Below are 72,089 nucleotides of genomic sequence, written 5' to 3'. Positions count from 1 at the left end.
CCTTTATGAGTTAACGCAGTTAATGGTCGGGCTGTGACAACCCGAAAATTTCCAACCAAATTTAAACTTTAATCTTTATATGTTTCCGACACGATAAGCAATATTTGTTAAGTTAAATTTCAAGAATTTTAAACTATGTTCATACATTCATTCAACCTCGACCAAGTTCTAACGATTCATGAACTATTAAATGAATATGATTATATATGTATATGTGTATATATATTATAACTTGAAACGTAAACAAAATATTAGATTAAATACTTTATATGATTGTATCTGTTTCAAAATGTTTATCAATGGAATTAGAAGATAAGATCAAATGATTGAATTATCAGATATATTGAATTATGATTACAAGTCTCTGTTGAAAGGCCCACGTTGATTTGAGAAATCTTTCTATTTTAACAATATTCGGATAATGGTAAAGTGATTTATAAATAAGAACAAATTGTCAATCATTGAGAACTAGACAAAGGATAGTGGAAGATTGAATCTCATAAAGACTCGATTGATCTATTTAGTTTCAAACGTATAAAAACGTTTTCAGTTTAAAAAGAACTTTATTATTAAAACGTATATAACTTTTATAAATATCTAGAACCACTTTTGACAACTCATTACTTAACTAGTATGATAAAGATAACGATATTTATATTTTATTTTATTAAATATATATAACGATTTAAATTAATATTATATATATTTATATGCGTATTATACGTACATAGTTTTATAATTTTACTATACTTAAACTTTACCTTTACTTTATTTTTACTTTACTTTAACTTTAATAATTCACTTTAATAATTCATACTTTAATAATTTACTTTAATAATTCATACTTTAATAATTTACTTTAATAATTCATACTTTAATAATTCACTTTAATAATTCATACTTTAATAATTCACTTTAATAATTCATACTTTAATAATTCACTTTAATAATTCAAAAATCTATTATAAATAGAATTCAATAGGTTTCATTATTTCATAGAAACTTGAAAATATTTTTCTCTAAACTCTCTCAATCGATTTACATATATATATTTACTCCGTATTATTTCAAGATATTATTAGTATACATAAAATATTACGATAGAGTGCTGTCCGAGTGATTTCGAAATTGTTTTTCGAGTAGGATAGGATTAAGGAAATTATGGGTTATAGCTATGGAGGTGATTGAGTATGGTTCATGGGTATGCTCGTGAGGTCAATATAGTGTTTATCATTTCCGTTGCGTCTACGTACCTTTCCTGCAATATTGAATCTCAATATTGATACGTGAGTACTCATAATTTAACTTTTACATACTAATAGTGTATCCCTGACTAGTGCTCGAGTATTTAGGATTATGCATGCTTGTACTTTTGATGTTGCCCTTAGACAGGTTAGGTTGAATCTTGAATTAGTTACATTTGTGGTTGAGATAAGGTATGAGATATGCATGTCCTTGGAAAGCTAGCGAAAAATTAAGAACTTTTCCTTTAAATATCGAATGGTTTCGATGAACGGATTAGAAGTTATAATCAATTGAATTTTCGATATTTTTATTAAAAATGATTATTATTATTGTAGTTTTTATCGTCGTTCTAGTTTTATCTTATTATTATCGTTATTATTATCTTTATCAATAAAAGGGATTTATTATTAAAACTTGTTATTTTTTTTATTATTACTATCGTTATTATCGTTAAAGTTATAATTAGTATTATTATTATTTTCCAATTATTATTATTATTATTATTATTATTATTATTATTATTATTATTATTATTATTATTATTATTATTATCATTATTAATATATATATCATTATTTAAAAATAGTTATTGTTATTGTTATTATTATTATTACTATATTATCATTAAGATAATTATTAGTATTATCGTTAATAATGTTATATTAACTATCATTATTAATATTAGTGTAATTAAAACAAATATTTGTAACACCTAATTATTTTGATTACTATTATTATCATTATTATGAACACGATATAAAAGACGATTAAAAGCTATTAAACGAAACGATTAGGAAATAATGAGTAAGAGTATCATGATGAAATTAAAATATTATAAGATATTGATTTAGATAAAATTATCGTTCTTATTATTTTTATCGTTACTATTATTATTAAAAGTATCATTAGTATTAAAACTATCATTTTATCAAAAATTATCATTTTAATAGAAATGTCATTGTTACTATAAAATATCATTATTATTATTATTATTTTAAATAGAATTATTATTTTAAAGATAATATTAAAAATTATCGTAAATATTAAAGTTATCATAATTAGAATTATCGTTTTATCATAATGTCATCTTAGTAATTATAAATATTGATATTTTTATAATAATAATTATTATTTCAAAATAATTCAACTTTTACTTACTATCATTATAGATATTATTTTATCAAATAAATATGTGATACAAATATATTTTACTACGTCTAATAACTTACTTTAATAATACCTATCATATTATCTTTATGATATTAAATGAACCCTATAAATTTTATTACTTAATATATATATATAAGTATATTTTATTATATAAATTTAATATAAAATTTTATTTATTAATAAATAAATTATATTATTTACTCTAATAAATCTTTTAAAAATATTTAAAAATATAAAATGACGATATTTAAACAATATATTAATCATGTATAGATTTTTGGAAATTATTTTGAGTCAAATTTACTTTTGTTGACTTTTGCATATTAGTCTCGAGCATTAGAATTGTGGTACACTATGACTTGACCTAATTTGTTAGACAAATATTGACCAACACATAAATATATATAATTAATTTAGGTTCGTGAATCCGAGGCCAACCTTGCACTTGTTCAATGACGTTATATGTATTTTTACTACGAAATACAGCATGGTGAGTTTCATTTTTCTTTTTACCCTTTATATTTTTGGGACTGAGAATACATGCGCTTTTATAAATGTTTGACGAAATAGACACAAGTAATTGAAACTACATTCTATGGTTGAATTATCGAAATCGAATATGCCCCTTTTTATTAAAGTCTGGTAATCTAAGAATTAGGGAACAGACACCCTAATTGACGCGAATCCTAAAGATAGATCTATTGGGCCTAACAAACCCCATCCAAAGTACCGGATACTTTAGTACTTCGAAATTTATATCATGTCCGAAGGAGGATCCCGGAATGATAGGGGATATTCTTATATGTATCTAGTTAATGTCGGTTACCAGGTGTTCACCATATGAATGATTATTTTTGTCTCTATGCATGGGACGTATATTTATGAGAACTGAAAATGAAATTCTTGTGGTCTATTAAAATGATGGAAATAAATGATTGTGATAAACTAATGAACTCACCAACCTTTTGGTTGACACTTTAAAGCATGTTTATTCTCAGGTGTTAAAGAAATCTTCCGCTGTGCATTTGCTCATTTTAAAGATATTACTTGGAGTCTTTCGTAGCATATTTCGAAGAACGTTACATTCGAGTCATTGAGTTCATCAAAGATTATTATTAAATCAATTTATAGTTGGATAGTGGATATTATGAAATGGTATGCATGCCTGTCAATTTTCGATGTAAAGAAAGTTTGTCTTTTAAAAACGAATGCAATGTTTGTAAAATGTATCATATATAGGTCAAATACCTCGCAATGTAATCAACTATTGTGAATCGTTTATAATGTATATGAACGGGTCCTTTCAGTTGGTATCAGAGCGGTGGTCTTAGCGAACCAGGTCTGCATTAATGTGTCTAACTGATAAGTCGATAGGATGCATTAGTGAGTCTGGACTTCGACCGTGTCTGCATGTCAAAAGTTTTGCTTATCATTTTGTGTCAAAAATTAACTACTTATCATCCTCAGGAAATTACCTGCTTATCATTTTTAGTCTAAGACACGTCTTATTGCATTGATTGCATGAATAGTGTATAGACAAAAATTCATATCTTAGCATATCTACTAAATCATATCTTATCGTATCTGTTACTTTAAACTTTGCCTGACATATCCCGTAAAGTCCTCCGTAATCTATGAAATCTTTTGATATATATATATATATATATATATATATATATATATTCTATGTAATTAGAATACCATCCGTTAGCCAAAATCATTTCATATCGGAAAAAAATCCTTTATCCAATCGTACGAAATGGAATTCGTCATCAGTTCAAGTCACTCAGATTCCGAAATGGAATCCCATTCAAGCTCCGAAAGCAGTGTGACCGGAATAGATCAACCAATCAGTCATCACCTATTCTGGATGAATTGGGGATGGGTTCGTAGCCTCCTCAATCATTGGAGACAAGAAGAAGGTGATCCCTTCCATCCACCACATTGCCCTCTTGACGAAGAACCTGAAGCACTTACCAGCGAACCTGTCCAAAACACCATTTTCTCGCTCATTTCTAGAGTATCTCGTCACGATTATATATTACATCAAATTTTAGATTTTATTTATCCGCTCGTCCGAACCGACAATCACCCCGGTGTAATAGAAGAAGTCAACGAGCTTCGCACTCGGGTAGTGGCTTTGGAGAATATGGTGCAGAGATTACAAACACCAGCAGCAACATCAGCAGCATAACCAGTACCACCATCATCAACGCCAACAGTACCATTACCACCTCCAACCACAACCGCGTCGTAAACCTCAACTTCACAATCTATCCCATGAGCATCAACGTCATACGCACCATAGATACCAAGGAGTACCAACAACAATAACTGACGAAGTATTAATTCATAACTTCATTGGAGAAACATTCTGCGGCGATTATGTAATCTCTAAAGTCTTAGAGATTATCTAATCTAGCCCTAACCATAAATCAGTTAAGCGAACCAAAATGATAGAAGGAAGAGTAGAAACCTGACAAAATGGTGTGTGATTAACAAGCTAAACTTGCTTTACCAACAGCATCAACAGTACCGTCAGCGTTACCAGCATCGTCAGTACAGTCAACATCCGAATCAACAACACCGATAACATCACAAACTCCGTCAGTTCAAGAATCACTGTGGACATCATTACGAATCAATAACGTGTATATTGTATCAACGAGTTATGAAGAATTAACTCATTCTCTCTGAAGAAATTATATGTATATATATATATATATATATATATATATATATATATATATATATATATATATATATATATATATATATATATATATATATATATTGAAATAAATCTTTCCGTGCTAAGCTATTGTGTGTGAATCTTAACTACTCGGTTAATTCATATTACAAATATGTAATAACATACGTCCTTCGGCCGCAACTTAACCAGCGTTAACTACAATCTCTGTCGCAATTCAACAAATTCCAATTCATAATAAATCAAGTATATATTTGATTTTACACTTTCATCATCGATGTACCCGAAACTTTTCAGATAACATCATTCGTACTTTGCAAAATTCACAAGAATTCCACGAACCGAACATCATACATCAACAAATAACGAAGTATTGATTCATAATTTCAATGTCATTAAAGAAATTCTGCGTAAAAGTTATGTACTTTTTAAAGCCTTTAGGGATTATTCAATTCTAGCTTCAACCGTAAATCAAATGAGTTTAATTTAACATTAACTCATTAAATCTATGTTACATCTGAAGAAAATATACACATATATATTTTCATAAAGACTGTAATAAAATTTTTTTGTACAAAATATTAATTGTGAATTTTTTTTTAACGGGTAGGTAATACCCGAGAGATATATAAATTCGCAATTAATATGTTACATTCTTCGAATCTGATTCAGCAAATCATCCATTATACTCCCTACTTTCACAACAATATACATTCTTTTATAGAAATCAAAACAACCATACTCATTCAAAATTTAATTACATATTCTGATTTTGAAATCTCAAAATTCAACTTGAGATATGACCAAAATCATCACTCTTAGATCCTTACATCTTTCACAAGCTATATTTTGACTTCAAAACTGTGTTAGAACATCAAATGTATGTTAACGATTACAATCTGTGTTCAAACCCTTCGAAAATTTCTGAAGACACTTCGAATGATGAGAAATCGAGATGATGATCCAACCACATGTTACCCACAGTTATATACGCGAAAAACTCTTGAAACCAAAGTAAAAGTTTAAACAACGTATCCGCGTCAGATTCTTTGGCATTTATTAGCAAAAATAACTTTGCGACTCCTATTCAAAGTAGCCAGTTTTGTCACAGCTCCAGCAAGTCAACTTTAACTTTTCAGTCAGACTAACCTTATTATAACCTTGAGATATACACCATCGTTACCAGAGAACCTTTTACATTCCACCACATTATTAGCAGATGTACCAACAACTTCATTACCCTTTTACTTTAGCCTCTCCAAAAAGTCATTATAATTATTCATTGAAATCCCATACTCATTCGTATCTTGTAATGAGAATTGCCATACGAATCATGAGGAATTAGCAATCAGTATTTTGAAATCTCGCAGCATGTCTACGCCAACAGTTATATGTGTATATATAACGTTTATCTTCTGGACTTAATTTGAATGTGAAGTTTCTGAAAAACACTCCGAACTACGAATTGGTTCTCCGAAAATGGAAAAATTGCTGATGAAGCAGCAAAAACTATAAACGACTTTAAACGGTAAAAGCTGGATGATAATGATGAAGTGTGCTGGCAAAGCGCAGAAAAAGAGAAGTTTTGGAACTGGAAAACGGATTGAGCAAAGTAGGAAGGAGGCTGTGGACAAATTACAAAGACTGAACCTGACTTCAAAGGATCCAAATGATTCAGTACCTGCTGAAGTCATTAACGAATACCTCGCTCCTGACTCTAAACCCCTGCGGACAATATTCTTCATCATCCTCTGATATTAGAAATTCTAAAATATCATCATATCTTTCATTATAAATATCCTCCATATTTCTGAAGTTATTTTCTTAAATTTTCTTATTTGAAATCATTTACCTCTTCGCGCTATCTGTATTACATCATAAAAGAAACTATTTTAGTTTCTAAATTCTAAAACATTCAAGTTTAAAATAGGAATATTTTGAAGTAGTGTTGGGAACTGAAGCATGAATTAGTATAATATAATGATACTTGATCAATGTGATTATATTACAGTAAGTCATGCTGAGTTTCTAAATGGAACGTGATGATTCACAGATCATAACATCATCATGTGCCATGTTATACGACTCTTGTATTCTATTTAACCTCTAAAATATCAAGAAAATATTTCTTGATGATTCGGCTTTTTCCAAGGTATTCTAGTAATTTGACAAGTCAAGATCGTGCTATCACAATTTCCTTCCTAGAACATTAACAATGTTCATTCCGAAATTCATATCTGTGAATTCTGGACCATTACAAGCGGTGCTTAATCGCAAGAAGAAGAAACGAAAGGACAAAACTCCGAAATAGAAATTGGGGTATAAATTGCAGCAAATAAAAGAGAGCATTAACTGTGAATGATAATGATTATAGAAGACAAAAGCAGAGACTTTGAAATATAAGGGAACATATAAAGCCCAACGACAAACCAGAAATTATAAACCATATATATCGATGCATATAGCAATATAAAGACACGGGAGAACTAGAAACACTATAAACCCAAGAGTATAGTAGAAGTAAATAGATTCTTCCGGTGGTAGATGAAAAAGAAGAATGACCGATATGAAAGTTAGAAGTATATCGAGAATCAGAACTGGATGGAGCATATTGATGAATACTTTAAAATATGAGTTGAAGGGGAAAGAATAGAAGGTGATGAAACATGACTAGGAACTTAGAAATCAACAGATTTAACTCACACAATGGCGGAATAAGTGAATCAAACCCTCTAGTGAATAGGTTAAGTTTTTTTTGATTAATTTAGTTAAACCACAACTAAATCAAGTGTGATTAGATCCACACCTAGAGCTATTATTCACCACCTGGGTGATTTGGACTGAGAGAGAATCGGAGGAGCTCACTAGATCTGAGTGTGTGTAACAAATGAGAGGCTTAAATTAAAATGAAGAACATAAGACTTTATATACCCCTGCTGTTGACTCACCCATACGATTCATTCATCACACGTACGAGTTGGCTTCATCAGCTGTACGGGTGATCACTCACTCGTGTCTTCTCATTTAGGTTGTAATTGTGACTTAGCTCAGCATCAACCGTGCGTATGAGCCTGTCAGCCGTACTAGTGAGGCTTCACTCGTACGTCTGACTAAGTCTGTAATAGTCAAACATCTAAATTTTGTTCCTGCAGTTCCTGTAACCACATACAAACACGGATAGGATAATAACGAACAATCATGGTGGCCTGTAAACTGTTGTACCTGCAATGGACGTGGGTAGATGTCTAGGGACTTGCATAAAATGCATCAACAGAAGGTGTGAGTTGTAAGGAAACGAAGGAGGTGAATTTATAAGAAAATCTTTGACAGAACAATTAAAATAGACGATCGCATTTAAAGCGGATCCTAATTCCCTTGATTACCGGAGAGTCAAATCTTATTAAGAAGATTTTCTTCAAATCCCTTGAAATCTGGGAATCAATCATATCTACGTCAAATGATAAGATGAATCTACACTTACTCATTTCACTCTTCTATGTTAGCTTCATTCGTACTCTTCATATAAATGGATTGTTTATCCAAATTATTCGCTGATGATAAAACTCTAATTTTCAGTCCGTATGCATCATGAAAACATACTTATTATCATTCACGACCTTTCCACTTAAATTTCGGGACGAAATTTCTTTAACGGGTAGGTACTGTGACAACCCGGAAATTTCCAACCAAATTTAAACTTTAATCTTTATATGTTTCCGACACGATAAGCAATATTTGTTAAGTTAAATTTCAAGAATTTTAAACTATGTTCATACATTCATTCAACCTCGACCAAGTTCCAACGATTCACGAACTATTAAACGAATATGATTATATATGTATATGTGTATATATATTATAACTTGAAACGTAAACAAAATATTAGATTAAATACTTTATATGATTGTATCTGTTTCAAAATGTTTATCAATGGAATTAGAAGATAAGATCAAATGATTGAATTATCAGATATATTAAATTATGATTACAAGTCTCTGTTGAAAGGCCCACGTTGATTTGAGAAATCTTTCCATTTTAACAATATTCGGAAAATGGTAAAGTGATTTATAAATAAGAACAAATTGTCAATCATTGAGAACTAGACAAAGGATAGTGGAAGATTGAATCTCATAAAGATTCGATTGATCTATTTAGTTTCAAACGTACAAAAACGTTTTCAGTTTAAAAAGAACTTTATTATTAAAACGTATATAACTTTTATAAATATCTAGAACCACTTTTGACAACTCATTACTTAACTAGTATGATAAAGATAACGATATTTATATATTATTTTATTAAATATATATAACGATTTAAATTAATATTATATATATTTATACGCGTATTATACGTACATAGTTTTATACTTTTACTATACTTAAACTTTACCTTTACTTTATTTTTACTTTACTTTAACTTTAATAATTCACTTTAATAATTCATACTTTAATAATTTACTTTAATAATTTACTTTAATAATTCATACTTTAATAATTCACTTTAATAATTCATACTTTAATAATTCACTTTAATAATTCATACTTTAATAATTCACTTTAATAATTCATACTTTAATAATTCACTTTAATAATTCAAAAATCTATTATAAATAGAATTCAATAGGTTTCATTATTTCATAGAAACTTGAAAATATTTTTCTCTAAACACTCTCAATCGATTTACATATATATATTTACTCCGTATTATTTCAAGTTATTATTAGTATACATAAAATATTACGACAGAGTGCTGTCCGAGTGATTTCGAAATTGTTTTTCGAGTAGGATAGGATTAAGGAAATTATGGGTTATAGCTATGGAGGTGATTGAGTATGGTTCATGGGTATGCTCGTGAGATCAATATAGTGTTTATCATTTCCGTTGCGTCTACATACCTTTCCTGCAATATTGAATCTCAATATTGATACGTGAGTACTCATAATTTAACTTTTACATACTAATAGTGTATCCCTGACTAGTGCTCGAGTATTTAGGATTATGCATGCTTGTACTTTTGATATTGTCCTTAGACAGGTTAGGTTGAATCTTGAATTAGTTACACTTGCAGTTGAGATAAGGTATAAGATATGCATGTCCTTGAAAAGCTAGCGAAAAATTAAGAACTTTTCCTTTAGATATCGAATGGTTTCGATGAACGGATTAGAAGTTATAATCAATTGAATTTTTGATATTTTTATTAAAAATGATTATTATTATTATTATTATTATTGTAGTTTTTATCGTCGTTCTAGTTTTATCTTATTATTATCATTATTATTATCTTTATCAATAAAAGGGATTTATTATTAAAAATTGTTATTTTTTTTATTATTACTATCGTTATTATCGTTAAAGTTATAATTAGTATTATTATTATTATCCAATTATTATTATTATTATTATTATTAGTATTATTATTATTATTATTATCATTATTAATATATATATATATATCATTATTTAAAAATAGTTATTGTTATTGTTATTATTATTATTACTATATTATCATTAAGATAATTATTAGTATTATCGTTAATAATGTTATAGTAACTCTCATTATTAATATTAGTGTAATTAAAACAAATATTTGTAACACCTAATTATTTTGATTACTATTATTATCATTATTATGAACACGATATAAAAGATGATTAAAAGCTATTAAACGAAACGATTAGGAAATAATGAGTAAGAGTATCATGATGAAATTAAAATATTATAAGATATTGATTTAGATAAAATTATCGTTCTTATTATTTTTATCATTACTATTATTATTAAAAGTATCGTTAGTATTAAAACTATCATTTTAACAAAAATTATCATTTTAATAGAAATGTCATTGTTACTATAAAATATCATTATTATTATTATTATTTTAAATAGAATTATTATTTTAAAGATAATATTAAAAATTATCGTAAATATTAAAGTTATCATAATTAGAATTATCGTTTTATCATAATGTCATCTTAGTAATTATAAATATTGATATTTTTATAATAATAATTATTATTACAAAATAATACAACTTTTACTTACTATCATTATAGATATTATTTTATCAAATAAATATGTGATACAAACATATTTTACTACGTCTAATAACTTACTTTAATAATACCTATCATATTATCTTTATGATATTAAATGAACCCTATAAATTTTATTACTTGATATATATAAAAGAATATTTTATTATATAAATTTAAAATAAAATTTTATTTATTAATAAATAAATTATATTATTTACTCTAATAAATCTTTTAAAAATATTTAAAAATATAAAACGACGATATTTAAACTATATATTAATCATGTATAGATTTTTGGAAATTATTTTGAGTCAAATTTACTTTTGTTGACTTTTGCATATTAGTCTCGAGCATTAGGATTGTGGTACACTATGACTTGACCTAATTTGTTAGACAAATATTGACCAACACATAAATATATATAATTAATTTAGGTTCGTGAATCCGAGGCCAACCTTGCACTTGTTCAATGACGTTATATGTATTTTTACTACGAAATACAGTATGGTGAGTTTCATTTGCCTTTTTACCCTTTATATTTTTGGGACTGAGAATACATGCGCTTTTATAAATGTTTAACAAAATAGACACAAGTAATTGAAACTACATTCTATGATTGAATTATCGAAATCGAATATGCCCCTTTTTATTAAAGTCTAGTAATCTAAGAATTAGGGAACAGACACCCTAATTGACGCGAATCCTAAAGATACATCTATTGGGCCTAACAAACCCCATCCAAAGTACCAGATGCTTTAGTACTTCGAAATTTATATCATGTCCGAAGGAGGATCCCAGAATGATAGGGGATATTCTTATATGTATCTAGTTAATGTCGGTTACCAGGTGTTCACTATATGAATGATTATTTTTGTCTCTATGCATGGGACGTATATTTATGAGAACTGGAAATGAAATTCTTGTTGTCTATTAAAATGATGGAAATAAATGATTGTGATAAACTAATGAACTCACCAACCTTTTGGTTGACACTTTAAAGCATGTTTATTCTCAGGTGTTAAAGAAATCTTCCGCTGCGCATTTGCTCATTTTAAAGATATTACTTGGAGTCTTTCAAAGCATATTTCGAAGAACGTTGCATTGGAGTCATTGAGTTCATCAAAGATTATTATTAAATCAATTTATAGTTGGATAGTGGATATTATGAAATGATATGCATGCCTGTCAATTTTTGATGTAAAGAAAGTTTGTCTTTTAAAAACGAATGAAATGTTTGTAAAATGTATCATATAGAGATCAAATACCTCGCAATGTAATCAACTATTGTGAATCATTTATAATGTATATGAACGGGTCCTTTCACGGGCAATCTTGGAGAATCCTTTAATGAATTTCCTGTAGTAACCAGCTAGACCCAAAAATTTCCGGATCTGAGTTGGCGTCTTTGGGGTTTCCTAATTCTTAACTGTCTCAATCTTTGTTGGATCGACATGTATTTCATTGGCCCCTACAACATGACCAAGAAACTGTAACTCTGGTAGCCAAAAGTCACACTTAGAGAACTTTGCATACAATTGCTCTTTTCTAAGCGTAGTCAATATCGAACGTAGATGTTGTTCGTGCTCTTCTTTATTCTTGGAGTACACCAATATATCATCAATAAACACAATAACAAATTTATCTAGGTATGGCTTACACACACGGTTCATGAGATCTATGAACACTGCTGGTGCGTTCGTCAAACCAAACGGCATCACTGTAAACTCATAATGTCCATAGCGTGTTGTGAACACCGTCTTCGGGACATCAGCTTCTTTGACTCTCAACTGGTGATATCCGGATCTCAAATCAATCTTCGAGTAATAACTAGATCCATGTAGTTGATCAAATAAGTCATCAATCCTCGGTAGCGAATACCGATTCTTGATTGTCAACTTGTTCAATTCTCTGTAGTCGATACACAATCTCATCGATCCATCCTCCTTTTTAACAAACAAGACCGGAGCTCCCCAAGGTGAAGAACTCGGTTATATAAATCCCTTGTCTAGTAATTCTTATAATTGGCTAGACAACTCCTGAAGCTCTGGGGGTGCAAGTCTGTACGGTGCGTGGGCCACCGGTGCCGCTCTGGGCACTAAGTCTATCTACAACTCAACTTCCCGATGCATTGGAAGACTAGGTAATTCCTCTGGAAAAACTTTAAGAAATTCCTTAACTATAGGAACATCTTCAGGTCCCCTTTCTTCAGGTTCAACTTTGCTTACTTAAGCCATAAATGCGATACATCCCTTTCTCACATACTTCTGAACTTTCAAGTAGTTAATGAGATGTAATTGTGAACCGTTCTTTTCTCCATAAATCATCATAGGTTCACCGTTGGCAATAGGAATACGAATAGCTTTAGGTCATAGACCACCTCGGCTTTGTTGTCAGATAACAAGTCCATTCCAACCACGAGGTCAAAACTTCCCAGTTTAATAGGTATCACATCAATGCTAAAAGGCTTACCCTCTAACTTCAAAGTACAACCGCGATAAATCTTATTGGCTCTCATAAAGTTACCGTTCCCTAGTTCTATGGAATACACGTTATCTAAGGGAGAAACAAGGTTTTTAACATTGTGACAAATATCTTTAGATATAAAGCTTCTATCAGCACCAGTGTCAAACAAAACATAAACATGTTGATCATTGAGTGAAAACGTACTCGTGACTAGCTTCAGATCATCACAAGCTTCTACAGAGTTGATGTTAAATGCCCTGCCTCAAGCATTCCCATTGTTGTTGTTCTTAGGACAGTCTCTCTTGAAATGATCCGGCTGTCCGTAACCAAAACAGTTCTTAATATTCGCATTATTTGTAGTGTTGTTGTTGGGTGCTGTTGTTTTTGCATTAAAGACTTGGAGGCATTATTTATATGGGGTCAAAAGTATTATATATACTGACCACAAAAGTCTCCAACATATATTTAATCAGAAGCAACTGAATATGAGACAACGCAGGTGGATTGAACTGTTGAATGATTATGATTTTGAGATTCGATACCACCCGGGGAAGGCGAATGTGGTAGCCGACGCTTTGAGTAGAAAGGACAGAGAACCTATACGGGTAAAAGCTATGAATATGATTATTCGTACTAACCTTACTACTCAAATAAAGGAGGCGCAACAGGGGGTTATAAAAGAAGGAAAGTTGAAGAATGAGATACCCAAAGGATCAGAGAAACATCTTAATATTCGGGAAGACGGAACCCGATATAGGGCTGATAGAATTTGGGTACCAAGGTTTGGAGATGTGAGAGAAATGGTACTTAAAGAAGCACATAAAATCAGATATTCAATACATCCCGGAGCGGGAAAGATGTATAAAGATCTCAAGAAACACTTTTGGTGGCCGGGTATGAAAGCCGATATTGCTAAATATGTAGGAGAATATTTGACGTGTTCTAAGGTCAAAGCTGAACATCAGAAACCATCAGGTCTACTACAACAACCTGAAATCCCGGAATGGAAATGGGAAAACATTACCATGGATTTCATTACTAAATTGCCAAGGACTGCAAGTGGTTATGATACTATTTGGGTAATAGTTGATCGTCTCACCAAATCAGCACACTTCCTGCCAATAAGAGAAGATGACAAAATGGAGAAGTTGGCGCGATTGTATTTGAAGGAGGTTGTCTCCAGACATGGAATACCCGTCTCTATTATCTCTGATATGGATGGTAGATTTGTTTCAAGGTTCTGGCAGACGTTGCAACAAGCATTGAGGACTCGTCTAGACATGAGTACTGCCTATCATCCACAAACTGATGGGCAGAGCAAAAGGACGATACAAACGCTTGAAGACATGCTATGAGCATGTGTTATTGATTTCAGAAACAGTTGGGATCAACACCTACCGTTAGCAGAATTTTCCTACAACAACAGGTTATCATTCTAGTATTGAGATGGCGCTGTTTAAGGCACTTTATGGTAGAAAGTGCAGGTCTCCAATTTGTTGGAATGAAGTGGGGGATAGACAGATTACGGGTCCGGAGATAATATAAGAAACTACTGAGAAAATCATCCAAATTCAACAACGATTGAAAACTGCCCAGAGTCGACAAAAGATCTACGCAGACAGTAAAAGAAAAGATATAGAGTTTGAAATTGGAGAAACGGTCATGCTTATGGTTTCACCTTGGAAAGGCGTTGTTCGATTTGGTAAACGGGGGAAACTAAATCCAAGGTACATTGGACCATTCAAGATTATAGATCGTGTCGGACCAGTAGCTTACCAACTGGAGCTACCTCAATAACTCGCGGCTGTACATAACACTTTCCACGTCTCGAATTTGAAGAAATGTTTTGCTAAAGAAGATCTCACTATTCCGTTGGACGAAATCCAAATCAATAAAAAACTTCAATTCATTGAAGAACCCGTCGAAATAATGGATCGTGAGGTTAAGAGACTTAAGAAAAACAAGATACCGATTGTTAAGGTTCGATGAAATGCTCGTAGAGGACCCGAGTTCACCTAGGAGCATGAAGATCAGATGAAGAAGAAATACCCGCATCTATTTCCAGAAGATTCGTCAACACCTTCAACAGCTTAAAATTTCGGGATGAAATTTATTTAACGGGTAGGTACTGTAGTGACCCGAACTTTTCCATGTTTATATATATTAATTGAGATTGATATTTACATGACTAAATGTTTCCAACGTGTTAAGCAATCAAACTTGTTAAGACTTGATTAAATGAAATAAGTTTCATATAGACAATTGATCACCCAAGTTGACCGGCGATTCACGAACGTTACAAAATTGTAAAAACTACATGTTGTGGTATATATAGACATATATATATATATATATATATATATATATATATATATATATATATATATATATATATATATATATATATATATATATATATATATATATATATATATATATATATATATATGGTTGACATAAGATTATGATGAGTAAGTATCTCACTAAGTATATTAACAATGTGTGATATACATAAGAAATGAGATTACTAAGTTAAGAAACTCGAAATGATATATATAACGATTATCGTTATGATAACGTCTACTAAATACATATGTATCATATTAAGATATTGATACACTATATTTAACATGATAAAATGATATTTAAATATATCATTAAGTGTGTTAACAATGAACTACATATGTAAAAACAAGACTACTAACTCAAGAATTACGAAACGAGACTTATATGTAACGATTATCGTTGTAACGATATTTTAATGTATATATCATATTAAGAGATATTCATACATCATAATATCATGATAATATAATAATTTAACATCTCATTTGATATAATAAACATTGGGTTAACAACATTAATTGAGATCGTTAACTTAAAGGTTTCAAAACAACACTTACATGTAACGACTAACGAAGACTTAACGACTCCATTAGAATGTATATACATGTTGTGTTTTGATATGTATTCTTACACTTTTGAAAGACTTCAAGACACATATCAAAGTACTTATACTTAACAAAAATGCTTGCAATTACATCCTTGTTCAGTTTCATCAACAATTCTACTCGTATGCACCCGTATTCGTACTCGTACAATACACAGCTTTTAGATGTATGTACTATTGGTATATACACTCCAATGATCAGCTCTTAGCAGCCCATGTGAGTCACCTAACACATGTGGGAACCATCATTTGGCAACTAGCATGAAATATCTCATAAAATTACAAAAATATTAGTAATCATTCATGACTTATTTACATGAAAACAAAATTACATATCCTTTATATCTAATCCATATACCAACGACCAAAAACACCTATAAACACTTTCATTCTTCAATTTTCTTCATCTAATTGATCTCTCTCAAGTTTCATCTTCATGTTTTAAGTGTTCTTCGTAAATTCCATAAGTATAGTTTCATAAAAATCAAGAATACTTCCAAGTTTGCAAGTCTACTTCCAAGCTTTCTAATCCATTCCAAGTAATCATCTAAGATCAAGGAATCTTTGTTATTTACAGTAGGTTATCTTTCTAATTCAAGGTAATATTCATATTCAAACTTTGATTCAATTTCTACAACTATAACAATCTTATTTCGAGTGAAAATCTTACTTGAACTATTTTCGTGTCATGATTCTATTTCAAGAACTTTCAAGCCATCCAAGGATCCTTTGAAGCTAGATCCATTTTTCTCATTTCCAGTAGTTTTATTTAGAAAACTTGAGGTAGTAATGATGTTCATAACATCATTCAATTCATACATATAAAGCTATCTTATTCGAAGGTTTAAACTTGTAATCACTAGAACATAGTTTAGTTAATTCTAAACTTGTTCGCAAACAAAAGTTAATACTTCTAACTTGACTTTTAAAATTAACTAAACACATGTTCTATATCTATATGATATGCTAACTTAATGATTTAAAACCTGGAAACACGATGAACACCATAAAATCGGATATACGCCGTCGTAGTGAAACCGGGGGCTGTTTTGGTTTGGATAATTAAAAACTATGATAAACTTTGATTTAAAAGTTGTTCTTCTGGAAAAATGATTTTTCATATGAACATGAAACTATATCCAAAAATCTTGGTTAAACTCAAAGTGAAAGTATGTTTTTCAAATTGGTCATCAAGATGTCGTTCTTTCGACGGAAATGACTACTTCTTTAGTAATTGACATGTAACTTAAATTTACGACTATAAACCTATACTTTTTCTGTTTGAATTCTTAAATTAGAGTTCAATATGAAACCATAGCAATTTGATTCACTCAAAACGGATTTAAAATGAAGAAGTTATGGGTAAAACAAGATTGGATATTTTTGATCTTTTTAGCTACGGGAAATGTTTAACAAATCTATACAAATCATATCCTGTAACATCCCGCGTTTTTCCGTTAAATTATTTTTAACGCCGTCTTTTTTTTATTTAATATCCTCGGTATCTCGATTCGTATCCTCCATTAGCTACATTCTTACAATATTTTCGTTATTGGATTATAACGTCTCCCGTACTCTCGTGTAACTTAAAATAATTCGTTTGGTTAATTCCCGCACCCGATTACAAACTAGAGGGACTAGACTTGTCAAAAGACCAAACCTTTGACTAGGTCAAAGTGGTCAAACCACCTCCTCCATTCATTATCCTCTCCATTTTCTCTTTTTCTTTAATACTTCCCTATTTTTCTTAAATTCTCCATTACAAAGATTCATCATCCATTCATGATCTAGCAAACTTCAATCAAAACAAAATACATATTTGGAATCCTCTCTTCATCCTCTTCAATTTGATACCAACTTCATCTCATTTGGGTAACTTTCTAAAATCACTAATTTTATGTGTTCTTGAGATTTTTGAGTTATAAAGTTGTTAATTAGTGTCTATGGCTCATTGTGATGTCGTGTATGTAATTTGTATGCTCGATTTGTTGTTTTTGGTGTAACTAGCTTGAATATGAAAAATGCTTGCTTAATCTTGTGTTTTGGATGCTCATATGTTGTTAGATTGTTAAAGTCCATGTTTTAATTGTGTTACTAGTATCATTAGCTTCGTTTTGGTGTATAGGTTGATTAAGAAAACTTCAAGAACATGATTAGTGATTTTGTGAACTTGGATTAGGATTTGATAAGCTTTATATGAACTTTTGGTGCATCAAATGCTATGAATTGTTGTTGATAAGTGTTTGGTTGCAATGTGTGCTTAATTACCTTCAAAACGGCATATCATAGATGTAAATTGGTTGCCCAAATCATGAAATGCGTTTTTAGAACTTGAAACTTTGATTATGAACGTTTAATGCGGTTTTGGGTTGTTGTAAGTGTTGAATTGCTTGATGAAATGTGTCTAGATGTTTTCCTCGTCAAATTACCTTTCCGATGATATAAGATACATGTTCTAATTGTTTGCGGATCATAAGATGTGGTTATTTGGTTTTAGCTCGTGCATACTTGTGAAAAACAGAAAAGTGTCTGCCCAGATGGTGGCGCGGCGCGCCCCATCCCCGCGCGGCGCGCGGATTAGCCTGGCCAGATTCTGCTTCATTTGGCACATTTCACGCGAAATGTTTGACTAGCTATCGACCTCCGATTCACATGAAACTTGTTCTAATATACTTATATATGAATAATTAGCATAGAAAAATAGTCCGGGACCCGACCCGAACATGTTGTCTTTTTCGTTGACTTTGACCCGACCAAAGTTTGACTTTTTGTCAAACTTAACCAAATGATTATGCAATCTTTCTAACATGATTCTTTACTTGTATCTTGCATGAAACTTGACAATTTGATTCACATGCTTTATAATCGAGTCGTAACGAGCCATAGGACTAATTGAACATCTTTGACCATTTGTGTTTACCGTTATTGATATAACATATATGTTTAGGTCAAGACTAGCTTTGTCTTTGCATGCGTTTACTTGTTGAAGTACTTTATTAATTCTTGCACTCAAGGTGAGATCATAGTCCCACTTTTTCAATCACTTTTATTCTTTACATCGTGGGCTGAGAAACACATACATTTCATACTTATATACTTTTCATGCTTTTACATTGTGAACAAATACGAATACAAAGATGCATACGAGTTTGAACAAAAGTCCTCAATCCAATTATCATTAGTTCCACTTGCAGGGTGTAAGTGTAAGCGTGAAATTATGTTGTGTGGCCATACGGGTTTAACAAACCCTCATTCAGACGGTTCGCTACCGTTAGTGAATGAAATATAATTTCAACAATGTATAGTGTAAGTTCTAACACTAAATTCAAAAATTCAGAGGGAAGATTCAGTTAAGCCTTGATAATTGGGTGCTCGTGATACAAATACTATTTTGGAATGTGAACGATTTTGGTTAAGCAATTCATAAAGAACCTTGTGGTTCAATACATTTTACTTACTAAACCTATGATTTCACCAACGTTTTCGTTGACAGATTCTTCTATGTTTTTCTCAGGTTTTGAATGCTTAAGTGATACATGCTTCCGCACTCTTTTGATACTTGCCTGGATGTCGAGTATACATGCATATTTGGAGCATCTTTTTGGCTACTGTTAAATTGTGTCGCATAGGTTTCAATTGTACGTTTAACATTGTAATGCAACTAGCCGTCGAACTTCTTTTGTAAACTTGAAACACCCTTTTACATTGAAATGAATGCGACATATTTTGGTCAAACGTTGTCTTAAAGACTTATGACCATGTAATGGGACCTACGTAGTCGACGCCGTCACTTGACGATTTGTCGGGGTCGCTACAAGTGGTATCAGAGCTGGTTTAACCTTAGCCATAAAGGTAGTCACGCGCGCCGGCTGTCAGGCCGGGCACTCATATGGACTATGCTTTTTGGCGGGTTAATCGTAGAGGGGGTTCTCACAGTGTTACCTGTGACGAAGCATTGGCTCTTACCCCTTGCGATCCCTTGGAATTTGAGGGTTGGCAGTTTGGCAGAAATGCGGGCCGTAAAATCAGTGTCTGAGGTACACTCAGTGGTCACCAAGCGGTTAGCTGAAAAGGCACTGGGTGGGTTTCTACCCCATCTGTAGCTACCTGTCGGGTCGTTACAAGTGGTATCAGAGCCTTGGTTGTAGGGATTTAGAGTTCATTTGTGTCCACCCCGAGTCATAGGGTACATAGGTGAATCTAGACTACAACCGGCATATAGACTGAAGTAGGAATTACTTGACTATTTGTGCATTATACTCGAACTTTTCTATCATATCTAAGTCGTATTCGATCTTAATCTTACGTTGATAAATTTTGTTGACGCGCCACCTTGACTTTATAAAGTAATGTTAAATGCACATGTGAATCAGGGTAATATAATTTCCGGGATTATATTACAGTGATTCACATGGACGTTCCGACATTATGACATAAAGAATTTAAGGTGAGTCAAGGAAATTTTTTTTTTTCTCTTTATCCTCATTCCATATCACGGTTAGTATTATTGAGAATACTAACCAACGATATTCTTGTGTTTTGAAGGAATAATGGCTCGTCGACGCGCTCCTCCCGAAACTCCCGAACAAGCCCTCCAACGTATGATAGCCACTGCCGTGGATGCGGCCATGGCCGGTCACTCCTCCAACAACAACAATAACAACAATCATCACAACAACAACAATGGAGCCGGAAATTCCAACGAAGGATGCTCCTATAAGAATTTCATGGGGTGCAAACCTCACACTTTTGATGGAACCGGGGGACCGGTTGTACTCACCCGATGGTTTGAGCAAACGGAAGCCGTCTTTAGCATAAGCGGTTATCGAGACCAAGACAAGGTTAGATATTCCACTCACACCTTCGCCGGTATCGCTCTCACATGGTGGAATTCGTATGTACAATCGGTGGGTATCCACGAAGCCCACGCTCTCTCTTGGGCCGACTTAAGAGGAAAGATGATCACCGAATATTTTCCTCGCGAAGAAACCCGAAGGCTCGAACAAGAGCTAAGAGCTCTGAAAGCGGTCGGGAACGACCTTAAGGCCTATAATCAACGATTCTCCGAACTTGCTTTGATGTGCCCAAATCTTGTGAACCCCGAATCTTTAAGGGTTGAACTTTACATGGATGGTCTCCCCAAGAGCATCAAACAAGGAGTAATGTCATCCAAACCCGCTAACCACCAAGAGGCTTTGAATATGGCCCGTCAATTGATTGAAACAGTGGACGAGATTGAAGTGCCGGCACCTAAACCCGAGGATAAGTCGGGTGACAACAAAAGAAAATGGGAAGCCCCCCAATCAAGCAATTACAACAACCTCGCCAAGAAGCCCTTCATCCCCAACGGCAAGAAAGGTTATACCGGACACCTACCGTATTGTAACGAGTGCTACAAACATCATTTAGGCGAATGTGGCAAACCATTTTGCTTGAAGTATCAAAGAAGTGGCCATGTAGCCCACGATTGTAGGAATACCGCTCCCGTCGCTCAAAAGGAGCCCAATGCACCCAAGACGGGTGTTTGTTTTGAATGTGGCCAACCGGGTCATTTTAGGAGTGCGTGACCAAATAAGAAAATCAACCCCAACACCCGCCGTTGAACTTCCAACATCGACACCTAGGATGCCCGAGACGACGATGGACTAGTCACGGGTACGTTTCTTCACAACCAACCGTATATTTCATACTTATTCAATTCGGTTACAGCTAGACGTTTTATAACCAAGACTTTGACTCGTACCCTTTGCACTCCACCTTTTCCCCTAGACCCTACTTAGGCAATTTAAGTGACCGATGGAAATATTGTGTGCCTATAAATTTTATCGGAGGGGATACGTTAAGAATTTCGACTTGACACCTATAGAACTAAGGAGCTCAAAACCTATTCGTTAAGGAGAAACTATTTTCCCTACAATTGTGTTTAGATGATTGCTAACTAAGTAATTTTCGGTTGGAAACCGATACCCTCTTCCTTGTATCCATGACCTCATGATTTTGCATGAATCCCGGGTGCGTCCTAAAACGACATCCGTTCCGGTGACGATGTCTCCTAAGCCATTTTCGAACTCGCAACGTTAGTTGTAAATCTATCTTAGTACCATTCTAGGACTCCGTCCTTATTCATGAACCTCCTAAACCGCATATGCAAACTTATCTAGACAAATCCGTTATCATATTTATTGATGATATCTTAACCTATTCAAGTGAAGAAGGAAAACGAACAGCTTTACCGTCTTACGCTCGAACTGTTGAGAAAAGAGCAACTCTATACCAAATTCTCCGAGTGGGAATTTTTGTTGAACAAAGTCCAATTTTCTAGACCATGATGCTAACGGTCGAGGCATTACAACCAATCTCGAAATCAAGCCACACGTAATCAGGGAACTCTCCCAACTCAGACTTATACTCGTAAAATCTTAGATCTCACCGGTTGTTACCAAAGATTCAATTTCGACTTTTCCTCGTGATGCTTGTTCTTTACCCTCGATAACTCATTAAGGTAGAAATCTAAACCTCTACGTGCCCGAATCTTGAATGTGATTATTCACACCAACCTTGCTAGCTTAATTCGTATAGCACCAGATGGAACTCAAATATGGAAATAATTCTACTTGAACGCCTGAAAGGCATACTCTCTCGACTCGAAATAAAGGAAAACTGAAAATCGTTATTTAGCATGAAAAATTTGAATAATTAATATTGGATCCGATCAATTTTCTCGTCATCACGTACCACATTACATACCTCTGTTATTTCACCGTTACCGTCTGATATTACTGGAACTTAAGACAACCCATGATCCAAGGATACTTCACTCTTCTTTGACTTAACGTCCTTGTGTTTCGGATAATCGGTCAACTACTATTCAACCCCGAACTATAAAAATACGTGTACTATCTTGTTTCTTTTTCAAACCTCAACTTTTGACAACTAGATGCACGATATGGCAACCTCGAGATGTAAACTCACTCTACTCTAAGTTCTCATTTCACTTCTATCTTCATCGCTCGCACCCCCGTATGAGGAAACTCCTTGTAACATTTCTCAATGGATAGAGAAACTCTTCATATTACATTAGTATTCGCCACGAGGGTGAATAGTCCTAACGAACATTTTCGAACCCTAACTAACTTGTTCAAACATATCTTACGGAATTCTTTTCCAATACGGTGTACCATTGCCAATTACCTCGGATCAAAATACTCGTATCGCTTCTAGTTTCGCAAGAGACCTTGGGAACCCGCTTAGACATATGTACCGCGTATCTTCCACAAACCGACGAACTGAACAAACGAACGAATTACATCATGGAAGGACATGTTTCAAACTTGTATGGTCGCTTTTAGTTGATTTCTCCCACTACGGTTACCATTCGTGTACTAACGCCGCACTTCCGAAACCCTATAGGACCGCAAATGTCATACCCCTATTCGTTGGACCAACGCATGTGGCAAGCAAACACCGAAATCTGAACTTCATCAAGAAACAACAATTGAGATCATTCAAGTCCGAGAAGGGCTCGAGACGACCCGTAGTTGCCATAAGAGTTATACCAAACTTAGATGAAAACCTCACAAAGTCCCAGTGTGTGACCGCGTAATATTGAGAAACTACACCTTGGAAAGGTGTAATCCATTTGGGAAATCGAGGAAGGTTATATCCGCAATATTGATCCTTTTGAAACCTTGGGGCGCATTGGAACCGCTCCCTACCGTTTAGAGCTGCCGATTCAATTAAGTTTCCGTTTACCTTACATTTCGTTTAACAACTTAGAAACGTGTCCTGCGGAACAGGAATGTGCAATCCTTATAGATGCACCAAACATTGATGACAAACTCTCCTTCATGGGAAAACTGGTTGAAATCATGGATCGTGAACCCAAACCTCAACACTACGTAACACCCCGACTATCCGGATTCGTGGAATGTCCAAGAAAGTGCCTTCACTCCTTCGTAGAGTTACAACACTAGGTCTCGAGTAAGAGACGTCGATTATTACTTCCAACTAAATTTCGGGACGAAATTTCTTTTGAGGTATGGATAATGTAACATCCCGCATTTTTCCGTTAAATTATTTTTAACGCCGTCTTTTTTTTATTTAATATCCTCGGTATCTCGATTCGTATCCTCCATTAGATACATTCTTACAATATTTTCGTTATTGGATTATAACATCTCCCGTACTCTCGTGTAACTTAAAATAATTCGTTTGGTTAATTCCCGCACCCGATTACAAACTAGAGGGACTAGACTTGTCAAAAGACCAAACCTTTGACTAGGTCAAAGTGGTCAAACCACCTCCTCCATTCATTATCCTCTCCATTTTCTCTTTTTCTTTAATACTTCCCTATTTTTCTTAAATTCTCCATTACAAAGATTCATCATCCATTCATGATCTAGCAAACTTCAATCAAAACAAAATACATATTTGGAATCCTCTCTTCATCCTCTTCAATTTGATACCAACTTCATCTCATTTGGGTAACTTTCTAAAATCACTAATTTTATGTGTTCTTGAGATTTTTGAGTTATAAAGTTGTTAATTAGTGTCTATGGCTCATTGTGATGTCGTGTATGTAATTTGTATGCTCGATTTGTTGTTTTTGGTGTAACTAGCTTGAATATGAAAAATGCTTGCTTAATCTTGTGTTTTGGATGCTCATATGTTGTTAGATTGTTAAAGTCCATGTTTTAATTGTGTTACTAGTATCATTAGCTTCGTTTTGGTGTATAGGTTGATTAAGAAAACTTCAAGAACATGATTAGTGATTTTGTGAACTTGGATTAGGATTTGATAAGCTTTATATGAACTTTTGGTGCATCAAATGCTATGAATTGTTGTTGATAAGTGTTTGGTTGCAATGTGTGCTTGATTACCTTCAAAACGGCATATCATAGATGTAAATTGGTTGCCCGAATCATGAAATGCGTTTTTAGAACTTGAAACTTTGATTATGAACGTTTAATGCGGTTTTGAGTTGTTGTAAGTGTTGAATTGCTTGATGAAATGTGTCTAGGTGTTTTCCTCGTCAAATTACCTTTCCGATGATATAAGATACATGTTCTAATTGTTTGCGGATCATAAGATGTGGTTATTTGGTTTTAGCTCGTGCATACTTGTGAAAAACAGAAAAGTGTCTGCCCAGATGGTGGCGCGGCGCGCCCCATCCCCGCGCGGCGCGCGGATTAGCCTGGCCAGATTCTGCTTCATTTGGCACATTTCACGCGAAATGTTTGACTAGCTATCGACCTCCGATTCACATGAAACTTGTTCTAATATACTTATATATGAATAATTAGCATAGAAAAATAGTCCGGGACCCGACCCGAACATGTTGTCTTTTTCGTTGACTTTGACCCGACCAAAGTTTGACTTTTTGTCAAACTTAACCAAATGATTATGCAATCTTTCTAACATGATTCTTTACTTGTATCTTGCATGAAACTTGACAATTTGATTCACATGCTTTATAATCGAGTCGTAACGAGCCATAGGACTAATTGAACATCTTTGACCGTTTGTGTTTACCGTTATTGATATAACATATATGTTTAGGTCAAGACTAGCTTTGTCTTTGCACGCGTTTACTTGTTGAAGTACTTTATTAATTCTTGCACTCAAGGTGAGATCATAGTCCCACTTTTTCAATCACTTTTATTCTTTACATCGTGGGCTGAGAAACACATACATTTCATACTTATATACTTTTCATGCTTTTACATTGTGAACAAATACGAATACAAAGATGCATACGAGTTTGAACAAAAGTCCTCAATCCAATTATCATTAGTTCCACTTGCAGGGTGTAAGTGTAAGCGTGTAATTATGTTGTGTGGCCATACGGGTTTAACAAACCCTCATTCAGACGGTTCACTACCGTTAGTGAATGAAATATAATTTCAACAATGTATAGTGTAAGTTCTAACACTAAATTCAGAGGGAAGATTCAGTTAAGCCTTGATAATTGGGTGCTCGTGATACAAATACTATTTTGGAATGTGAACGATTTTGGTTAAGCAATTCATAAAGAACCTTGTGGTTCAATACATTTTACTTACTAAACCTATGATTTCACCAACGTTTTCGTTGACAGATTCTTCTATGTTTTTCTCAGGTTTTGAATGCTTAAGTGATATATGCTTCCGCACTCTTTTGATACTTGCCTGGATGTCGAGTATACATGCATATTTGGAGCATCTTTTTGGCTACTTTTAAATTGTGTCGCATAGGTTTCAATTGTACGTTTAACATTGTAATGTAACTAGCCGTCGAACTTCTTTTGTAAACTTGAAACACCCTTTTACATTGAAATGAATGCGACATATTTTGGTCAAACGTTGTCTTAAAGACTTATGACCATGTAATGGGACCTACGTAGTCGACGCCGTCACTTGACGATTTTTCGGGGTCGCTACATATCCTAGCTAACTTATATTGTATTATACATGTATTCTAATATATTATGTAATCTTGGGATACCATAGACACGTATGCAAATGTTTTGACATATCATATCGACCCATGTATATATATTATTTGGAACAACCATAGACACTCTATATGCAGTAATGTTGGAGTTATCTATACAGGGTTGAGGTTGATTCCAAAAACATATATACTTTGAGTTGTGATCTAGCCTGAGACATGTATACACTGGGTCGTGGATTGATTCAAGATAATATATATTGAGAATACATGCAGGTTTTATAAATGATTTACAAAATAGACACAAGTACATGAAACTACATTCTATGGTTGAATTATCGAAATCGAATATGCCTCTTTTTATTAAGTCTGGTAATCTAAGAATTAGGGAACAGACATCCTAATTTACGCGAATCCTAAAGATAGATCTATTGGGCCTAACAAACCCCATCCAAAGTACTAGATGCTTTAGTACTTCGAAATTTATATCATATCCGAAGGGTGTCCTGGAATGATGGGGATATTCTTATATATGCATCTTGTTAATGTCGGTTACCAAGTGTTCACCATATGAATGATTTTTATCTCTATGTATGGGATGTGTATTGAAATATGAAATCTTGTGGTCTATTGTTACGATTTGATATATATAGGTTAAACCTATAACTCACCAACATTTTTGTTGACGTTTAAAGCATGTTTATTCTCAGGTGAATACTAAGAGCTTCCGATGTTTCATACTAAAATAAGGACAAGATTTAGAGTCCATATTTGTATGATATTGTGTAAAAACTGCATTCAAGAAACATATGTCGATGTAATATATTTCTATTGTAAACCATTATGTAATGGTCGTGTGTAAACAGTATATTTTAGATTATCATTATTTGATAATCTACGTAATGTTTTTAAAACCTTTATTGATAAAATAAAGGTTATGGTTGTTTTAAAAATGAATGCATTCTTTGAAAAACGTCTCATATAGAGGTCAAAACCTCGCAACGAAATCAATTAATATGGAACGTTTATAATCAATATGAACGGGACATTGCACCGCGGATCTTGGGGAAGGTCCAGTCCGTAATGAGCATAACCATTGGTGCCGACACGCTCCTGATGGACGTCTCGTGCCGATCAGGCCCGCCAGATACCGACAGATGATGGCCGCCCGAGGAGAGCCAGTACAGGCACCCGTGCAGCCACCTCCACATGATTCGGACGACCCATACTCCACTGACTCTTTATCCAACGACACCTCCTCAGACGACTCCAGTGACGATGATTCTGATGAGGATCCTGATGATGCACCTGTACAGCCATCCTCCTCCCCGCCGAAGAAGCAGTACCGTTTCGATGGTACCGTCATTCCGGGGATTAATGGAGGTCGAGCATTCACTGACGCATATGGTCGGCGTCGTAGGGTTATCGCCCATAAGCGGCTTGTGCCGTACCCTGCTGATCCTTTTTGCACGTAAGCCTTACCGTTTTGCAGCCTCTACTTCTGGAGCCGGACCGTCTGCACCACCTGCACCACCAGCACCGCCTGCCCCACCATCTCCCTCTGTCGAGGAACTGATGAGGGAGGTGGAGATCCTCCATGCTCGGGTAACTGAGCTCGAGGACCAGATGTCCCACGTATTGGACATCCTACACCCACCATCACCGTAGGGCTTTTGTAGTAGATTTCATTATGTAATCTCATTGTAGTTTTATGTTTTACTTATGTATTGTACGAACCTATACGAATGTATGCAACTTATTATTATTAATGAATGGAACTTTGTGTTGTTTAATTCTTGTACGGTGTTCTATTTACGTTACTGTATGATGATTCTGTGGTATTTGTACCTAGATGCGTTACTTAATAAACATGTGATGTGTTGATTCCATGTCGGTTACCATATACTGTATTATTATTTATTGAATGCTGGATTTTGACTTGAGTCAAAATTTTTGTTTAGAACATCATGGCCAACGGACGATCCACACCCACCGCAGTCCAAATCGAGGAGATGATCAATGAACGAGTCGCCGCAGCTTTAGCGGAAAGGAACCTCCAAGCTCCACCGCCACCGGTTATCCAGCCCATTCGTAATGGGTGCACATACAAAGAGTTTCAAAGCTGCAAACCCCACAACTTTAGTGGAACGGAGGGGCCGGTTGGTCTCACTAGATGGTTTGAGAAAATAGAATCTGTATTTCGAGTTAGTAACTGTTCAGAGGTGAACAAAACCAAGTTTGCTTCATGTACGCTGTCTGACGGCGCACTAACATGGTGGAACACGTTGGCTCAAGTAAAGGGTATTGATAAGGCGTTTGCTACCCCATGGGAGGAATTCAAAGGGGCCCTGATTGAGGAATATTGCCCTAGGACCGAGATCCAGAAGATGGAGATTGAGTTTATGCAGTTGAAGGTTGTGAGAAACGATCTCGATGGTTACAATCGTAGGTATTTGGAACTAGCCCTGATGTGTCCTACCATGGTTACCCCGGAGTCAAACGTATGGAAAGGTATTTTGAAATGTCCCGTTCATATTGATTATAAACGTTCCATATTAATTGATTTCGTTGCGAGATTTTGACCTCTATATGAGACGTTTTTCAAAGACTGCATTCGATTTTAGAACAAACCATAACCTTTAAAATATTACGACGATTATCAAATAACGATAATCTAAAATATAGCGTTTTTCACACGACCATTACATAATGGTTTACAATAATATTACACATCAACATAAGTCTTCGAATGCAGTTTTTAAACAATATTATACATGCATGGACTCCAAATCTTGTCCTTAATTTAGTATGCAACAGCGGAAGCTCTTAATAATCACCTGATAATAAACATGCTTAAAACGTCAACAAAATTGTTGGTGAGTTATAGGTTTAACCTACATATTATCAAATCATAATAATAGACCACAAGATTTCATATTTCAATACATCCCATACATAGAGATAAAAATCATTCATATGATGAACACCTGGTAACCGACATTAACAAGATGCATATAAGAATATCCCCTATCATTTCGGGAAATCCTTCGGACATGATAAAAATGAATTCGAAGTACTAAAGCATCCGGTACTTTGGATGGGGTTCGTTAGGCTCAATAGATCTATCTTTAGGATTCGCGTCAATTAGTAGATCGGTTTACTAATTCTTAGGTTACCAAGCAAAAGGGGTATATTCGGCTTCGATCATTCACCCATATAATGTAGTTTCATTTACTTGTGTCTATTTCGTAAAGCATTTATAAAACTGCATGTATTCTCATCCCAAAATATTAGATTTTAAAAATGGGACTATAACTCACTTTCACATATTTTTACTTCGTCGAGAAGTAAGACTTGGCCACTGGTCGATTCACGAACCTATAACAAATATGTATATATATATATATATATATCAAAGTATGTTCAAAATATATTTACAACATTTTTAATACGTTTTAATGTTTTAATTTTATTAAGTCAGTTGTCCTCGTTAGTAACCTACAACTAGTTGCCCACAGTTAGATGTACAAAAATAAATCGATATATATATTATCTTGGATCAATCCACGACCCAGTGTATACACGTCTCAGGCTAGATCACAACTCAAAGTATATATATTTTTGGAATCAACCTCAACCTTGTATAGCTAACTCCCACATTACTGCATATAGAGTGTCTATGGTTGTTCCAAATAATATATATATACATGGGTCGATATGATATGTCAAAACATTTACATACGTGTCTATGGTATCCCAAGATTACATAATATATTAGAATACATGTAATACAATATAAGTTAGCTAGGATATGATTAATATAGATTTGTTACTAATTTTTCACGTAGCTACAACAAGAAAAATTATCCAATCTTGTTTTACCCATAACTTCTTCGTTTTAAATCCGTTTTGAGTGAATCAAATTGCTATGGTTTCATATTGAACTTCATTTTATGAATCTAAACATAAAAAGTATAGCTTTATGGTCAGAAATATAAGTTACAAGTCATTTTTATAAAGGTAGTCATTTCAGTCGAAAGAACGACGTCTAGATGACCATTTTGGAAAACATACTTTCACTTTGAGTTTAACCATGATTTTTGGATATAGTTTCATGTTCATAAGAAAAATCATTTTTCCAGAAGAACAACTTTTAAATCAAAGTTTATCATAGTTTTTAATTAACTAACCCAAAACAGCCCGCGGTGTTACTACGACGGCGTATATCCGATTTTACGGTGTTTTTCGTGTTTTCCAGTTTTAAATCATTAAGTTAGCATATTGTGAGATCGCTCTAAATCCACTTGGACGAACACATCATTCATCGATTTCATTGCGAGGTATTTGACCTCTATATGATACGTTTTGTGAACATTGCATTCATTTGAAAAGGCACACCATAAATGAATATTTAAATCAAAGGTTTTCGATATCTGATGATTTCTACATATAGACAATCACCGTAATATAATAATTTACAATAATACTTCCGTTGACAATGCAGTCAAAATAAGATACATGATGATGATTTGGTGAATGCAACGTTTCCTTGAAAAATATGCCATGTATGACTCCATGCACATAGCTTGTCTAACATATAAGCAAACAGCGGAAGACTTCTAGGGAACCTGAGAATAAACATGCTAACAAGTGTCAACACAAAGGTTGGTGAGTTCATAGTTTTAATGTTGCGCATAATCTGTATATAAAGGTGGATCACAAGATTTCAGTTGTTCAATCCAGAAACGTTTATCAAAATATTCTACGAAATTGAGCACCCTGGTAACTAAACTTAACGTATATATAATTTGTACCCTTTGTATAATCATCTTAATAATACACGCAAACCAACGTGTACGCTTCTCAAATAGCATACGTCCGTTAAAAGGCTAGTGCTCTAGCTCGGACGGGGATATCAAGCCCTATGGATCCATATACTACTACTTGCGCCCACCAGTTCTTATAACTGGCAGTTAACATTTACCAAAGCTAGTGGATTTTCGGTTCAAACTCAGTGTAGAATTTAGTATGTACTTGTATCCATTGCGTTTAAAATAAAGTGCATGTATTCTCAGCCCAAAAATATATATTGCAAAAGCAATTAAAAAGGGATCAATGAAACTCACCTTAGCAGCATATAAAGTCGTTCACCAAAATGTGATCGAAACTCGGATTACCAAATAACCGTAGATCTCAACCTAGAGAACATATGTTGGTCAATAAATGTCTATCAAGCTAGGTCAGGTCATAGTGTATCACAATCCTAATGTTCGAGATCGACATACAAAAGTTATCCAAAGTCGTTTCAAAAAGTCAATTTTGACAGTTGTTTAACAAAACGAGACGTACCTTATATAAGGATTCATTTAATCGGTTGGTAATATTCAAAAATCCAATTTATCAATCTCGTAAACAAGTTGTTTAAATCTTAATTGCAGATTCAAAAGCAATTTCAATTAACGTCAATCATAATTCAGTTGATCATATCTTTTAATCCGTTCATCGAATTTATTCGATATCTAAATGAAAAGTTATTGATTTTTCGCCAGCTTTCCAAAAACATGTATATCATATACCTTTTACCAGTAATATATGTATTTAATTCATGATTCATTATAAACTGTTTAATGACGAAATTTAGCATATAAGCATATATAAATATATATACTCGTGCACTAGACATGGATACACAATTAATATATAAAAGATAAAATATGAGTGCTTACGTATCAATATTGAGATTCAATATTGTAAGAAAGTACGTAGACGCAACAGAGATGATAAACACTAGATTTGATTCACAAATATACCCTCGAACATTACCCATAACCTCCTTGGCAATAACCCATAATTTCCTTAGCTCTATCCCGCTCAAAAACCCATTTTGAAGGTGACACGCTCATAACCTCGTCGTAGTATTTTAGGTATATATACTACTAATAATAATATTATAATAAGATTAATAATAATAATATTAATCTTAATAATAATAATAATAATAATAATAATAATAATATAATAATAATAATAAATAATAATACGGAGGAATGAATCAAGCTTTTATAGTATGTGGCCTGCTACAGTACCTCATGCGATCGCATGAGTTTTTAGTGTTTTTGTCATGCGATCGCATGGCCGCATTATCCGTTTTTTTTTGCTAGTTCGTCGACATAAAATAGTGTTTACTGTAGCAAATAGTGTTTTACTGTAGCAAAGTCATTTTTACTGTAGCAAATAGTATTTTACTGTAGGAAAGTCATTTTTACTTGTACATATATATATATATATATACATATAATTGTTCATGAATCGTCGAGAGCAGTCAAATGTAATGAAACAGTTCTAAAATTTTGAGATTCAGCTTCATAGACTTTGCTTATCGTGTCGGAAACGTTAAATCATTTAAAGATAAAGTTTAAATTTGGTCAAAAATTTTCGGGTTGTCACACATATCATATAGATATAGAACATGTATTTAGTTGATTTTAAAAGTCAAGTTAGAAGGATTAACTTTTGTTTTCGAACAAGTTTAGAATTAACTAAACTATGTTCTAGTGATTACATGTTCAAATCTTCGAATAAGATAGTTTTATATATATGAATCGAATGATGTTATGAACATCATTACTACCTCAAGTTTAGTAGGTAAACCTACTGGAAGTGATAAGAAATGATCTATCTTCAAAGGATCTTGGATGGCTTGAAAGTTCTTGAAGTAGAATCATGACACGAAAACAAGTTCAAGTAAGATTATCACTCGAATTAAGATAGTTATAGTTATAGGAATTGAATCAAAGTTTGTATATGAGTCTTACCTTGATTTAGAATGATATCTTACTGTAAACAACAAGGATTTCTTGAGGTTGGATGATCACTTTACAAGATTGGAAGTAAGCTAGTAAACTTGGAAGTATTCTTGATTTTTATGAAACTAGAACTTGTAGAATTTATGAAGAACAGTTAGAACTTGAAGATGGAACTTGAGAGAGATCAATTAGATGAAGAAAATTGAAGAATGAAAGTGTTTGTAGGTGTTTTTGGTCATTGGTATATGGATTAGATATAAAGGATATGTAATTTTGTTTTCATGTAAATAAGTCATGAATGATTACTAATATTTTTGTAATTTTATGAGATATTTCATGCTAGTTGCCGAATGATGGTTCCCACATGTGTTAGGTGACTCACATGGGCTGCTAAGAGATGATCATTGGAGTGTATATACCAATAGTACATACATTTAGAAGCTGTGTATTGTACGAGAACGAATACGGGTGCATACGAGTAGAATTGTTGATGAAACTGAACGAGGATGTAATTGTAAGCATTTTTGTTAAGTAGGAGTATTTTGATAAGTGTCTTGAAGTCTTCCAAAAGTGTATGAATAAATATTAAAACACTACATGTATATACATTTTAACTGAGTCGTTAAGTCATCGTTAGTCGTTACATGTAAATGTTGTTTTGAAACCTTTAGGTTAACGATCTTGTTAAATGTTGTTAACCCATTGTTTATTATATCTAAAGAGATGTTAAATTATTACATTATCATGATATTATAATATATTAATATATCTTAGTATGATATATATACAGTTAAATGTTGTTACAACGATAATCGTTACATATATGCCTCGTTTCGAAATTCTTAAGTTAGTAGTCTTATTTTACATATGTAGTTCATTGTTAACACACTTAATGATATACTTAATTATCATTTTATCATGTTAAACATAGTGTATCAATATCTTAATATGATTCATATGTATTTAGTAAGACGTTGTTATAACGATAATCGTTATGTATATCGTTTCGAGTTTCTTAATTCAATAAACTCATTTTTATGTATATCACTCATTGTTAATATACTTAGTGAGATACTTACTTATCATAATCTCATTTTAACCATATATATATATATATATATATATATATATATATATATATATATATATATATATATATATATATATATATATATATATATATATATATATATATATATATATCATGTAGTTTTTACAAATTTTTAACGTTCGTGAATCGCCAGTCAACTTGGGTGGTCAATTGTCTATATGAAGCACATTTCAAATAATCAAGTCTTAACAAGTTTGATTGCTTTACATGTTAAAAACATTTAAGAATATAAATATACCAATTTCATTTGATATATATAAACATGGAAAAGTTCGGGTCACTACATATTTGTGGGGACTTCCTAAGTCCATTAAGGGAAATGTCACCTCGTCTAAGCCACCCAATGTCCCGGAAGCAATGCGCATGGCGCATACCTTAATGAACCAAATCATCATCGATGAGCCGGAGAAGGCTAAGTCCGAAGCGGGTAGTAGTGACAAGCGTAAGTGGGATAACAACAAGGGGAGAACCTATGATCAAACCCCCGCCAAGAGGCACAATGACGGAAGAAACCTCAACCCAAACACAAGCTCAAACCCGAACTACAAGGGAACCCTACCGCAATGCAAGAGGTGCTACAAGCACCACACTGGGTATTGTAACGTTGTTTGTGAAAAGTGCCAACGGTCTGGGCATGTTGGAAAGAACTGCAAGGTCACCACTGTGAATGTGAAGGCAAACCCCAATGGGCCGAAGAAGTGCTATGAATGCGGACAGACGGGCCATTTCAGAAATGCTTGTCCCAACAAGCGAAAGGACAGCGAACCACCGCATGGTAGAGCTTTCAACGTTAATGCAAGGGATGCACGTGAGAACCCCGACTTGGTGACAGGTATATTCACTATCAACAATCTATTAGCTTCTGTCTTATTTGATACTGGTGCCGATAGGAGTTATGTATGAAGACACTTTTGCGATAAGATCAATTGGTCATTAGTTCCTTTAAAAGAAAGTATGCTTGTCGAGGTAGCCAACGGAAAACTTGAAAAAGTTGACCAAATTGGCCGAGGAGCTATTATCAACATAGGTGGTGCAGATTTCGAAATTGATTTGATACCCATCAAATTGGGAAGTTTTAACGTGATCGTCGGTATGGATTGGTTGACCAAAGTAAGGGCCGATATTATCTGTGGAGATAAAGCTCTTCGTATACCACAAGGAGATGGTGAGCCACTGATCATTTACAGAGAGATGTACCTCGAAGCTGAACCTCATTAGTTGCGTGAAAGCGTAAAAGATTATGAAGAAGGGACGTCTTGCTGTTTTGGCACATGTGAAAGCATTAGAAACCGAAGTGAAGAGCGTGGATAACGTGCGAATTTTGAACGAGTTTTCCGATGTCTTTCCGGAAGAATTGCCTGGATTACCGCCACCGAGAGCAGTAGTGTTTCAGATTGATTTAGTGCCAGGAGCTGCACCTGTAGCTTGCGCACCTTATCGACTCGCACCTTCAGAAATGCAAGAGTTGCAGAGCCAATTACAAGAACTGTTAGACCGTGGATTTATCCAACCAAGTTTCTCGCCTTGGGGCGCACCCGTTTTGTTTGTGAAGAAGAAGGACGGATCCTTCCGCATGTGTATCGACTACCATGAACTCAACAAATTGACGATCAAGAATCAGTATCCTCTTCCCCGTATTGACGATCTTTTTGATCAACTACAAGGATCAAGCGTTTATTCTAAGATCGATTTGCGATCCGGTTATCACCAGTTGAGGGTAAAAGAAAGCGATGTGATGAAGACTGCATTCAGAACTCGTTATGCTCATTATGAGTTTCTCATGATGCCATTCGGTTTAACCAATGCACCTGCCGTATTCATGGATCTCATGAATCGTGTCTGCAAGCCATACCTGGATAAGTTCGTTATCTTCTTCATAGATGATATCCACATCTACTCCAAGAGAGAAGAAGAACACGAGCAATATCTTCGATTAGTGCTTGAACTTTTGAGACAAGAGCAACTTTATGCGAAATTCTCCAAGTGTGAATTTTGGTTGAAGGAAGTCCAATTTCTGGGTCATGTTGTGAGCGACCAGGGTATCAAAGTTGATCCTGCCAAGATTGAAGCTATCAGAAAGTGGGAGACCCCCACTACTCCAACTCATATTAGCCAATTTTTAGGTCTCGCCGGTTACTACTGAAGATTTATTGAAGGTTTCTCTCTGATTGTGCGTCCTTTGACCGCGCTGACTCACAAAGGGAAGATGTTCATTTGGGAACCCGCACACGAATCAGCATTTCAAACCTTAAAGAAGAAGTTGACCACCGCACCTATCTTATCTCTTCCTGAAGGCAGTGACGATTTCGTTATTTATTGCGATGCTTCGAAAAGTGGTTTTGGTTGTGTACTGATGCAACGATCAAAGGTTATTGCCTATGATTCTCGTCAACTGAAGATTCACGAACGGAACTACACTACTCACGATCTCGAACTTGGAGCCGTTGTCTTTGCGCTCAAATTGTGGAGACACTATTTGTATGGAACGAAAAGTACTATCTTCACCGACCACAAGTGTCTCCAGCACATATTCGATCAGAAACAACTGAATATAAGACAGCGTCGATGGATCGAGATGCTGAACGACTATGATTAAGAACTTCGTTATAATTCTGGTAAGGCAAATGTTGTAGCCGATGCCTTGAGCCGAAAGGAGAGGATGGCACCTCTCCGTGTACGGGCTCTGAACATCACCATCCATTCAAATCTCAACAGCCAGATCCGAGTAGCCCAAGATGAGGCTCTCAAAGAGGAGAATATATCTCATGAGCATTTGAACATTCTTGTATCTCGATTCGAGGTTAAGGATACTGGACTTCGATATTTTGCTGGAAGGATTTGGGTACCCCGTTATGGAGATCTACGGAACCTTATATTAGATGAAGCCCACAAGTTGAGATATTCGATTCATCCAGGAGCGGGCAAAATGTACCACGATCTTAAGGAACAGTATTGGTGGCCTAATCTTAAGAAGGACATTGCAACTTATGTTAGTAAGTGTTTAACTTGCTCGAAAGTTAAGGCCGAGCATCAGAGACCTTCTGGGTTACTTCAACGACCGGAAATCCCGCAATCGAAGTGGGAAAGGATAACAATGGATTTCATTACCAAGCTACCAAAGACGGTGGGCGGATACGATACCATTTGGGTTATTGTTGACCGTCTTACCAAATCTGCACACTTGTTAGCCATGAAGGAAACTGATACGATGGAGACCCTTGCTCAACTATACATCAAGGAGGTTGTATCTCGTCATGGTGTACCTTTATCGATCATCTCAGATCGCGATCCCCGTTTTGCTTCTAGATTTTGGCGTTCTTTGCAAGAAGCCATGAGAACCCGTCTCGACATGAGTACTGCATATCACCCACAGACCGACGGGCAAAGTGAACGCACGATTCAGACTTTGGAGGACATGTTGCGTGCATGTGTTATTGATTTCGGGAAGGCCTGGGAAAGGCATTTGCCGCTAGCTGAATTTTCTTACAACAACAGTTATCACTCGAGTATTAATGCCGCACCTTTTGAAGCGTTGTATGGCCGCAAGTGCCGATCTCCTATTTGTTGGGCCGAAGTAGGCGAAAAGCAAATCACCGGACCCGAGGTAGTCCATGAAACAACGGAGAAGATTGCTCAAATTCAAGCTAGACTTAAGACGGCCCGTGATCGCCAAAAGAGTTATGCCGACCTCAAACGTAAAGACTTTGAATTCAACGTGGGCGACCATGTAATGTTGAAGGTTGCACCTTGGAAAGGTGTGATTCGTTTTGGAAAGCGCGGAAAGTTAAACCCGCGATTCATTGATCCTTTTGAAATTTTAGAACTTGTTGGACCCGTTGCTTACCGTTTGGATCTTTCAAAACAATTGAGCTCAGTTCATCCTACCTTCCACGTATCAAGCTTGAAGAAGTGTCTTGCTGCATCCGAACTCATCATACCACTGGAAGAACTTACGATTGATGACAAACTCCACTTTGTGGAAGAGCCTGTCGAAATTATGGACCATGAGGTCAAAACTATGAAACGCAACAAGATCCCGATCGTCCGAGTACGATGGAATGCCAAACGAGGACCTGAGTTTACCTGGGAGCGAGAGGATCAAATGATGCAGAAGTATCCTCACCTTTTCCCAACTCCTCCATCTACCTCAATTTAAAATTTCGGGACGAAATTTTCTTTAACAGGTGGGTAATGTAACGACCCTGACTTTTTCATCTTTTATTAATAATGGTTATTATTAATACTTGTGTTTTAATGAATGTATTGTTTATATACATTTACTTGTTACTGCGATTGACTATTAATTGCCCGACACGTCTTTGTGACACACGAACTTTTCACGAATAATATTTCGGATATTATTTGCATTCATGATTAAGTTTTATTAATTATTTTTTAATTAACTAATGTTACTAGTTAATTAATTGGGCTTTGTTGGATTTATTTGTTAATTACTTGGACTTGGGCTTTTATTAATGTTAATGGACTTAGAAGCCCACCCTACTTATCTTAAAGGATTATTTAGCCCATCTTAATATGCAAGTATCATACTTAGACTTAACTAGATTAAGGATTAACTAGTTCATGGAATCTAGTTACTTACACAATTACACCTTGTTCCCATGCAAACACACTTTATTACCATTTTGAGCTTGATACATGAAAGGATCTAGTGGGCTTTTTCCCTTCTCCTTTCCCCTTTGAAAACCGTCGGCCTTATGGCCTTGGAGAGTGATTTTTGTTTCAAATTTTGATTACATATTACTAGCATTTTACATCACTTTCTAACACACACTCTTACTTGCAACTCTTTTACTCTCTTTTTATCTCAAGTTTGTAAGTAACAAGCTTTAGCTTCTCTTCTCTTTTTCTTCATTAAAACCGAAACCAAACACCTCATCATCATCATCATCTTTTACTTGTTTACTTACTTGTAGTTGTTGTAGTTGTTTACTTACATGTTGTTAAGAACCAAACTTTCTAGTTTGTTCTTCACTTTATCTTGTTCATACAAGAACATAAACTTTCTAGTTTATGTTCTACATTTAATGTTGAAACTTAAAGTTTACTTTCTTAAAGATCAAAGCCTTGGCTTGAATCTTTAAAGTATGAGCAACCATGAACTTGTTACTTGTTTATTTAGTTTATTTCTTCATTTTGAACATGTTTACTTTCGTGATTTTGATATAATGGTCAAGTATTACAAGTTAATCTTGATCTCATACTTCTTGAAACTAAAAGCTAACTTTATAAGTTCAAGAACATGGAAGTTTAATTTTCTAGTTACAACTTCACATACTTATGAAAGATCTAAGTTTCTATAGCTTATGGTCTACTTATTTTGTCATAATCAAGAGCTCATAAGCTTACATACACTTTACAAGATGAAAATCTAAGTTTCATAACTTATGGTTTCATGAAAGTAAAGATTTATGTCTTATAACTTAGGATTTAACTTAATAACTTTAGATCTAGACTTTTGGGTCTTGGATCTTCAAGATCTAACTAAGAACTATGTTCTACAACTTAAGATCTTGATTAGTTAGTTTACTTTCAAGTTTGTAGTTCAATATTACTTTTATAACTCATGTATGTGATAAATCTAAGATCTTGATGTAACTTTGGTTCATCAAACTACTTACAACACTTAATTGAGTTGTGCTACATATCTTAGACTTGCATTAGTGTTATGATGGTTAAAACTTGGTAAAGATGATGTAAACCCATCAACGAGTTGTACACTTGAAGCTACAAGCATCAAGGATGAGAACCGTGATGAACATCAAGCACCAAGAACCCACCGGAGCACTTTATCTTCTGTTTTCTGGGTCTGAACCGACAACCTGGGCTACTGTAAAGATAATATTCAGTTAGCTCTGTTCTAATATATAATTTTTCGTTTAAGACTCGTCTTAATCCGAGTTACGGTTTAGGATTTATGGCCCTCCGAGTGTCACTATGTCCTTTTAACGTTATGCTGAAAATTCTGACCTACTCGCACTTAGACCGTCGCCACGGTCAAACGAAGACGAGTTTGCTTCAGGAATTTTTACCACAACTAAAGGACTCATATACGGAGCCATGGCCACTGGTCTCACCTCATTTCAGTAGGTATAGAGTCCGTGGTGACTGATCCAAGTCAGCCTTTGTTTTAAACTCTTTTCTAAAATGAAACTTACTTTACACATTTTGTTTGATGATGAATGATGATGACCTTTAAGACCTAATTTACATACATTTAAACCTATTGAGACGATTTACTGACTTAGTAATATTTGACTTAGGTTGAGGACTTTCCGGACCTACATACTTGCTTACTTCTCGACTCAACTTTACTACTACTTTACCACTGTGAGTTATAGCATTCCCTTTTTACTTTAACTATTTTGGGAACTGAGAATACATGCGCATTTTATGTTTTACATACTAGGCACGAGTACTTAAATTCTATATATGTGTGGGTTATTCAACGGCATAAACATTCCCTTTAGCTCGGTAACGTTTAGTCATTGGTTTTTGAACCGGTGAACGCGAATCTTAGATATAGATCCATAGGGTTTGACATCCCCACTCGGACTAGTAGCGCTAGCATTTAACGGGTGTTTAATACTTCGTAAACATACGCACTCGCCAAGTGTACTTTCATGGGGTTATAAACGTTAAGTTAGTTACCAAGTGCCCACGGTTAAACATATACTTTTCATACGGTTTTGATACGCTATTTGTAGCACTGAAATCTCGTGGCCTACCTTACATTACTGTTATACTTAAACTATAGCTCACCAACCTTTGTGTTGACGTTTTAAGCATGTTTTTCTCAGGTGCTTAAGGTTGCTTGCTTCCGCTGTTGTACTAGTCTTGCTGATTAGCCACCCCCTGCCTTGTTAGAGTTGTTACCGCATGAAACATTTTATCTTGCATTCAAACTTTATTACTGTTGAACAATGATTTGTAACGACCTAAGGGCCACATACTATTATTACTTGCTTCCGTTCATAGAAGCATACTTTTAGTTGTAAAACATTTGACGTTGGTTATGACGTCACCTTTTATCATGAATGCAAACTTGTTTTGAAAACGCATATAGTGTTTGACCTTGTAATGATCCTGTTGTTGATGATTCGTACACGATGGTTTTGTACGGGGCATCACAGGTTGGGCCTCCATTAGCCTGTCCCTACTTGAGTTCTTCTATTAATATAATTTGCTTTTCGAAAAAAACGTGTTATTTATGAACTTTTTTTTTTTTTTTTTTTTTGTTTCATTTTTTTTCTTTTTATAATTAGAGTTTGTAAGTTTGGGGAAAGACTGCAGATTCAGGTGAAGAAGAACGCAAAAGACGATTTTACCCTCACATGTGATGCACATGTCAAGACTTAATGAACATTTTTAACGATAGATTGACGGAGGGATGCCGATTACAAATTTTTGCAAATCAAAGGATTCTAAAGGCAAAAAAAAACCCGAAGGACGCTCTTAGCAATATGGGGTATAATACAGGGACCAATGGAGCAAAAAAGTATAAATAATAAGGATCAAGTGACTACAATACCCTCATGTGCCTGGCACATCACTGAATTTAACAGAGATTTTTGGCGACCGTTAGACGGAGGGACGATCCGTTTTAAAAATACAATTCAAGGACTACCAACGCCAAAAAAGAGTATTCGATGTCGACTATTCCTTTTAAAAAAAAGAGATGACCACGTTGGCCTAACTCAACCAATGTCTGTCTTACTCATCAATTTTGTTCAACCTTCGTACCTCCTTAGTGTGTCCACCAAACATAATGAATTTTATCGTGATATATTAATTAAATCAAAAGTTAAACAAAAAGCACGTCTTTCACACAAACACACACCATCAAAGGCACCACTGAATGAAAAACAATTACTTTAACTGGAAGAATTTTGTAAACTAATGTGAGGTAGGCTTCTACCTACTAATATCTAGATATTTTCTTATACATATTAATATCTAGATATTTTACCCATATACATTTACTAATTCCATATTATTCTAAATTTGTATTGTATTTTAACAAAAGGGATCCATAGATAAGAAGTCAAAATGAGAAATAAAAAAGAAAAAAAAAGAAATTAGGCTTTTAAATAAATAATAAAGTAAGGATTAAATGACTAAAATACCCTCATGTGCATGGTGCATCACTGAATTTAACAGAGATTTTTGATGGCCGTTAGACGGAGAGACGATCCGTGTTACAAAATACAATTCATGGGACTACCAGCGCCAAAAAAAAGTTTAGAGATGATCACGTTGGCTTAACTCAACACTGTGTCTTACTCATATCAATTTTTTTGTTCAAACTTCAAACCTCCTTAGTGGGTCCACCAAACATAATGAATTTTATCGTGATATATATATATATATATATATATATATATATATATATATATATATATATATATATATATATTAATTAAATCAAAAGTTAAACAAAAAGCACGTCTTTCACACAAACACACACCGTCAAAGGCACCACTGAATGAAAAACAATTACTTTAACTGGTAGAATTTTGTAAACTAATGTGAGGTAGGCTTCTACCTACTAATAATAATTGCTTACTTTAATAAAGTAGAAGTTTTGGATCCAATCCAAAAAAAATTTTAAAAAAACGAAGAAGAAAGAGACCTTGCATTTATGTTATTTTAATATTTTTTTCTTGTAATAATAGAAGTCCAGTCTCATGTTTGTTCAATTCAGCCTCATGTTTGTTCATCCCCAGGCACTTTAAATTTTGTCACCATCATATAATTTCTCCAATCATCCCATCAATTTCTTCATCGTTTTAATTAGATGGATTCTTTTGTGGAGCCAGTGGTCTTCAGAATACCCTTTGGATTTATTCAAGAGGCCACCAAAAACTTCACAAATATTATCGGGAGGGGAGGATATGGCGGCGTTTATAAAGGAGAGCTGACACTCTCTGGGAAACTTACCACTGTTGCTGTTAAGCGACTAGACAGTAACCTTACTCGTCAGCGCCATAAAGAGTTCTCAATGGAGGTTCAAGTCCTCGCTCGTCTTAAACATCCAAACCTGGTTTCCCTTGTTGGTTTCTGCGAAGAAGACCCTGAAAGAATTCTTGTTTATGAATATGCCAATCGCGGAAGCCTCGATAAGTACCTAAATACGGTTGACCATTCCGGGTCTTCACTAACATGGAAGCAAAGACTAAATATCTGCATAGACGCAGCACGTGGTTTGGATTATCTTCACAATCATGCAGAAGAACAGTACCGAGTCATTCATGGAGATATTAAGAGTTCGAATATTCTCATAGATGATAACGGGAAAGCAATGATCACGGATTTCGGTCTTTCAAAATTTGCTAACACCACGGATGATATTTGTTTGATCTCTACGAATGTATGTGGCACATTAGGGTATTGTGATCCGAAATACATTCAAACCGGATTATTGACAAAGGAGTCTGACGTTTATTCATTTGGGGTCGTATTATTTGAAGTCTTGTGTGGGAAAGATCGATATTTACCTCAATTAGTCATGAGGTACTATAGAGAAGGAAAGCTTAATCAGATTATCGATCTTAATTTGAGCATTTACATCAACACCGACTCAATGAAAAGGTTTTCACGTATTGCATATCAGTGTCTGTTAGATGATCCAGAAGCACGCCCAACGATGGATACCGTATTACAAGAACTTGAAACAGCATTACAACCCCTGGTAAGTTAATATTTGTTTAATACTCTCAAGTGATTTTTGTGTCTAAATAACCAGGAAAGTTTGAGACTCCGCTTAATCAACATTGATCACTTGCAGATCGGACTTCAAGTGATTGTCTCTGCAACCAGAAACTTTTCCGATGAAAATCTCATTCAGAAAGATGAATTGGGAATGTATTACAAGGGAAAAATGTTTCTATCCGGAAAGTTGACTGATATCATTGCACGAAGAGTAGGCTATACATATGAGCAAAATGCTGGGTTCTGGACGGAAATTTACATGCTTGATAGTCTCAAGCATAAAAATATTGTCTCTATTGCTGGATTTTGTGATGAAAATGGTGAGAAGATCATCATTTACGAGCGTACAGTTCATGGACATCTAGATCGGCATCTTACTGATGCAACTAAATTAACATGGATCCAAAGGCTGAAAATCTGTTTAGGTGTTGCGCAAGCGTTGGATTACGTTCATTATGATGTCATACATTGTGACATTAACAGCTCTAAAATTTTATTAGATGAAAATTGGGAACCCAAGATATTTGGTTTTGAACATTCCACGAAATTTCCTGGAGGTTGGAGACATCGCCTTCTTTCGTCTCACCACTTTGATACCTCAAACTACAGAGACCCAACATGTATAGATGCCACTACTGTGACACCAAGATATGATGTTTATTCATTTGGGGTGATGTTATTTGAAGTCCTTTGTGGAAGAAAATCTTTTTTGATTAAAGATGGTGGAGTACATCAGTCTCTACTTGAACTGGCTAAACGCTGTCTTGCAGATGAAAAGTTGGATGAGATAATTGATAAGGGTCTAAGGGACCAAATGGAATTACAATCATTGAAAATCTTCTCAGAGATAGCATATCGCTGCTTGGAGGAACAAATGCGACGTCCTACTATGGATCAAGTTGTCAAAAAACTGGAGGAGGCGATAGAACATCAATGGAAACAGGAAAATATGGTTTTAAGGGAACACCAAACAAATGCTGATGAGGCTACACCATCCGCCATCTTAAAGGTAAACTATATATATCTTTTATACAGGTGTTTGTGGATATATAAAACTGATTAGAGATGATTTTCAACTTCATAATTGTGTGGTTTATGTTTACTACTTTCACCATCACTGAAAATACTAAATACAATAAGTATTTTACCAAATCAAAAAGTTTATAGGTTTGAAGCTAGTTGATTGAGTCATTTCAAATATTGTCTTGAAACATTCACTTCAACATTGTAAATGACTTCATGAACTCGTGTACACGTGTTAGGATACATTTTTGGTGCATCAACATGTAACACATACTACATCTGTCCCATAATAATTGTCATGTTTTAACTTTTCAAAGTCAGACTTTCTTAACTTTGACTTAAATATATGTGATTGCGTTATATAATATTCAATGAAAATTTTATGGCTGGATTGGTTTCTAAATGTTCTGTTTATTGGTATGAGTTTCATTAACTATTATATAACACAAATAAAGATATTTGAGGTCAAAGATGAAAAAGATTGACTTTGAAAAGTCAAAACATGACACTTATTATGGGACGGAGAGAGTAAAAGATATTATTCTTAGTAACCCTATATTATAATTCTTACTATCCTGCTTTGTTGAACATAATTATATTGAATACAACAACAACAACCACAATACTCAATCCCGCGTATGCAGGGTATGGGGGGATAATTATTATATTGAATATTTTAATAAATTTCAAGTGGAAATAATTACTCTCCTGTTTTGATAACATAATTATTCTGTTACTAGTACCTATTCTGTCCATTTAATGAAATTCTAGAGTGGATGAACAAGGTATAAAGGAAATTTTTGTTGCTCAATTTTGTATAATACATACTTGCATGTATAAGTTACAACACTTCTCATTTCATTTAACCTAGTAATTTCTGTAGAGGGGAAACTTGGACCGCATGACGATACAACTAGCTGATATAATTACTGCCACCAACAATTTTGACAAGGACTATTGTATTGGGTCAGGAGGTTATGGGATGGTGTATAAAGCAGATCTTGAACACCATGATGTCCAAAGTTTGTCATCAAAAGAAGAGAATAAAAAAGATGCACGGCCCAAACGACGTCGCACAGTAGCAATAAAAAGAATAATGAATAGACAAGATGATCAAGGCGAACAAGGGTTTTTTGCAGAACTTGAATTGCTTACTAGTTGTAATCATTGCAACATTGTCTCTCTTCTTGGATTTTCCCTCCAAAATAAAGAAATGATTCTTGTGTACGAATACCTTACTAATGGGAGCCTCGATGATTATTTGGCAAGTGCTGAAAGGAAGGTTAATCTTAATTGGTGTCATCGATTACAAATATGTCTTGATATTGCAAAGGGGTTGGAGTACCTTCACACCAACAAGGAGGGAAAACCAAGAATAATACACAGAGATATTAAAAGTGCAAATATCTTATTGGATGAAAGTTGGAATGCCAAAATTGCTGATTTTGGTCTCTCAAAATTCCACCCGGCAAATCAGTTAGCGAGCACTATCCTAACTAAACATGCTGTAGGTACAGAGGTGTATTTGGATCCAGAGTATATGAGTACAGGCAGGTATAAAAAAGAATCTGATGTTTATTCCTTCGGAGTAGTTCTGTTTGAATTACGATCTGGGAGGTTGGCCTATGATTCACATTTCATTGAGGAAAATGTTAAGGGGCTTGCACCTATTGCACGACGACGATTCAACGAGAAAACTCTAAAGGAATTAATAGATCCTAAGATGATAGAAGAAGATGATGATCATACGTTCACTCTAAATAGAGGTCCTAATCAAGATTCTTTCGACGCATTTTCGAAAGTCGCCTACCAATGCTTGGCAGAAACTCAAGCCAAGCGTCCAACAATGGAAACCGTCATCAAAGAACTTCATAAAGCATTAAACTTTCAAGTAAGTACTGCTTTTTGAAAGTTAAAAATAACGAAAATCAATTCATACTGTTATAAGTTATCACCCGACATGTTTTGATGAAACTGTTTGCTGTTTAGTATAAACTTGTTCTGCTGCGAATATATATATATATATATATATATATATATATATATATATATATATATATATATATATATATAGTGGTAGGATCAAGAGGGAAGTAACCAATCGGGGGAAGCAGGGGGAAGCAAATTTTTTTTTTTTTTTTTTTGTTTTTTGAAAAAACTTTGTTCACGAACATTATAGATGGGATGAAAATATGAACATTTAATAAAGAGACTTTGTGACAAATGTTTTTATTTTGGCGGGAAAACGCACGAAGAAGTAATATATATATAACAATTATCGTGTTTTTCGAGCATATGTTGAGGTTTTAGCTATTGGGGTTTAGATATTAGGGTTTAGATAGTAGGGTTTATAGGGTTTAGATATTAGGGTTTAGAAATTTAGGGTTTAGGGTTTAGATTTAGGATTTAGATTGAGTTTTTAACACGAACGGTTTAGAGTTTAGGGTTTAGGGTTTAGGGTTTATGGAATAAACCCAAAACACCAAACCCTAAACCCTAAACCCTAAACCCTAAACTCTAACTCGGGCTAAATTTTACTTCACAAAACATGGAAAAAAACGTTCATATTCTTCACGAACAATATTATCTTGAATGTTATTTTTGTCGATCGTTTTCCCGCTTAAATAATAACATTCATCACGAAGTGTCTTTTCTAAATGTTCATATTTTCGTGTGATTTTGATGCCGGGAAAAAAAATTCCAAAAAAAACGATTTTTTTTTTTTTTTGCTTCCCCCCGCTTCCCCCCGATTGGTTACTTCTCCATTGATCCTGCCCCTATATATATATATATAGTAGAGGGATCAAATTTGTGTGAGAACCCTGAGAACCAGAAATTCGAGCAAAAAAGTTGGCGGGCGAACAAAAATGGGAGCTGGTCGAACAGTTTTTGTTAGATGCAAAAATGGCTTGGTTGTACTATTGTGGTTCTACATTTTAAATTCGAACAAAAAATGGGCAATTCGAACAATTTTTGACATGTTCGAACAATTTTTCGTTCTACAATTTTGTTAATTCGAACAGATTTGGTGAAATTCGTGTGTTTTTTGCTCGCCCGTGTCCCAATTTTTTGTTCGACTTCGTGTGAGTTTTGTTCGCCCGTGTCCCATTTTTGCTCGAATTTCGGTTCTCAAGGTTCTCTCCAACTTTGAGTTCTCACTGAATCCTCTCCATATATATATATATATATATATATATATATATAGATGTTTGGATTAGAAATCGGTTAATTCGTGTTCTATTTCTAGTTTTATATGAATCTGTGAATGTATATCGATATGTATATGTATTATATATTGATGAAGAACAATGAAGAAGATGAATGTATATGATGATTACAGCAGATAGAATAACATTGTGCTAAAATTCAGTAGGAGAAGGTGATTACAAGGTTGAGAGGATTAGGTTAACTAGGTGAAGGTTAAGGTGTAAGTGTGAGTAACTAGTGAGGGGAAAAGCTTAGTGTTTAAGCTAGCTATGAGGTTTTTATATGACCTCATTACAACAGCAAATAACATCTATAAAAATAAGCCTAACAATCTCCCCCTTAGATGTGATTTGTTGTTAATCACCTTCGTACTCTTGTACTGTTCGGGGTCTTGGGAATATCTTCGATGTCTTAAACTCTCCCCCTTGAAATAAGCATAGTTGTTGAGTTAATAGGCATAGTTGTTGTCTTGAAATGGAGAGTCTTATTCTTTCGGAAGATTCTTCATTGTCGAATAAGAATGATCACAATGCACACCATATCTTGGTTTTGACATTGTTTCTCTCCTTTGGTGTGCGTTGTCCAAATATGTCTTGATGGAATTCAGAGGGGTGTAGGAAAGAGTTTGTTTGATGAGTTTCTTTAACTCCCCCTTGAACGATGACTTATCATGCTCCCCCTCAATCGGACAAGGAGAGTTTGAAGTATTGTTGTGAAGAGTTTGTGTCGGAGATTTGATGCGGAAGTTTGAGTAGTGGGTTTCTCGGTTTGCTTTGTCATTGTTTTTGGTGAACAATTTGTAGGTTTGGTCGATGTGGTTAATTGATCTTGCATTCCATCGAGGTTGGATCTTGGTTTGAAAAGGTTTTGGTTCAGCCTGAATCATGGGTCGTGGCTTAAGGGAAAGTAACTCTTTGAATGAGTACTGTGGTTTTGAAGGTGTTTTAATAAACGGTGTTTTGTTCGAGTTGATGGATGATTTTTCTAAACTTGATTGCTTCGGTTTATGAGAAAACCATCTGTTTTGATCACGAAATCCGGTGAGTTCTCCATTGAGCCCATAGGTAGGTTCCAAAAATGGTTTATTTGTTTTGGAGTACACTCGTTGTCGGTGGGAAACGAATTTGTGAGGTTGGGTAACCTTGGGGATCTCAGTTGAATGAACCTTTTTCTTAACCGTAGGAAAAGAACATACTGATTATGAAATCTCTGGTTCATTGAATTCTGGGATTTCAACTTGTATACCCATCGACACCATTGTTGGTTTAGGAGTTGGTGTCGATTTAACATCTAACTCATGTTGCAGATCAGAAATGCGTTTTTCAAAGACACAAGTTAATGTTCGGTTATGAGTTTGAAGATTATCAACAGTAGCGTGAAGTTGTAGAATGGTCTTTGAATCAAACTCACATTTGGACTTGAGATAACTATTTTCTGCTCGAAGAGTTCGAATTGTCTTATTTTCTTCTATGAGTTGAACAACTTTCTGTTTGAGTCCATTATAAAGTATTTCAGAATTGAGTCGTTCCTTGTGAAAAGAATCTTTTTGACTTTGTAGCTCTGCTTGACTTTCCTTGTACAACCGTACTTGACTCTCTAAATCGTTTTGAAGAGTAGACACTTTCTTTTGTAAGAGCTCCTCCCGTGATTTACTCTCTGAAAGTTCAAAATCTTCATAGATCTTGATTGTACACATCTGGTGTTTAAATCTTTCTAAATCTAGACCTCTCATCCAACAAGTACACATACCATTTTGATGTTTTTGATTATCATCTGATGTTGGTATTGGAGGTGGCACTGAAGAATTATTCATCATTTGAAGTCTTCGTTGCAACAAACCGAACTTCTGAATATTTTGTTAGAAACTTTCATGAGAACGTTAAATTTCTTGGTTCCGTCAGTCCTTCGTTAGAAAAACTAACTTTGCAACACCAGTCCTTCAGTTAACTTCTTTGGGCTTGAGTAGTTTAATCAGTTGGGCTTGAAACAATTGATGAACCCAACTTACTTGGGTCTCTTAGTACAGATGAGCTGCAACAGTAACTAAAAAATAAAGTGCAATGGATGGGATTCGAACTTGTGACCAGTTTAAATTCAAAACAAGGAGAAAACCAGCTGAGCATGTTTGTTTTTATGAAATATAATGCAACTGACAGTTTAAATCCCTTGGTACTGTTTTGTGTTTCTTCCCAAAAACAAATACGAACAACACTTCACCAAAAACTAATCACTCTTTGATTATTCCTCAATGAAATATCTTCTTCTTCCTCAATTGACCTGAACCAAAAACGTATAATCCACTTCTTTAATTCGTTCAAGTTTCAATACCTATCACTATGATCTTCTTCTTCTTTTTTTTCATATATATATATATATATATATATATATATATATATATATATATGTGTGTGTGTGTGTGTGTATATATATATATATATAGTTATTATAATTAGATTTTACTTATTTCTGTTTACTACAAACAAGCTTAGTCAAACTATATAACACACTGTTGCAGGGAGAGACCATGGTACTCTTAAGGTTTCAACACGGTGATATAGTTCGAGCCACTGAGAATTTTGCAGAAAAGTATCGTGTTGGGTTAGCCACATATAATACCGTGTACAAAGCAGAACTTCTTGATCATTTTGAAAGTAAGAATTCCTCTTCAATAGAAGAGAAGAACAATACTGGTGAAGAACTAAGTAAACGCATCACTGTAGCATTGAAAGTCATCTCTGGTAGAAAACATGGGCAAGAAAAACAAGATTTCCTTGCAGAAATTGAATTGCGTACTCGTTATAAGCATCCCAACGTAGCCTCTCTTGTTGGCTTTTGTGACAAGGGTCCCGAGATGATCCTTGTATATGAGCATGGTTCTGATGGAAGCCTAAATGGCTATTTGAGAAGCGATCATAATATAAGGAGTAAACTGACATGGAAGCTACGTCTACAGATTTGCCTTGAAATTGCACGTGGACTAAATTATCTTCACACCAAGATGGACAGCAAACATAAGATAATACATGGTGACATAAAGAGTGAGAACATTCTTCTGTTCAAGAAGTCGGAGGCGAAGTTAGAGGCAAAGATTGCCTACTATGGACTCTTCAAATTACACCCAGATAATCAAGATTCTAGCACTCCTCTTACTAATGATACAAAAGTGTATTGGGATCCTAGATATCAAAGGACGGGTAAGCTACAAATAGAATCAGATATTTACGCTTTTGGGGTGGTTCTATTTGAGATTTTTTGTGGGAGGTGTGCATATGATCCTGATTACATGGTTGAAAATGACAAAGGGCTTGCACCCATTGCATGCCGCCGCTACAGTGAAGGAACCATAAAAGAAATGATGGATCCTATCCTTTCACAAGAAGAAACTGATGTGTTTTCTACGAACACAGGACCAAATCAAGATTCTTTAGATGCATTTTTAGATATTGCATGTGAATGTTTGGGAGAAACTCAAGCCAAGCGTCCGAATATGGAAACTGTCATTAAAGAACTGGAGAAAGCATTGGACTTTCAGGTAAGTCAATATTTTCAAAATATAACTTTCTTTCTTCACTTTCACGTGCATGTTCATTTAGAAAACATAAGCCTATATGTATTTGACCTAATCCACTTAGTAATAATAGAGCTTATTATTTGGTAACTTATTTCGGTCTTTTAGGATGAATATTGAATTTAACCGATCAACTTTACTCGCTCTATTGGTTAACTCTCTAAAAGGTTTTAGATTGGCTTGTTTAGTCTTTAAAGTTCAGTTGTATTATCCATGAGATGAATGATACCTATTTTCACTTCCGTTCCAACCAACCAACTTTATGCAGCTCACGTCCTAGTTTATCCTCCCAAATTTTATAGCGTTGAGCCTAGGTATCCAAAGACTCACGCGGATGTCAGATATGTTCCCCAATTCCCCAGACTTCCACTTCATCATTATGAACTTAAATGACCGACCTTTTTGGATCGATAGCCCAAACATGTCATGCACATAGGCCCATAAGTCCCTGAGTAGACTAAAACTAATGATAGAGGTAGGTTCCCCCATACTTATATGCACACATTTGTTTCTTTTAATTTCCTTTCTGGGACACTTATTAACCGATTATCTCCTACAATCACCATTTGATCGGTTTGTCCACATGACTCCCACAAACACGTTCAATACGATCTCGACTTTTTCCCTGACCCCCAACCTCTTCCACAATCACGTCCACAGTCATCTCAGTTTGAACCTCCGTTGTCACTATGCGCCATCCACACATTTGGGCTACAATCGTGGCTTTAATACCATTTGTTGGATTGATAGCCCAACCAACATGTCCTGCATATAAGCCCATAAGTCCTTAGTACTCTAAAACTAATAAGTATCTTAGTACTCTAAAACCAATTAGTGATAGAGGGAGGTTCCGCTAAGCTTATATGCACACATTTGTTTCTTTTAATTTCTTACGTGGGACACCCATGAACCGATTATCTCCAACAGACCTCGTGTATTTTAATTATGAAGTTGACTGGAACTCTCGTGATTCACAGGAAAACCTCATGAACAAGCTCCAAATTTCACTTGAAGACATCGAATTTGCAACACGAAACTTCAATCAAGAGGGTTGTGTTAGAAAGGGAAAAGACTGGAAGGCATACAAAGGTCAACTACCACATGCTAATATATGTACATCCATTGTTGCAAAGCGGTGGAATAGCAAATCTGGTGAAGGAGATCGTCAGTTTCGGACGGAACTTGATATTCTTCTCAAGTGTCAGCATGAGAATATCATTGGTCTTGTAGGCTACTGTAACAACATGAATGAAACAATTATCGTTTACCCGGATGTGCCTAATTGTAGTCTTGATATGTATTTGAGTGATGCTAGTTTTAACTGGATGAAAAGGCTCGATATATGCATTGCCATTGCGACCGGATTAGAATTCTTTCACAAGCATGATATGACGCTAAATAAGGTCGCACTCAGGGACATCAAAAGCAGTAGCATTCTACTAAATGTTGTCGATTGGAAGGCTGCCTCCAAAATGAAAACAAAAATAAAAGATAATTGGAAGGCAAAAATTTCTGTTCAGGAGATGTTCTTATTAGATTCAATACAGTTGGACATGGAACATGTCAGCACTGATGGTTACTGCTACATTGACCCAGAGTACGCCAAACGGGGTCTGTTAACCGAAAAATCTGTTATTTATTCATTTGGGGTGATTTTATTCGAGATATTATGTGGGAGACTGGCATGGGTTGAGGGATATGTGAATCACAGTGAACCATTAGTCCCTTTGGCTAAAAGGAAGTATGTAGAAGGAAAAATCGATGAAATTGTGTTTGAAGGTTTAAAGAAACAAATTGTGCCAACTTCACTCACTACATTTGCAGATATTGCCTATCGATGTTTGTGCGATGATGGCGACGAGCGACCAGAGGCAAGTGAGGTTGTAAAACAACTTAAGAAAGCATTAGAATTCCAGGTAAGCGTTTATTTATCATTCTTTCAGTGCATGTATGCTGAAAAAGCATTATCATTCGGATAAATTATCAAGCAATTGGTTAACTTTAATATTTTGAATTGATGATGTAATGTAAATGTATAGGAGGATGATGAAATTTGGGAACCCCAACTGCCTGGAAATTATAAAGAAATCATCGGTATGTCAGATTCCCCCGAGATGTACTCTTCTGAACGGAAAAAAGATCTCTACAAAGTTTTATCCGAAGGAATCTTCATTCAAAATCAGAAAGTGGTAATACCTTTTTCACTTTATTTTGCGAATTTGACATGGGCTTGTGATATTTTGGTCTAATTTAAAACAATTTTTTAAATGCTGATGTGATTCATATAAACAAATGTATAATCCTTAATGTTTTGGTTCTGTTATATATGTATAAAACAGTGGCTTTCACTAAGCAGTACTGGTAGGGTTAATACTTTGATATCAGCAACAATGTTTTCGTATGGAGACCGTAGATCACATAAGTGCAGATCCATTGAAAAGTCATTTACAAGGTTCTGCTGTCTCTCTGCTACCATATATATATATATATATATATATATATATATATATATATATATATATATATATATATATATATATATATATATTGAATGGGATATAGGTGATGCTTAGTTTTTTTTAAAGTTTGTAATGTCATGCAGATTTCCTAAAGTGGCGAAGATGATGGATATATCAAATTTGAAGATCCAAATAAAAATAGATACTAACGTTTTATCTTCGGATGTTACTTATGGTGTCCGTTTGGTCTTCAAGTTCTGCGATCCAATAATAGTTTCTAGAAAACTGACTTATGTGAACCTCAAGTACCGAATGGGGGATAAAACATTACATTCATATTTTGCAACACAGAGAGATGATGACAGTGGGTGGATGATGATTGAATTGTGCCACTTCTTGAAACAGAAACAAGAAGATACCGTTTTTGAGGTTTTATTAGAAAGCTTCTCAGGATGTTATTGTGAAAGCCGTTCGATTTATGTTCAAGGCATCGAGTTTAAAGCAATCGACAAGGTACCGTACGCCTGAGAATATTCTTTGGTTTATTTATTTGAGAATGGTGCTCAATGGAGTCAATGCACTAGTACCATTCTCAATTTCTGTATTACAAGTTGTGAATATGCATTTACTTTTTTAATTACAGGTGAATAAGAAAGAAAGCGAGAAATTAAAGGGAGGGAACGTAACGAAATGTCTTATTGTTTCTGCAAAGGAGTTTTTGTACAACCCTCCTAGAATGAAGTCCTTTCAGTTTGAACCCTCAGATAAGTCAAGGTTTGCCTTTTTGCCTCATCCTATTTGAACTCTTTAGTATGCGTTTTCTTAAAATGTAAGAAATAAAAAATGCTCAAAACCTATATTCAGTATGCGTTTTCTTAAATACCTTAAGTAGCCAACATGTTAATTTGAATTTATTTATGAAAATTCTAAGTTATATGATATGATAATATTATATGGCCATCAACATGTCCTACATACAAGCTTAAGAGTTCCCTAATACTAACCAGTTGGTGATAAAGGGAGCTTCCCTTAAGCTTATATACACACATTAAGTTCTTTCAGTTTTCTATGTGGGACACACAAACTGATTAGCTCCAACAAATTCAACCTATATTCATAACTTCAAATCTCATTCTCATAAGTTGTCTAATAAAGATGTAAGGCTGCATTCATAAGTCTGCGACAAAATGGTGACGTCTCATATGCACCATATCATCTATTAAAAAGATATTATATATTTTGTCCTTAAAATAATTAAGTAATCTCATGAAATGTTGAACATGCAGATTTGAAGATGTGGTGGACCTTCCACGAGAGCAAGTGTTTAGGATCAAGTACAAGATTGAAATTAAAAAGTTGTCTCCATTTACAGAATATGCATGTTACCTTGTGTTCAAGCTTTCAGATAAATGTCGCGGGCTGTTTAGTCCCGTGAAAGTACGGAATATACTCCATAAGAAAAACAAGCCAATTAAGTTTATATATTTCAGATCCCCAGCTCCATATAATCAATATGATTGTGCTAATTGGGTTCCAGAACCGAGGAAAGATGGATGGATGGAAGTTATGGTGTGGAAGTTCAACTCAAATTATAATAAGAGTGGTAAGAACATAATTCCTATGCACTTGCAACTCGTAGCTTACGAGGGAACAATGTCAGGGCTTATAGTTCGCGGCTTAGAGTTTCGGCCAATGTAGATAAAGTATCAGCGTGTTTCAACTGTATTACGTTGTAATGAACAACAAGCTGTTTTGAAACGAATGTTATGAAGAATACTGTATATTGGTAGTACGATCATCTAACCATTTGTACATAATAATCTGTTATTGAAAGAATACTGTCATTCTTTTTTCTTTTCCAAGTATGAAAGGGTCAAAGTTTTTTTAATGTCACTAATATACCCTAAAAATGTACTTTTTTTAAGCCAAAAACTTAAGTTTTAAAACCAATGAAAGAGCCAATCAAAGAATGATACAAGACAAGGCCCGACACGCCTCGCTACTAGAAAACAACCCTACAATAACAAAAGAACTTAGGAAAACTATCTAAAGGTGAGCCGGATGGATCCAAAAAACAAAACGATCAAACAATTCTACCAACCAAAAAGGCGAAACGAGATCATCCAAAGCCAACCAGAAAGCCTAATGATGGGCGTAAACAACCACAAAAACATCGATGGCCAACAAAAACAAACGATCAAAACACAAAATGACACTAACAACAAAAACGACGATGACCCCTACGTAATATTCCCACAAATTTAAGGAAAAAATGGGTCTAGACCGAACCCGACTTGGGTTTGACCAACCCATTCATGAAACAATACCCAAACCCGACCCAACCCAACCCATTACCAGGGATGTTAACAAGATGCAACTCAGTACTTAATTTTATTATAACACATAAAGGTTATACACTTGCAAAACATAAATATTCAACAACAACAACAACAACAACAATACCCAATATCACATGAGTGGTGTATGGGGAGGTGAGATGTAGACAATCCTTCCCCTATCCGAGAATAAAGACAAGTCGTTTCTCCACCCAGAGTGACACACTCTCAAGAGTAGAGAAAGTCATCCCTCTCTTTATTCAACGGATAAAGAGATTGCTTCCGAGTGGACCTCCGCCCTTTAAGTAGAGAAAAGTTTTTTTTTTTTTTTTAAATAAAAAAAAATATTAAAATAAAAATAATAATAGACGCCATGAAAATGGTAGAATCAAATTTTCATGGGTTTTAAATCCTGCTTGGAATTTAATTTAGGCTCAAAGAGTCAGTCAAGTCGCCAATAAATCGACGATTGTTGTCGACTCAATAGAGCCATGCAAAACATAAATATTAACAAGTAAATTCAGATCGACTTCAATGATAATCCAACTTGGATCGATCTGAACATTCAGACAAAACAAGAAGGAGAAAATGATCGGTCTAAGGATAGAGTTCAATAACGGATTGATAAGCTCGAATATGTTTTACAGTGTAACGAGTGAATCCTGACTCATGCAACACATACACCCATTCATCCAAAGTTCTTTCTTTACCATCACTTGTATGAGCCATCATAACCATATCCATCATCAAACCTACTTCTTTAAACTCGTGATCTTCATTACGACCCACAATTGCGTCTACAATTATCACCTTACCATCTTTAGGAATAGCCTCTCTACATTTTCTGAGAATGTTAATGCATTGTTCATCCGTCCAATCATGTAGTACTTTCTAGCATATCAAATAAAAAACACACATTTATTTACTAATCTTTGCCAAGAAAGGAAAGTATATATGTAGAACTATGATACTTGTTGGAGCTACTAGGATCTTGGGATCGAGGTTTCTAGCGAATCGTTAACTTACGGGTATCGATTTAGTCGAACCGATCACGAATGATGGATTAGATCGATGCCTAGAGTCGTTAATTCTACTTGCGTGGGTTTTGCAGGTGTTCTAAATGAGAGAATTCGGCTGGAACTAAATGGGATGATTAACACTAAAAGTGAATATTTGATCGTCTATATATAGTGTATGGGCTTCTGTCGGTCGACATTGTGGTTTAACTTTAATATGCATCGGTTGATATAACAAGAGACTTAATATGCACCAATAATACTACTCCCTCCCTCCAAAAACTACTGTCTCGCTTTGACTTTTTAAGTCTTTCTTGTACAACTTTGACTTTAAATATTTTTGTTTGTTTACTTTTTAAGTATTACTTGTAAACTTTGACTTTAAATATTTTTGTTTGTGTTATAGTATAATATTTGATGAAAGTTACCAATGAAAACACATATCAAAACCGAATAGCACAAATATTAATATTGAAAAAAAAAAAAAAAAAAAAACTTTCAAAAATCAAACTAAGACACTTATTTTGGAACGCATAGAGTATAAGAAATCGAAAATGATGTATGTGTTGCTAGAAGAAAATAATTAATGAACTAACCATCAAATAAACCGCATCAGCTTTTGGAACATGGTCAAACATATCGCCTCCAACGTGTTCGACACCCGCAAATGAAGGAGCTACCGATACAACATGAGGAAGATCATAGTTAATACCTTTGATCCATGGACAAGCCTCCACAATTGTTCGTAGAGCCGTCCCATCACCACCGCCAACATCCACCAAACTACTCAGCCCCTCAAACACCTCTGAACAATCTTTAATCACTGCCGCTACCGCCACCCTCGCATCACACGCCTTCAGGATTCGCAGCACAATATCCCCAGAGATCAAGATTATCATTTGCCGCTTCAAACGGTAACTTGTTGTTGCCTAAAACCCAACCACTTAACTTTTGAAATGGAGCATTCGTTACCTGAGTATTCTCTAAAAGCACTAAATCGACCATGCTATGCTTTCCATTTCTCGTTAAAAGGCGAGATAATGGGGTTTGGACATACCCAACAGACGTTTCAGTTATCGATTTTTCTTGAAATATTTTAAAGTGGATCAAAAACCTCATAATCCGATACAGAGATGAAGGTTGTGCACATCCTAGCTCTGTAACAAGCTCGGCTAGCGTCATTGGTGTTTCGCGATTTTCGAGGATATCCGGTATTCCGAGCTCAATGGCACACTTGAGTAGAGCCAATGGAGTGAAACCAAATATATATTTCCATATTAGTTCTTTAGCAGCTACTTCTTCTTCTTCTTCTTCTTTGGACTTAATTTTATCTATTTTGATTTGAGAAGACATGATGATTATGATCTTAATTAATTGAAGTGCAAGATTGTGAGTTTTAGGCTAGCTGTAAATAGAAAGAGATCGAGCTAATTTGCATGCCAGATCTTATAGAAAAAATAGTATGTTTAATTTTTTTGTAATTTCTTGGATAAGATTTAGTGAACCTAGAATTACTCAAATAAATATTGTACATGCCCAGTAACATGTTGCGATTAAATAAGTGATAAGTGAGTTAAGGACAAAAGAATCGTTTTTGTTATAATTAAAATAAAATAGTATAGTACTCCTTAAGTACTCGTATATAGTATAATATATTCCAGTTAATTATTACTAACTTAATTATGTACGCATCACAAACTCTAATTACATACAAACATAATTGGATGTCACCTAAATACCTAATCAATCAAAGCTATTCAATATTATATTACATACAAACATAATTGAATATCACCTAATCAATCAAAGCTTTTCGATATTATATTCTCCATGTAAATCATTGCTATCCGTTTATTTTATTATTTATACAAGACTTTATTTATAAAAGCAAACGAACAAGTTTTGGAAGAAGTCAATTACACTACAAGAAAAACCATCTTTAGTGACGAGAGGTTTTTGATCACTAAGCGACCTTCGTCACTATAGATCCGTCACAAAAAAATTTTAGAGACCAAAAAACAAAATTGCCAAATTCTAGTGGTCACATTTAATGGTCACTATTATTAATGACAAAAAAAAAGCTTTATGTATATGGACCATGATCAACCTTCTTTAGACCATAGTATAGGCTTTTTAGGTTATAATTAGTTAATAATTACACAATAATTAGAATATACCCCTGAAAAAGTGTAAACTTGAGGGGCCGTTGTGTAAATATAGCCGAAGTTGAAGGACCGATTGTAATGTAAACGCAAACTCAAAACGACAATTCGGTATATTAATATTAATAATATTAATTAATAATTAATATTAATATTAAATATTAATATTAATAAATAAAGATGATGATGATGAGAGAGACTATTAAATTTGCAGTCTTTTTCTTTGGAAGTGTGCATTTATTTTTTCTAAATACTCCATTACATTTTAGGGGGATGATTCTCACACACTGTTTTTTGATCCTCACACACCAATTTACTTGAACTCCTCCCTAATAATAGGGTAAAAGGGTGTGTGAGGATCAAAAAACAGTGTGTGAGAATCATCCCCCTACATTTCAGCCTCTTGTCTTAACACCTATAAATTTTGCACGAATTTTTAGAAAAAAGTTAGACCACCTTGGCTTCTTTGGATATCACACCCCCAGTTAGGGCCTGGGTGAAATGTGACTTAATATCAAAATATACCAATATATTATAATAACGAGAACAATACTAAATGAGAAAGTTAAACTTTATGGAGTACGCAGCGGAAAATGAAATGTCGTTACAAAGGAGTAAAGTAAATGTTTAAATGCAATAGTAATAAATGCGATAATCTCTTGATCCTATGTCCAAGTAGCATCACATAAGCGGTAGATAAGTAAGCTTGAATCAAACAGCACCTGAGACAAAACATGCTAAAGTGTCAACCAAAAGGTTGAGTGAAGTTCATAGGTTTAACAAAAGTTTGACCGTTATTTTAGACCACAAGATTTAGTTTGTAAAGTTGATCTCTCGCAGGATCAAAAAGTTATGCCAAAGCGTGATATTTAGACTAACCGTTCAAGTTTGCCCCATGACAAGTTGTGTCTGTCATTGTCGATTTAATTTCATTATCAAGTAATACAAAGACTTAGTCAAATGTATCGGGGACGTTACTCCCGATAGGCCTATCCCCAATAATTAAGAATGCCGCAGCAATTAAAAATATCACTGTAGGGACTTAGTCGGACATAGCCGGGTATAGCATAGTTTAACAGTTTGGTACTTGTGTCTAAATTGTAAAAAGTAAAAACAGCATGTGTCTCACCCCAAGTAAAGTAAGTAAGTTTGCTAGCAATAAAGAGGGGCTATGAATTCACCTTAAATAGCAGTTGAAGTATTCCACGCAAGAAGCAAAGTAAAGCAAGTAAGTGATCTGGATATCAACCTAGAGGTATAACGTTTGATTAGTTAATGTCTAACTGACATAAAGTATGTTTATTAATATAGCAACTATATTGACAGTGACGGTTTTCGAGAAAAGTTTCTATTTCTCAAAAGTTTCTATTTTTGGAAACTTACTATTTATGGAAAGCTTCCACTTATAGTAAGCTTCTAGTTTAAGAATGTTCGGGTTATAATTCTTAAAAAAGATGTTATACAATCTCGCCCAAACTTCGTTGCTAACATGCAAGTTACTCGAATGATCTATTGTTACCGAGTGGCCCAGGATCTCTTGACCAGAATCTAAGTCTTGGCATTCGAGATCCACAAGCGTCCCATAATGGTAACAAGGATCACCCTAGGCCACAAGTAGCGGTGATGTTTGTAGTCTTTGTACGCTATCTTTAATTATAACCTTCACGTTAGGTGCGTATATACATATATATTCATTAATTCGATTTTAATTATAATTCCTATATATATTAATTCATAAAAATACTTTTATAATTTTTAGTAACATATATTACTAATTATAACATGTTATTTATTTTATTTTTAATTGCATATAATTTATAACATTATTTACATGTTTTGGTAAAAAAAATAATAACCCGAAGTAAAAAGTAAAAAGTAAAAAGTAAAGAGTAAGAAAAGAATACTTACTAGTAGTAATTCTTCAAAGAGAGAATGAGAAAAATTTTGGTGTGAGTTTGAATGAGAAATGAGTGGTATTTATACTTGAAAAAATTAGGTAAAAAGAATAAAATAATTAAAAGAAAAAGAAATATTTTAATTTTTAACGGGATTTTAAAATTCAAAAGTATTAAATGTTAGGTCATGGGATAATGCACAAAATAAAATAATAAAAGTAGTTTTTCCATTATAATTTTTAATTAAAAAGTATTTTATTTATTTATTTATTTATTTATTTTTAAATTCATTTATTTTAAGGATTTTTTTTTATAAATAAACAAATTGATTTAGTGCTTTTCCAAGAATATTTGTCAATATTTTTTTTATTTAATTAATAAATACAAATTTTGCATCAAAATAATAAATAATTCGGTATTTTGTATTTTTAATAATAATTATGATTTTAATTATTAAACTATAGTTTTAGTAAGTTTGTATTATTACATTTATATATAATTGGATTTATTATATAGTTAAATATATAATACGTTAACTAAATAATAAAAGTGATACAAAGTTTATATACTTAGTTAAATTATGTCAAATTATATAAATTAATAATATATTATTTATTTAAGCGTACATTGTTGACTAAAAATTACTACGCGATCAATATTTAATTGTATATAACAGCCCTTAATACATATAGCCACGCAGATAACCCTAGGGTTAATTCAGTAAATTTAGAAGTCTAAAAGTGAGGGTTGTTACAGTACCTCCCCGTTAATAAAAACTTCGTCCCGAAGTTTTAGGTAGACTTCTCGGATGCATCAGCGGTTGAGAAGAGATGAGGATATTTCTGTTTCATTTGGTCTTCACGTTCCCAGGTATACTCGGGGTCACGTCGTGAATTCCAACGGATCTTAACAATAGGTATGGTACTTTGTTTTAAGCGTTTAGCAGATCGGTCCATGACTTCTACGGGTTCCTCTATGAAGTGCATTTTATCATCAATGCGAATGTCATCCAAAGGAATAACGAGAGTTACATCAGCAATACACCGTTTAAGATTTGAGACATGAAACACATCATGTACTTGACTGAGTTCGGTTGGTAGTTCTAATCGATATGTCACGGGACCAATTCTTTCAGTGATTGTGAAAGGTCCAACATATCGTGGACTGAGTTTACTTCGTTTACCGAAACGGACAACACCTTTCCACGGGGATACTTTCAACATGACTTTATCTCTAACTTGGTATTCGATGTCCTTTCATTTCTTATCGGCATAACTCTTCTGTCGGCTACGGGCAGTTTCTAAACGTTGCTTGATTTGAATGATCTTTTCGGTAGTTTCATGAATAATTTCAGGACTAGTTAAATGTCTGTCCTCAAGTTCATCCCAACACAGAGGGGATCTACACTTCCGTCCATATAGAGCTTCAAAAGGTGCAGCTTTAATGCTAGAGTGATAACTGTTGTTATAAGAAAATTCAACCAAAGGCAGATGTCTATCCCAGCCTTTGCCGAAGTCGATAACACAAGCGCGAAGCATATCTTCTAATGTTTGAATGGTTCGTTCACTTTAACCATCAGTTTGCGGATGATAAGCTGTACTCATGTCGAGTTGTGTTCCAAGAGCAGTTTGTAAGGATTTCCAGAATCTGGAAGTGAATCTACTGTCGCGATCGGATATGATTGATATAGGAACACCATGACGAGAGACAATTTCTTTGATATACAGTTGTGACAATCTCTCCATCTTGTCGGTCTCCTTGATCGGTAAGAAATGAGCAGATTTAGTAAGACGATCTACTATGACCCATATAGTATCATTTCCACTAGAAGTCTTGGGCATTTTAGTAATAAAGTCCATAGCGATACATTCCCATTTCCACTGTGGAATATCGGGTTGTGTCAATAGACCAGAAGGCTTTTGATGTTCAGCCTTGACTTTCAAACAAGTGAGACACTTACTAACATAAGTAGCAATGTCTGTTTTCATGTTAGGCCACCAGTAGAATTCCTTCACATCATGGTACATCTTACTGGAACCCGGATGAATAGAATACCTAGTCTTATGCGCTTCATCCAAGACTAGTTCACGGAGATTACCGAAGCGAGGAACCCAAATTCTGTTGCCAAAGTACCGTGTACCATTAGATTTCACTTGGAGTTGGTTTTTGAAATGTCCCGTTCTTATTGATTAAAAACGTTCCATATTAATTGATTTCGTTGCGAGGTTTTGACCTCTATATGAGACGTTTTTCAAAGACTGCATTCATTTTTAAAACAAACCATAACCTTTATTTTATAGATAAAGGTTTTAAAAAGCTTTACGTAGATTATCAAATAATGATAATCTAAAATATCCTGTTTACACACGACCATTACATAATGGTTTACAATATGTTACAACAAAATAAGTTTCTTGAATGCAGTTTTTACACAATATCAAACAAGCATGGACTCCAAATCTCGTCCTTATTTAAGTATGCGACAGCGGAAGCTCTTAATAATCACCTGAGAATAAACATGCTTAAAACGTCAACAAAAATGTTGGTGAGTTATAGGTTTAACCTATATATATCAAATCATAATAATAGACCACAAGATTTCATATTTCAATACACATCCCATACATAGAGATAAAAATCATTCATATGGTGAACACCTGGTAACCGACATTAACAAGATGCATATATAAGAATATCCCCATCATTCCGGGACACCCTTCGAATATGATATAGATTTCGAAGTACTAAAGCATCCGGTACTTTGGATGGGGTTTGTTAGGCCCAATAGATCTATCTTTAGGATTCGCGTCAATTAGGGTGTCTGTTCCCTAATTCTTAGATTACCAGACTTAATAAAAAGGGGCATATTCGATTTCGATAATTCAACCATAGAATGTAGTTTCACGTACTTGTGTCTATTTTGTAAATCATTTATAAAACCTGCATGTATTCTCATCCCAAAAATATTAGATTTAAAAAGTGGGACTATAACTCACTTTCACAGATTTTTACTTCGTCGGGAAGTAAGACTTGGCCACTGGTTGATTCACGAACCTATAACAATATATACATATATATCAAAGTATGTTCAAAATATATTTACAACACTTTTAATATATTTTGATGTTTTAAGTTTATTAAGTCAGCTGTCCTCGTTAGTAACCTACAACTAGTTGTCCACAGTTAGATGTACAGAAATAAATCGATAAATATTATCTTGAATAAATCCACGACCCAGTGTATACGTATCTCAGTATTGATCACAACTCAAACTATATATATTTTGGAATCAACCTCAACCCTGTATAGCTAACTCCAACATTCACATATAGAGTGTCTATGGTTGTTCCGAAATATATATAAATGTGTCGACATGATAGGTCGAAACATTGTATACGTGTCTATGGTATCTCAAGATTACATAATATACAATACAAGTTGATTAAGTTATGGTTGGAATAGATTTGTTACCAATTTTCACGTAGCTAAAATGAGAAAAATTATCCAATCTTGTTTTACCCATAACTTCTTCATTTTAAATCCGTTTTGAGTGAATCAAATTGCTATGGTTTCATATTGATCTCTATTTTATGAATCTAAATAGAAAAAGTATAGGTTTATAGTCAGAAAAATAAGTTACAAGTCGTTTTTGTAAAGGTAGTCATTTCAGTCGAAAGAACGACGTCTAGATGACCATTTTAGAAAACATACTTCCACTTTGAGTTTAACCATAATTTTTGGATATAGTTTCATGTTCATAATAAAAATCATTTTCTCAAAATAACAACTTTTAAATCAAAGTTTATCATAGTTTTTAATTAACTAACCCAAAACTGCCCGCGGTGTTACTACGACGGCGTAAATCTGGTTTTACGGTGTTTTTCGTGTTTCCAGGTTTTAAATCATTAAGTTAGCATATAATATAGATATAGAACATGTGTTAAGTTGATTTTAAAAGTCAAATTAGAAGGATTAACTTTTGTTTGCGAACAAGTTTAGAATTAACTAAACTATGTTCTAGTGATTACAAGTTTAAACCTTCGAATAAGATAGCTTTATATGTATGAATCGAATGATGTTATGAACATCATTACTACCTTAAGTTCCTTAGATAAACCTACTGGAAAAGAGAAAAATGGATCTAGCTTCAACGGATCTTTGGATGGCTCGAAGTTCTTGAAGCAGAATCATGACACGAAAACAAATTCAAGTAAGATCATCACTTGAAATAAGATTGTTATAGTTATAGAAATTGAACCAAAGTTTGAATATGATTATTACCTTGTATTAGAATGATAACCTACTGTAAGAAACAAAGATTTCTTGAGGTTGGTGATAATGCTAAAAACGAACATATATTTCATAGCATTATTCCTCAAGAAAGACAAGCTTTTAGTTGCAATTGTTCTATTTACAAGTGATATTCGTTTAAATAATAAAAGGTGAAGACAAAAGACAGATTCGACGATTTGAAGACGCAAACGACCAAAAAGCTCAAAAGAACAAAAGACAATCAAAAAGGTTCCAATTATTGATAAGAAACGTCTCAAATTCACAAGAGTACAAGATTCAAAACGCAAAGTACAAGATATTAAATTGTACGCGAGGACGTTCGAAAATCCGGAACCGGGACCAGAGTCAATTCTTAACGCTCGACGCAACGGACTAAAAATTACAAGTTAACTATGTATATAAATATAATATAATATATAATTAATTATATTAATTATATATATATTATATATATATATAATAAAAACCGTCGGCAGCAGGAAACTCCAAGGGTGTAAACTGAAAATACCTCTCCGCGACTCGCGGAGTTTGAAGGGCTTTTTGCCGCGAGTCGCGGAGCCCCAAAAATCATTCCTGGCTATAAATCAACCCGAATTCTGATCAAAATCATCATCTTTTTTTTCTCTTCCTCTTCATACGAAGTAATATATATTTATATTTATAATTTATATTTTAATTTTAATTATAATTCTAATAATAAGGGTATGTTAGCGAATGTTGTAAGGGTGTAAGTCGAAATTCTGTCCGTGTAACGCTACGCTATTTTTAATCATTGTAAGTTATGTTCAACCTTTTTACATTAATGTCTCGTAGCTAAGTTATTATTATGCTTATTTAAAACGAAGTAATCATGATGTTGGGCTAATTACTAAAATTGGGTAATTGGGCTTTGTACCATAATTGGGGTTTGGACAAAAGAACGACACTTGTGGAAACTAGACTATGGGCTATTAATGGGCTTTATATTTGTTTAACTAAATGAAAGTTTGTTAATGTTAATATAAAGATTTACAATTGGGCGTCCCTATAAATTACCATATACACTCGATCGGACACGATGGGCGGGGTATTTATATGTACGAATAATCGTTCATTTAACCGGACACGGGAATGGATTAATAGCCACTAGAATAATTAAAACAGGGGTGAAATTACATTCAAGGGTAATTGGTGTAATTGTTAACAAAGTAGTAAAACCTTGGTTTACACGCAGTCGATAACCTGGTGTATTCATTAAACAAAGTATTAAAACCTTGTTACAATTCGAATCCCCAATTAGTTGGAATATTTATCTTCGGGTATAATAATAATTTGACAAGGACACTTGCAATTTATATTTATGACTGATGGACTGTTATGGACAAAAACCAGACGGACATATTGAATAATCCAGGACAAAGGACAATTAACCCAAGGGCATAAAACTAAAATCAACACGTCAAACATCATGATTACGGAAGTTTAAATAAGCATAATTCTTTTATTTCATATTTAATTTCCTTTATTTTATATTTAATTGCACTTCTAATTATCGCACTTTTATTTATTGTTATTTTATTTTATCGCACTTTTAATTATCGTACTTTTTAATTATCGCAATTTAATTTTATCGCATTTTTATTATTCGCAATTTCATTATCGTTATTTACTTTACGCTTTAATTTAAAGTCTTGTATTTATTTTATATTTTACATTAGGTTTTAACTGCGACTAAAGTTTTAAAATCGACAAACCGGTCATTAAACGGTAAAAACCCCCCTTTTATAATAATAATATTACCTATATATATATTTGTATTTTTATAAAAGTAAATTAATATAGCGTTGAGCTTTGTTTAAAGATTTCCCTGTGGAACGAACCGGACTTACTAAAAACTACACTACTGTACGATTAGGTACACTGCCTATAAGTGTTGTAGCAAGGTTTAAGTATATCCATTCTATAAATAAATAAATATCTTGTGTAAAATTGTATCGTATTTAATAGTATTTTTCTAGTAAAATAATAACTATTTTATATACACCTCGTTCGACATCAAGCATTTTTGGCGCCGCTGCCGGGGAACTTCTTAAAAGCCGGAAGCGCAACGCTAATAATAATAAAAAAAAAAAAAAGATTTTTATTTACTTTTATTAAAAGTCGTTTTTGTAAAAATACGTTTTAATTATTGAAAAATATAAAAAGAAAAACAAAAATATAAGTATTTTTAGGATTTTGTTAAATATTTAAGTTTTATAAGTTTCTTTATCTTTATTTTAATTTATAAAAATATAAATTTTATTAAAAATCGTTTATTTAAATTAAAAACAGAAAACAGAAAATAATAATAAAAAAAAAAAAAAAAAAAAAAGAAAAACGCGTAAAAGTGAAACCTGTCAACTGTTTTTCTGAACCCCGCGACTCGCGGGGTTTTCCTCTTTATTCACCGCAACTCGCGGAGGTCTTCTGACACACGGACAAAACCCTAAAACCGCATTAATCACGGGTTATTATTTATTATTATTATTTAAACATTATTATTATTATTATTATTATTAGTTTTAAGTTTTATTTTTATTTAATTTATGTATTTAGTTTAAATAAGTTTAATTAAATTGTAAAATTAGTAGTTTTATTAAATAAATAATATAAAAATAATATTTTTTATAAAAATTGTACTTTTTACAACTTTTTGTATATTTTCATATTTTGTACCTTTTTAATCGCTGTAGCGTAATATTTGTATTTTTTCGCTCATAATTAATTTTAAAATTAGTTTTTGCTATAGTTATTTTTACTCCTAGATTTTTAGGCTTTGCCGTAGAATTACTTAAGTGCTTTTTCTTTAGACTAAGATTTAGGTGCTTTAGAATTTTGCGACGCCTTTTTAAGTTTTAGTTTCTTTTTAAGATATTTCCAATTGAGATTTAGTTTTTCCCTGTAAGCTTTAATATTTTTAGACCTTTTACTATGTATCAATTATCATTCCAATTAGTAATTTCAATTTGCGATTATAATTTTAAGTTAGTTGTAGTAATAAGGTTAAATTAGTTAAGTATTTTTAAGTTTTGATAAGTTCCTTTTATTTTTCCGTCACCTTTTATTTTTCAACCATTTTTTCTTTTTCGACATTTTTCGACTCGCAATCTTTTTCTCTCTTATTTCTCGCTATTCTAGTCTTTAGGACTTAGAATTTTATTCTACTTCTTATCTAAATTTCTTAAAATTACGAAAATTTATTTTAAGTAATTAAATTGATAGACATCAAAATTTTCTGGTTCGTAGTAATAGTTGGATTTGTACGTGGACCGGGTTATTGGAGCCAAACAGTCCTCAATTATATTGAGACCAAACGAATCCTGCCCCTCTGCTGCATCTTTTGGCTATTCGAAACGTGGGCAAAATCAGAAAAGTCTATTGATTGGATAACTTATTATAATTTTTCTTTCCTTTTAAAAACTAATAGGATATTCTGTGAATGCACCGAGCAAGACGTTCATCACCTTTTGTACGTTCACCACCTGTAACTCGATCAAGACATCGTTTAACAAATATAACCGCCGTTGATTTTTCTTTAGAATCGTCATCCAGTCGACCAAGTACTTCAGTTCAAATTTCCGATAATCCATTTTTTAAAACAAACCTCACAATTGAGAATCCAGAAAATATTCAGGAACGGTTTATAGATCCTGAACCATTAAACTTTCCTCCGGAACCACCAATCATTCAAACAGAGATTGTTGAGGAACGAACTATTAAATCAGAACCATCTAGTGATACCGATTCAACAAATTCAATTATGGAGAATCTGGAACCTTTAAGTATGGAAGACCGAATGAGAGCTAAACGCACTGGCCAAGGTCACGCAATTACTCATCCAGACATTAATGCGCCAGATTATGAAATCAAAGGACAAATTCTACACATGGTGACTAATCAATGCCAATTTAGTGGTGCGCCGAAGGAAGATCCAAATGAACATCTACGTACCTTTAATAGGATCTGCACACTATTTAAAATACGAGAAGTGGAGGATGAACAGATATATCTCATGTTATTTCCCTGGACTTTAAAGGGAGAAGCCAAAGATTGGTTGGAATCGTTACCTGAAGGGGCGATCGATACATGGGACGTTTTAATTGACAAATTTCTTAAACAATTTTTTCCTGCATCTAAAGCCGTAAGACTTCAAGCAGAAATTGTTACGTTCACACAGAAGCCAAATGAAACTCTATATGAGGCGTGGACAAGATATGGAAAGTTGTTAAGAGGATGTCCGCAACATGGTTTAGACACCTGTCAAATAGTACAAATATTCTACCAAGGATGCGACATCACTACAAGGAAAGACATAGATATAGCAGCTGGTGGTTCTATTATGAAGAAAACCGAAACTGATGCTTACAAAATTATTGATAACACTGCTTCCCACTCACATGAGTGGCACCAAGAAAAAGATATCATTAGATCATCTAAAGCAGCTAGAGCCGATTCTAGCCATGACTTAGATTCCATTTCCGCAAAGATAGATGCTTTCGAGAGACGAATGGAAAAGATGACTAAGGATATTCACTCAATACGAATTAGTTGTGAGCAGTGTGGAGGACCACATTTGACAAAAGATTGTCTCAGCATTGAATTAACAATGGAACAAAGAGAGAATATTTCATACATAAACCAAAGGCCTGGAAATAATTATCAGAATAATTATCAACCGCCAAGACCAATTTACAATCAAAACCAGAATTATAACCGAAATATTCCATACAACAACCAACAAGGTCCTAGCAATCAACAAGTATCCAATAATACTTATAATCAGCAAAGACCGAATTTTCAAAACAAACCACCACAACAAACCGATGATAAAAAGCCGAATTTAGAAGAAATGATGACGAAGCTAGTTGAAACTCAAACGCAGTTTTTCACATCTCAAAAACAAACCAATGAACAAAATGCTCAAGCATTTAGAAATCAACAAGCTTCTATTCAAAATCTGGAACAAGAAGTAAGTAACCTAGCAAGGTTAATAGGTGAAAGAAAACCGGGAAGTTTACCTAGCGATACAAACGCTAACCCCCGGAATGAAACAGCTAAAGCTATTACCACAAGAAGTGGTACAACACTTAAACCACCTGAAATACCTGTAACTTCTGATGAAACTATTCCTACTACACAAGAACCACAACCTGATCAAGATAAGGAAAAAGAACCGGTAGTTGAAAAGGTTAATGAAGATAACACAGCTAAGGATAAACCTTATGTTAAACCATACCAACCACCACTTCCTTATCCGAGTAAAATGAAGAAAGAAAAACTTGAAGCCGAGCAATCCAAATTCTTGGATATGTTTAAACAGATAAATGTAAATCTTCCTTTCATTGATGTGATTTCAGGAATGCCAAGGTATGCTAAATTCTTGAAAGATCTAATCACGAATAGAAAGAAAATGGAAGAACTCTCGGCTGTTACTATGAATGCTAATTGTTCAGCAGTGCT

The 72,089-nt window shown here is 34.1% G+C and overlaps 1 protein-coding gene and 1 pseudogene across 1 annotated transcript; one reads left to right on the top strand and one right to left on the bottom strand.

Moving 5' to 3' along the window:
* Positions 1–43,738: 43,738 nt before the first annotated feature.
* Positions 43,739–56,717, top strand: LOC139900476 (uncharacterized). Its single transcript, XM_071883244.1, has 10 exons — positions 43,739–44,632; positions 44,687–45,661; positions 46,559–47,566; positions 51,398–52,414; positions 53,428–54,366; positions 54,490–54,639; positions 54,790–54,902; positions 55,053–55,422; positions 55,553–55,683; positions 56,196–56,717. Exons 1-10 carry the CDS (start codon positions 43,739–43,741, stop codon positions 56,605–56,607), a joined length of 6,009 nt encoding a protein of 2,002 aa, XP_071739345.1. The 3' UTR covers positions 56,608–56,717.
* Positions 56,718–57,722: 1,005 nt separating this feature from the next.
* Positions 57,723–59,614, bottom strand: LOC139896887 (acetylserotonin O-methyltransferase-like; annotated as a pseudogene).
* Between the last annotated feature and the right edge of the window lie 12,475 nt (positions 59,615–72,089).

The sequence above is a fragment of the Rutidosis leptorrhynchoides genome, chromosome 3, assembly GCF_046630445.1.
Source record: "Rutidosis leptorrhynchoides isolate AG116_Rl617_1_P2 chromosome 3, CSIRO_AGI_Rlap_v1, whole genome shotgun sequence".
NCBI lineage: Eukaryota > Viridiplantae > Streptophyta > Magnoliopsida > Asterales > Asteraceae > Rutidosis > Rutidosis leptorrhynchoides.
This window is presented reverse-complemented; position numbering and strand designations above follow the sequence as displayed.

What these genes read in the sequence shown, in the direction of transcription:
- LOC139900476 (XM_071883244.1), top strand. Translation starts at nt 43,739, where the DNA reads ATGGATTCTTTTGTGGAGCCAGTGGTCTTCAGAATACCCTTTGGATTT. An exon ending in AAACAGCATTACAACCCCTG is followed by an intron (nt 44,633 to 44,686) that starts GTAAGTTAATAT and finishes CTAAATAACCAG; the next exon opens with GAAAGTTTGAGACTCCGCTT. An exon ending in ATAAAGCATTAAACTTTCAA is followed by an intron (nt 47,567 to 51,397) that starts GTAAGTACTGCT and finishes ACACTGTTGCAG; the next exon opens with GGAGAGACCATGGTACTCTT.